Source organism: Ailuropoda melanoleuca, chromosome 2 (genome assembly GCF_002007445.2).
Source record: "Ailuropoda melanoleuca isolate Jingjing chromosome 2, ASM200744v2, whole genome shotgun sequence".
Classification (NCBI taxonomy): domain Eukaryota; kingdom Metazoa; phylum Chordata; class Mammalia; order Carnivora; family Ursidae; genus Ailuropoda; species Ailuropoda melanoleuca.
Window position 1 is genome coordinate 150,306,913 of NC_048219.1, and position 72,089 is coordinate 150,379,001.

At 37.4% G+C, this 72,089-nt stretch overlaps 1 protein-coding gene across 1 annotated transcript; it reads left to right on the forward strand.

The window, feature by feature from the left end:
* Nucleotides 1–12,467: 12,467 nt before the first annotated feature.
* On the forward strand, nucleotides 12,468–46,559 carry NUP35 (nucleoporin 35). The gene is made up of 9 exons (XM_002927976.4): nucleotides 12,468–12,605; nucleotides 15,641–15,811; nucleotides 18,874–19,001; nucleotides 21,376–21,442; nucleotides 38,706–38,847; nucleotides 41,804–41,873; nucleotides 43,285–43,413; nucleotides 44,475–44,639; nucleotides 45,911–46,559. Exons 1-9 carry the CDS (start codon nucleotides 12,566–12,568, stop codon nucleotides 45,986–45,988), a joined length of 990 nt encoding a protein of 329 aa, XP_002928022.1. The 5' UTR covers nucleotides 12,468–12,565; the 3' UTR covers nucleotides 45,989–46,559.
* Nucleotides 46,560–72,089: the final 25,530 nt, after the last annotated feature.

Sequence of the window (72,089 nt, forward strand, 5' to 3'; positions counted from 1 at the left end):
GCAGGGAGCCGGATGACGTGGGGCTCAGTCCCAGGACCCTGGGATCATGACCTGAGCTGAGGGCAGACACTCAACTGACTGAGCCACCAAGGCGTTCCTAGAATGTATTTCTTGACCACACTGGAATGATATTACAAATCAGTAATATGAAACAGCAAGAAAATCTCCAAACACTTGTAAGCAGCATGCTTCAAAATCATCCATTGGGCAAATAAGGCAAATATTTCAGAGAAACAAAAAAATACACTGAACTAAATGAAAATAAAAATAATCATAGAAAAATGTGTGGGACATAACTAAAACAGTGCTGAAACAGAAATTTATTAGAGGAATGAAATGCATACATTAGAGAAAAGGAAAAGCCTCAAATTGATAATCTAAGCCCTTACTTCAGAACCTAGAAAAAGAAAAGCAAAATAAGTTCAGATAACAGGAGGAAAGAAATCAATGAAAACGGAAAAATTATAGAGAAAATCAATGATTAAAAAGACCAATAAAATTAACAAACCTTTTATAAGAGTGACAAAGAAAAAAGAGAGAAGATACAGATTACCAGTATCAGGAATTAAATGGACTATCAAACAGCAGACATCAAAAGGACAAGAGATACAATGAATAGCTCTACACATATAAACTTGGCAACTTAGACAAAATGGACCACTTCTATGAAAAGCACAAACTACCACAACTCCCCCCAACATGATTAGATAATTTGAATAAGTCTATAAACTATTAGGTAAATTGAATTAGCAATTTGAAAGCTGCTAAAAAGAGAAGTCTCCAAGATTTGATTTTCTTTTTTTTTTCAAGATTAAAAAAAAATTTTTTGTGAGAAAGAGAGACAGAGTGAGAGAAAGAGCACGAGCAAGGGGAGTGGAAAAGGGAGGGGGAGAGGGAGAAGTAGACTCCCTGCCAAGCTGGGAGCCCAATGAAGACTCGATCCCAGGATCCTGGGATTATAACCTGAATGGAAGGCAGACCCTTAAGCGATTGAGCCACCCAGGTGCCCATCCAAGATCAGATTTTCTTATAAAACGTCACTGAAGAATTCTACCAAATGTTTAAAAGGAATTAACAATAGCTCTAGACAATTTCTTCCAGAAAATAGAAGAGGAGAGAACACTTCCCAATTCATTTTATGGAGCCAGCATTAGTCTCATACCAAAACCAGACAAGAACAGTGGAAAAAAGAAAAGAAAACTACAGCCAATATAACTCCTGAAATATAAACGCAAAAATCCTTGACAAAATACTAGCAAATAGAATTCAGCTATATAAAAAATGAATTGTATACTATGATGGAGTGGGTCTTGTTTCAGGTGTGCAAAAGCGGTTGAACATTTGAGAGTCAATCAGTATAAGCCACCTGATTACCAGGCAAAGAAGAAAAATCACACAATCATGTCGATCAGTGCAGAAAAGCATTTGACAAAGTGCAATACCAACGGAGCATCCTCCCAGAAAAATAGGAAAAATGGAGAATTTTCTCAACTTGATAAAGAGCTACAAAAGCTCAATAGCTAACATACTTAATGGTGGAAAGTCTGCATGCTGCTTCTTTTTTTAAAAATTGGGAACAAGGCAAGGATGTGCATCCTCACCACTCTTCTTCAATATATTACTTCAATTTCTAGCCAGTGCAATAAATCAAGAAAAGGAAATAAATGGTATACAGATCAAAGAAGAAGAAATAAGTCTTCATTTTTCAGACAACACTGTTGTCTACATAAAAAATTTCAAAGAATCCACAAAAAGACTAGAATAAGTTAAAGTTCAGCAAGGTTGTAGCATACCAGATAAATATCTAAAATTAACTGTATTTCTACATACTAGCAATGAACACTTGGTCACCAAAATTTAAAAGGCAATTCCATTTATAATCACTCAAAAAAGAGAGAGAGAGAGAAAGAGAGAGAGAGAAAGAGGGAGAGGGAGAGACAGAGAGAAATACTTAGATATAAATCTAACAAAATATATATAGGACTTCTATGCCCCAAATCTCAGAATGCTGATGAAAGAAACTGAAGATCAAAATAAATGGAGAAATATACTGTGTTCATTAATTGAAAGATTCACCATAGTAAAGATGTCAATTTCCCCCAAGTTGATATACAGGTTTAATGCAATTCCTATCAAAATCTCAGCAAGAATTTTTATAGATATAAATATGATTATTCTAAAATGTATATGGAAAGGCAAGGAACAAGAGTAGTTACAATTCTGAAAGGGAATAAAGTATGCTTATTATATAGCTATAGCAGTACTTATCATATAGCTATAAGACTTACTATACAACTACAGTGATCAAGATTGTGTGGTATTGGCAGAGAGATAGACACATTGATCAATGGAACAAAAAACAGAGAACCCTGGAAATAGACCCCCACAAACACACTCAATTGATTTTTGACAAAAGCAATTCAAATGAAGAAAAGATAGCCTTTTCAGCAAATGGTGCTGGAGCAATTGGATATCTGGATTTCCATAGTTTAAAAAACGAACTTTGATGTAGTCTAATACCTTCCACAAAAATCAATTCAAATGGAGCACAAACTTAAATGTTAAACTATAAAAATTCTAGAAATGAATAGAAGAGAATCTTTGGGATCTAGAGCTAGGCAAAAAGTTCCTAGACTTGACACCAAACTTAAGATTCATAAAAGGAAAAATTAAAAACTGGATATAATCAAGATTTAAATTTTTTTTTAATTTTATTTATTTATTTGACAGAGATAGAGACAGCCAGCGAGAGAGGGAACACAAGCAGGGGGAGTGGGAGAGGAAGAAGCAGGCTCATAGCGGAGGAGCCTGATATGGGGCTCGATCCCATAACGCCGGGATCACGCCGTGAGCCGAAGGCAGACGCTTAACCGCTGTGCCACCCAGGCGCCCCAAGATTTAAAATTTTACTCTGTGAAAGACCTTATTAAAAGGTTGAGAAGATAAGCTCCCCAGTGGAAGTAAATATTTGCAAACCATATATCCAACAAAAGACTAGTATACAGAAGATATAAAGAACTCTCAAACGTCAGTAGTAAAAAACACCATCAAATTAGAAAATGGACAAAAGATATGAGGAGACATTTCACTGAAGAGGATTTACATACGGTAAATAAGCACACGATAAGATGTTCGACATCCTTAGCCGTCAGGGAAGTGCAAGTTAGAACCACAATGAGATATCACCACATCCCTACGGGAATGCTTAAAATAAAAAATAGTGACAACATAAATTCTGGCAGAGATGTGAAGAAACTGGATCACTTACCTGTTGCTGGTGGAACTGTAAAATGGTCCAGCCACTCTGGACGGTTTGGCAGTTTCTCAAAAAGCTACACATGCAACTACCACAAGACCTGGCAACTGTAATCCTAGTCATTTTCCTCAGAGAAAAGAAAAAACATTAACGCAAAAACCTGTACATAAATGTTTAGAGGAGCTTTATTTATAATAGCCCAAACTGGAAACAACCTAGATGTTGTTCAGCGAGTAAACGGTTAGCCGTACCATGATGGTAGGACATCCGTACCACGGAACACTACGAAGAGAGAAAGCGAAATGAACTACTGACACCTAGAACAACCTGGGTGAACCTCCAGAGAATTATGCTGAGTAAAAAGCCAATCCTTACGTGTTACACACTGTATTATTTCATTAATGTAACATTCTCAAAATGACAAAATTGTAGAAACAGAGAACAGATGAGTGGTTGGCAGAGATAAAGAAGCTGGTCGCAGCAGAGGGAAGCGGCTGTGGTTATAAAAGAGCAACATGACAGATCCTCCTGGAACTGGAAATATCTCATGTCTTGATGTATCAATGTTCAATATCCTGGTTGTGACATTGTACTAGAATTTGGCAAATGTTACCATTGGGGTAAACTGGGTCCAGCATATATGGGATCTCTCTGTGTTACTTTTTACAACTTCCTGTGAATCTGCAGATATTTCAAAATGAAAAATTTCATTTAAAAAACATGAACAAAAAAGCCAAAGTACCTGACCGCGTGGAGTTTACAATCTACCTGGGGGATAGATATTATTTTAAACATTACAGAAGGGTGTGACTCAAAGTGTGATCTTGTCTAGTTATACAGGAAAGCTTTTCTAACTTTTGACCCAGGCAAGGGAAGAATTGTGGCATATTAATGGAAAGAAGGCTGAGTGGCCGGAGCAGTGAATAAGAGGAGAGGAGATGGTGTCAGATGAAGGTGAGCCAGTAATCCAGTCAAGAAGATGCTTGTAAGCAAGCATCTTTGAGATTTGGGTCTTTTAGAGCAGTGGAAACAACTGAAAGGTTTTAAGCAGGAGAGCAACTTGCTCAGAATGTTATTTTTAAAAGGCCACTTTCCCTACATTGTGGAGAATGGAGAGCAGTCAGGAAGCTAAATCCAAGTATCAGATGATAAAGCTGGGATTTGGTTATAGCAGTAAAAACAGAAAGTAGTGGATATATTTGAAAGGTATTTTTTTTAAAAGATTTTATTTATTTATGTGACAGAGAGATAGCCAGCGAGAGAGGGAACACAAGCAGGGTGAGTGGGAGAGGAAGAAGCAGGCTCCCAGCGGAGGAGCCCGATGTGGGACTCCATGCAGGAACACCGGGATCATGCCCTGAGCCGAAGGCAGACGCTTAACGACTGCGCTACCCAGGCACCCCTGAAAGGTATTTAAAGGCAGAATTCACAGGACCTGACACTGGGTTGGTGTTGGGAAGAGGTTGTCAAGACCATTCCAATGTTTCAGGCTTTTCCAGCTAGATAGCTGGTGGTGTCTTTCTCTGAGATAAATATTCATGTTTTACAGAAAACACCTTGAATTTGGGTTTTTATATTTGATTTTGGGGTGCCTTTGAAATATCTAAGTGCAGATGTCATAGAGGCAATTGCATACATAAATTTGGACCTCAGAGAATCATCTGGGTTGGTGGTATGAATTGAGAGTTGCTGAGGGAGTGGACATAGGTGACATTACGCAGGGAAAGAGTTTTGAGTAAGACCAGACCACAAGGGGACACCTGGGTGGCTCAGTCAGTTAAGAGTCTGCCTTCGGCTCACGTCATGATTCTGGGTTCCAGGATCGAGCCTCTCCTTGCGCTCCCTGCTCAGTGGGGAGTCTGCCTCTATCTTTGTCCCTCCCCCACTCCTGCTCCCCCCTCTCTTTTTCTCAAACAAATAAATAAAATCTTAAAAAAAAAAAAAAAAGACCAGACCATATGATTGAAACTTGGGGAACAGCAACATTTAAAGCCTGGACAGGGAAGGATGAGTCAAGAAAAGAAACTAAGCCATACGATCAGAGAGGAAAACCAAGAAAGTATAATGTGAAATAAACTAAGGAGAATTTCAAAGAGCATTTAATGTGAACTAATGCTGTTGAGATTTATTTAAAATGAGGACTGAAAATGTCTTGGATTCAGTTTTATGGAGATCTTTGGTGACCGTGGCAAGAGCTGTTTGGTCGGTCAATGGGGAAAGAAGCCAAATTAGTTTATTAAAAGCTATGTAATATGCTGAATGACAGATAAGAACATTAGGATAAATTTTAGCTACTGAATATATATTTTATATATCTATCACTAGGTGAATAAGACAATGTATTACATATGAGGTAGTTACTATTATGTCCACTATTCAGATAATAGAGCTAACTTTTAGAGATTTTAATATCACATACTAATTTAAAATCAAGATTTGCTCCTGTCCTCAACAAAATACTGCTTCCCTAAATGAAGACATTGTCAAGTAAGAAAAGATTCATTTTTCCATTCATTGATTTTTTTGCTCACAGTTTTTTACATAAACTGGGGCAAAATGTACGACCTTCAAACATCTTAGAATTTGGGCTTATTGAATAAAAAATAATTTAATTAGGGAAAATGTCAAATATACACAAAATTATAGAGAATAGCATAACCAATTACCCATCAGTAATTACCACCCCATGGCTTTTCCTGTTTACAGGATACCTTTAGGCATTATGCTCCTTCCCAGCACCTGCCTTCACCATCCCAACAGATTATTCCAAGCCAAATCCCAGACAAATCTCTTTCTAAAATCAATCCTATTTTTTTCAAAGCTGTCTATTTTGCCTACTATAAACTTCCACAGGGCTTTCAAATATGTGATTAAATCTATATGATAGTTCAAATACAAAAGCAGGGGGAAAAAGTACACCTGAAAGTTGTACGAGTTTTTAAAAAACATACCTTATTTTTTGGAGCAGTTTTAAATTCACAGCAAATTTCCTACATGACCTCTGCCCGGGCTCCCCTCCCCACCATTCCCTGCCAGAATGGTACATTTGTTATGACTGGTGAATCTACACTGACACTTCATTATCATCTAAATTCCATCATTTATATTATGGTTCACTCTTTCCGTTGTATGTTCTGTGGTTTGAACTAATTTGTAATGACATGTATCCACTATTATGTATCATACAGGGTAGTTTCACTGCCCTAAAAGTCCTCTGGGTTGTACCTATTCATCCCTCCCTCTCAAAGTTATGTAAATTTTGATGTTACTTTTTCACTTCCAACAGATGCAAAGAACCATTTAATTGATTTAAAGACAACAGGTGAATCAGCTTAACTGATGTTTCCTGACATTTGGCTGCCCCCTTTCTGCCAGTTGTTTACTGTAATGAAATGGTAAGACAAAACTCATACATTTCAAATGTAATAGTTTATTTTTAATTTATAAAGACATGGTTTTGGTGATTATTTATGGAAGTCAGATAGTGCAAATAGTAACTAATGGATTTGTATTTTTCTAGACATGTTCCCTACATCTTAAACATCACAAAAGTCTCTTGGAGATCACTTGTCCTTGGGCCCTACAAAGTCATTGTTCCTCTGTGTGCTTTATGTGACATCACAGTCTAAGTGACTGGCAGACCATGCCACACCAACTGCCAAAGGCTGAGATGAGGAGAACGTGAGTGATAAGATGCTTCCTCTCCTTGCTTTCTTTCTGAAGGTGATAAACTGTCCTATTCTTAAAGTTTTCCTAAAGGTAGCTATCTCTTTTCCTCCACTTTAATTTTAAAAAGTTATTTGTTTTTATTTTTAGAACAGACTGAGCATGGGGCTTTTAAGAGAATGAATTTATGCTTATATATAAATACTGCATTTTGATAAACATAAGTAGAAACTGAGTATTGAGTATATATGATATATACACCAACAGTTTGGCTGTGAATGTATCAAATATATTGAACATAAAAAAACTTTGAGATTTCACATATTCCTGACTTTTAAAAAATTTGTTTTGACTTTAGAAGAAAGTTGAAATATACATAATGTCCAGAACTAATTTTCAAGTTGGGCTCTCTGTAACCCCAGGTACCCCACCCAAGGGTTTCAAGGGTCACCTGAAGGTGTGATAGTCCATTGACAGTTTAGGGCATAAGAGTCTGAGTTAGTGGGCCTCATATCCTTCTCATTTTTTCCCAACCAGAGCAGCTCTGTTGTATGTACTAAATATTTGCACAATATTTTGTTTAAAGAAAGGGTTCCTCACCTAAGTTTGAATATCAGTAGTCTACAAAGATAGCACTCTGAAGTCAGAGGGCAGACTTCAGGGAATCATGAATACAGAATAGAAATAGGGAATAGGTGTTTCACTTTATGTGAAATTTTATTTAATATGTTCAGGAAGGAAAGGAGGAAAACAAGTATTGTAATTAAGATAATAATATTCATGTTTAGAAGAATATGGTGAACATGCAATATTGTTACAGATTGTAGTTTAATAAGAAATACAAAAATGTAAAATCCTGCCACCCAGGTTTTTCATTCAAGATAATCCAAGTTATGAAAATTTCATTTTATCAAAAAGGTTAATTAGAATTATAAACTTCCTTTTATAATATAAATAATAAGTACTTATAATAGACTTAATGTGCAAAATTACAATTTAAAAAATCTGAAATCTTACAAAATTGTATCAATATGTCAGACAATTAACCTTTATTCAATGTTTATTTATTTGGAGCTCATTCACTCATTTACTCTTTCAATATGTTAGTCATTTACTTTCCCAATATATAGTTACTGAAAATTGATGGAAATACAGAAAAGAAAAAGTTACGGTCCCTATCCTCAAGAAAATCCATCTGTGGGTGGGGCTGAAAAGAAGACTTAAAAAATAAGTATTTTATAGAAAGTGGGTTGCAGATATAATGCATTGGACATTCGGAAATGGAATGATGACTGAGGGCTGGCATGGCTGGGGAAAGCTTCATGGTGGAAGAGAGGCTTGAACTGCTACTTGTTTGTTTTTAAATTTTATTTATTTGTCAGAGAGAGAAAGAGAAAGAGCCCAATGTGGGGCTTGCTCCCAGGACCCTGGGATCACGACCTGAACGGAAGGTAGATGCTTAATCGACTGAGCCACCCAGGCGTCCCTTGAGCTGCTACTTGTAGAAAGGACAGGACTTCATAAATTGGGGTGGAAAGTAAAGAGGGGTTGCTGTGATCAAGGAATAGAGTGTGAATGCCTTTCACAAGAGATTGAAGGTTTGCCCAGGGAAATAATGGGAGAATTGACTTAAGAAGTTTAGAGTAAAGGGACCCGATTTTTGAAGCCAGAGCGCTCAACCACTTTCAGGTGAAATTAGGATGACAATGTGTATTCTCTTTTAGGGTGCCTATTGCAACCTCTAAAATAGATGCTCCTACCCTCCTGTCTCAGTCTCTTTGGTCTGTTATAATAGAATACCATAGGCTGGATTATAGAATAGACATTTATTTCTCACAGTTGTGGAGGCTGGGAAGTCTGAGATCAAGGCACTAGCAGATCTGGTGTCTGGTGAGAGGCTGCTTCACGGTTCACAGATGGCAGTCTTGTCACTATATCCTCACAAGGCAGAGGTAGGAGGCATGGAGGGCTCTACAGTGTCCCTTTTATAATACTAGGAATTTCATCGATGAGGGCTCCATTCCATGATCTGATCACTTCCCGATGGCTCACTTCCAAAAACCATCAGATTGAGGGTTAGGATTTCAACATTTGAATTTGGGGGGACACACACATTCAGTCTATAGTACCTTACACCCTGAGATTCTGGTTTTCCCTTTCCCTTTCTGCCCAGGTGAGAATGTATGATTGTTTGGTATATGTTGCACATGTGAAGCTTATGGATTTGAGGATAAGGGGGCTGCTGTAGAGAACAGGAGGTCAGTGAGAGCTTTTGAACATCTAGGTAAGATGTACAAAGAAGAAAGTATTGGGTAGTGGTATTTAGATTTAGTGGGAGAGACTCAAAGAAAGGAAACGTTAAATGTTGACTACAATTGTCTAAGAACTGAGGAGACAGAAAAAATAAGAGTTGGTATCTGAATGTTTGATGGCAGGGAAGGTGGAAGCCAGAAAAAAGCAAAGTGGACCAGGCACCTGTATTAGGCATAACTACTTTTTTACGGTATTGTTTCTATTTTACAGAAAATAAAATCTGGAGATATTCAGTACAAATCCAAGTAATATAGGATTTAAGTGGGCAAGCTGGACTCTGTATTCAAGTCTGTTTGACCTTAAATTCTGCTTTAACATGTTATGATTTTAATTTTGGGTCTCTATGAGACTAATAGAAAAAGGGACAAATGGACTGGGGCTGGTTTTAGGGGTAAGATGTTTGTTTGTTTTTTTTGTTTTTGTTTTTGAGGTTTGACATGCTGGTAGATTGTTCAGCAAGCATCTAGAAAAGTAGCATTTGGCCTTAGAGAGTGGTGGGGCATTAACTGCACAGATGAGAAGTGAGAGGGGACCAAGTTTTGAATAACAATAATATGTCCAAGTTAGAATGAAATGAAATCAGGTACGGAAAAGTTAGGGAAAGAGGAGAAAGTTGTAAGGAGATATAGGAAGTGTAGCATCACCAAAATAGGAAAAAACACTTGTATTGAGGAAAAGATTGTCAAAGCTGTTAAATATTGCAGATGTCAAAGAGGCAGGCCTTGACTTGGCAATTACGAGAAAGAGTTGGGGTCAGTGGTTTCAAAAGAGGATTTACACAGGGGCCAGTATGTAATGAATTAAAAAATTAAGGAAAGATATCATCTACTAAAGTCTGCAGACCCTGCTTTTGAGATCTTGAAAAAAAGAGAAGAATGTGAGTGAAATTAGTGCATGGTATCTAGAAGAAGGAGCAACGTCTAGAGAAGGTTTTTTGAGAGGGCATTAAACTGGGCATCTTTATAACTTGATAAGAAAAGAGCCAGTTGAAAGTGTAGAAGAATGAAATGCAAGTGAAGAAAGGAAAATGACTTTCTGTCTTAAAAACAACAACAACAACAACAACAACAAAAAACCAAGTTTTTAATTGGAAGAACAATAACAATAGTAAATAACACCTATAATCAGCCACTAAAAAGTTACATAGAATAAGTTAAAGGTCCTCCGTAAGCACTCCAATTTACAAATCCCTCTCCTACTCCATTTTCCCTGTTAATAGTTTAGCACAAATGTTTTCCAACTTCTTCCTTTATTTAAATAAGCACTCCCCTCACCCCTTTGCATATGTATCCAAATATTCTTTTAAAGAAATAAGATAAAATGATACCACATATATCTTTTCAAATTGCTTCTTTCAGAATATCAATCATGAAGATTTTTCTAGGTCAATACACACACTCATCAAATATATCTCATGCTTTTTAACAGGTGCATATGTTCTTTTGCTTGGCTAGATCACAATTTATATAGAAATTCCTTCATTTATGAACCCTTCGTGGTACCTTCATTCTAAAAAGGGGATTGGTGGGTGTTTTGGGCTGAATGATAACCCCTGTAGGCATCTTCACTCTAATCTCTGGAACATATGAATGTTACCTTATAGGGCAAAAGGTGCTTTGCAGATTATGACTATTGACTTACTCAGTACAACTGGATATTGAAGTGAGAAGATTAACTTGGATTATCTCAGTGGGCCCTAAATATAATCACAAATGTCCTTATAAGAGGAAGGGACAGGGAAAGTTTACTACAGAACAAGTGCATGTGAGGGGCGCCAGGGTGGCTCAGTTGTCAAGTGTCTGCCTTCGGCTCAGGGCATGATCCCAGCGTTCTGGGATTGAGCCCCACATCAGGCTCTTCCGCTGGAAGCCTGCTTCTTCCTCTCCTATTCCCCCTGCTTGTGTTCCCTCTCTCCCTGGCAGTTTCTATCTCTGTCAAATAAATAAAATCTTTAATAAAAAAAGTGCATGTGATGCCAGCAGCAGAGAGAAGCAGTGTCAGGGAGATAGAAGATGCTATGCCACTGTCTTTGAAGAGGGAAGAAGGAGCTATGAGCCTAAGGAAATAGATTTTCCCCTGAAGCCTCCAGAAGAAACCAGTCTTGCTGACACCTTGATTTTGGCCCCGTAAGACTCATTTCAAATTTCTGGCCTCAGAACTACAAAAGATAAATTTTTGTTGGTTTAAGCCACCAAACTTGTCCTAAAGTGGTATGACCTCATCTGAACTTCGTAACATCTACAAAGACCTTATTTCCAAATAAGGTCATATAAATATGTACTGGAGGTTAGACATTGAACATACCTTTTTGAGGGACACAATTCAACCCACATACTTGTTAAAAAAAAAAAAGTAAATTGGTTTTAGGTTTGGTTTCTGGGAACTTGCCAGCAATTAAGTAACGCTGAAATTGTTATTGCCTCACTCAGTTACAACATTCTTGCTGGATTTGGGATTTCAGGAAATCCCAGAGGAAAGAGGGAGGGAGGATGGGTGGGTATGTAGAGGTTAATGAGTTTGTTATGGAGCAGTGAGCATCTCAAAATATATACACGCAGCATATCATTTTCATAAAGTTAACAAAACTAAACGTATTTTTGCATACAGATATAGAATGTGAGTGCATGTAACCTATATTTGAAGACCCTCTAAAGAAAAGCAGAAAAGTGGGGGAAGGACGGAAGGAGCACACAGGTTCTCCAGTGTGGTGGGTTCACGTGCGTTCATTATTAGCCTACATTGTTTAAAATCTTTTCTATGTATTAATACGTAATAAAACGGCATATGCATTATGCTTAATGTTAAATTGTGCCTCTATAACAACTTTTTTTTTTTTTAATGGCATAGAGACCGTAGGAAATATAGTTTGAGAATGGGACTCATACACTAAGCCCGAAATCAATATTGGAAAGCGGCACCAACTGCTTCATTAAGGGAATTTTTCCAGGCGTTATTTGGAAAAGCTAACAGATGACAGGGCACTGAGTAAACTCACGCTAATTATAAAACCGTGAGTAAAAGAACTTGAGCTTCCATGAAACTCCAGCACCAACCATTCAGGAGGCGCACAGCGTCCGCAAAAACATTCCCAGGACCATCGTTCCCACTGTAGTTCATCACATTCCCTGCTAAATTCTTGTTGGAAAGGCAGAGTCTGCGCAAAGACATTTGCCCGATTCCAAAATGACGGCTGCGGCGCCCACAAGACCTACATTGCGCATCTCCGGAAGTTACGCCACCTCATAAGGCAGCGCGCCCTTACCCGTGGGGAGAGTTTCCGCCATTTTTGAAAATCGGGAAGCTCCGGGGCCAAGTGTAGTTGCTGCTGCGATGGCAGCCTTTGCTGTGGAACCCCAGGCGCCCACATTGGGTGAGTGAAAAACTGCTACTTCTCGCTGGCGCTGCGATCCACGCCGTAGGCCTGGGAGCAAGCAAGACTAAAAGCCAATAGTCATCAGGCTCTTCGCTAGTTTCAGTCGCGGGGACGAACCCCTGGTTCACCCCCAGGTTTCTACTTGTCCCCTTGCTCAGGGGGTCGCCACCTTGCAGCCAGCAAGGCGGCTCCGGGAAGCTGCGGGCTCTGGGTTGGGTGTGGAAATGACTGTCGAGTGGTTACTACGCCTTTTTGTCTCCCCCCCCCCGCCCCCCACGCGGGCCTCGGTCGACCTGCCAATACCTGAGACCCTCCCAGGGCTGCGATGCTGGGTTCCCAGATCCGGGGAGGCTTTAATGGGAAGGAGCTGACCGGCGTACACGTGGGTGGGCGGTGTCCTGGAATGTGGTTACGGTTTACCGTTCTTTGGTCACCTGGGCTTTTAGTTCCTGTTTGATTCTTTCCCTCTCCTGGGCCTTGTAAAAAGTAATCTGTTATTACTAGAAACTTGAATCGTGCGACATTAACCCGTTGATTATAGCTGTGAAGATATTGGCGTTAATAAGGAGCTAGCAGTACCATTTTCCCGCCTTTATCTTGGGGAAGTGACTTTGTTAGGAGGTCTTTTCCTCTAAGCAGTCACGTAATGAATTTTTTAAAAAAAATTCCCATTGTTTAACGGAGAGCCTTGCTGAAAATGTTATCGTTGGAAAAAAAAATCAAGTGAAGAGGATGTCGATTTTCTTTTTCTTCGCTGACTTTTGGCACTCGTGAGAGCCGTCAAGATTTTTAGAGCGGAAAAGTGCTCTCATAGAGGCGCATTTGAAAATTAAGCTACAACATTCTGAGCTTGGAAAAGAGAGCCAGCGCGATACGTGTTTGTAGCATTAGGTTTTTTTTTTAGATTTGAAGTGTGTTTAGTGCTTGCCATGCTTTGTGCAAAATGTTTCTTTTGACACTAGGGTAACTTGATTTTAGTATTGGTCATAAAAAACTAAATGCATAACGTCAGTGCAGGTGCTCTGCTACCTTTAAACTTATGTACAGATAATGGTCTAGGTATTTATGCTTTGTGTTATTTTAGAGAACAGGAGACCATTCATTTCCAGTTCCAAAGTTTTCTACTTAAAACATTTTGGGAGTGCATATTTCTTGGGACTGAAAATGTGAATAAACTTGGCCCTGTTCACTGCCTGATTAGAAATCTGACATTTCCTGATATTAATTGTTCAAGTCCACATATTGCGGGTGTCGCATGTGAAGAATAAATAATTTTCCCAGTATCTAATGTTATATTAAAATTAAAGATTACTCCAGCAGACAGTGCTGGCTGAGTAAGACCTAGGACTTACCATTTTAGATGTACAGGCCATGAAATGGAATTAAAGACTTGTAGGACCTACTGTTACAGTTCTCCAAGTGAAATTTGGACTGAGGGGTGGTTAATAACAGGTGGATTAATATCCCTTTGTGCCCTCACTCTGGTCTTTATAGTGTATCACAGTGTTTTTCAGAACTTTTCTTGACTTAATTCTTCTTACCAATTGCCATATATGTTTTTTCTTTTGGGGGATGGGAGAATGAGGTATTGGTGGTACTTAAAACTTTGTTTTTACTACTATAGGTTTCTAAATATCTGTTCAGAATATGCTTTTGTTTAGACTTTTGGTGTGTATGTTTTTTGGAAATATGTAATAGTAACATAGTAACAGCACTTCAAAATAACTACAATATAGTTACAGTTCTTCACAATTTATTTCAGTATTTGCTTTATTTTTTCCTGAATTACTTTGCCTTTTCCCTCTTTTATACACTTGCATTGGTATTGTTGATACCTAGGTCTACTATAATGAGGAAGGATAAATAATTGACTGCATTTGGATAGCAAGAAACAAATTTTGAGGCTGCTGAGAAGTCAAGGAATAGTTAACCATTATAAATAATACATCGAATGTTTGACCTTTCTGAGTGCCATGAATCACATTCAGGCTTGTCACAGTTGAAAACTTTAAGTTTTCATAAGCAGAAATTACGAACTGCATTTACATTTTAGTCACTTAGTTTTTGCTATTCTAAGATACCTTCAGAATAATAATAGCTAATGTTTGTTGAGCACTTACTGTATATTAGGTACTGGGTTAAGTGCTATATGTGCTGTAATTCTAAGCAAAGCTCTGTGACTGAGTAATATGTTTATGCCCTTTTTGCCAAGAGACTTGAACCCAGGTCTCTGACTCCAGGGCCCATGTTTTCCTTACTGTTGTATTTTGCTCTGAAATTAGAGGAGGTTATAGCCTTCTTATCTTCATAGTGGGATAATAATACCTACCCTGTAAATTGGGAATATTAATTTTGAATTGTTGATTGTGAAATATCATCTCTCTTTAAATTGGTTTTATGTTGGGGAGACTTTTGTTGGTTATTCCTAACTTTAAAATTATTTTAAAGAATGATCCAAAAAATAAATTTTCCAAATTTTTCAATGTTTCTTAGTTGGGATGCTAGTCATTACTATTATTTCATGTGTGCTCCAATGTGTGCATGATTTTACTTTTATTACGAAAATGATTTACAGTTTTTGTTTGTGGGAAAGAAAAAAATGGGACACATAGCAAGCTAAACCCATTGTGTTTGATTTGCTAAGACTTTGTGTAAGTAACTAGTGCACCCTGCCCTTGTTTTTGGTTGTTGCTTAGTAGAAGCTGACCCAGAAGTGGGAAGAAGTTATTCTGTATGTAGTAAGAATTTTTTTAAGATAATCCAAAATTTTTCCATTTAATAATAAGTGGTGTTTCTTAAACCTGTGAAATAATGTAAACAAGAATAACTTGGAGATTAATATTGTTAATAAAAATACCTTTACATTTTTATAGAAATAATTTTTATTGGTTTTTAAAATAATAAATTCAACTATGCTTCTGTAATATTTAAGTTTTGATTAAATTCTCAGAATTATTTATGCTAGATTCTTGCATCTTTTTGTTAGATATTGTAACTTTAAAGTCCTTTGTTTTATTTTTTGCTTCATTTAGGATCTGAACCAATGATGCTAGGTTCACCAACATCTCCAAAGCCAGGGGTTAATGCCCAGTTTTTACCTGGATTTTTAATGGGGGATTTGCCAGCTCCAGTAACTCCACAACCTCGATCAATCAGTGGCGCTTCAGTAGGAGTAATGGAAATGAGATCACCTTTACTTGCAGGTAGGTAAATTGCTTAAAATAATTTCATAGTACTATTAATACATGTATTAGGATTTTAAAAAGAGTAATGCTACAACATTCACCCTTATTGGCACATTTATTAATTGAAAAAATTAAGCAATGCCTCTATTTTCAATTTTTAGATTCTTGGAATAGAGGTATAAGTATTATAAGCTACTGTAATTCCAGGAACCACTCATTAAAACTATGTGTACTACATTTCATCCAATTTAAGATGCCCTTGATTATAAAACTCACTATTATTTAAAGTACCACCAAGAAAGAAAAGCACTAAGTAGGATACAATGCCAAGATACCATTTTTTGTAAATTATCCACATCAAAGATGTTAAAGTGTGGAGGGCTGAGGAAGAAATGTCATTTAACTTCAACTGAAAAATTTAATGAATTTAAATAATTTATCTTAAATATGATAATAGCAAATGTTTAGTCAAAAGAACTGTAATTTGTTTTTTTATTGAAGTATAATCAACATACAATGCTATATTAGTTTGAGTGTACAACATATTGACTTGACAGTTCTGTGTATTAGTGCTCACCATAAGTGTAGTCACCATCTGTCACCACACAACGTTATTACAATATTATTGACTATATTCCCTATCCTTTGCATCTCTGTGGCTTGCTTATTTTATAACTGGAACCTTGTTCCTCTTAATCCCCTTTATTTTGCCCATCCTCTCACTCACCTCCTCTCTGGCAACCAATAGTTTGTTTTCTGTACTCAGGAGTCTGGTTTCTTTTGTTTGGTTGGTTTTTTAGATTTCACATATATGTGAAATCATGGTATTTGTCTTTCTCTGTCTGACTTATTTCACTTAGTACAGTACCCTCTAGGACCTTGATAGATGAATGGCTAAAGATGACGTGGTATATGTACACAATGGAATGTTGCTCAGCCATAAAAAAGAATGAGACATTGCCATTTGTGACAATAAGAATGTAATTTGAAATTTGTAGATGTGAATTCTAGTCATAGTGATTAAGATTCTCACCTTGTTAAAGGATTTACTCTACAAACTATGGGGAAGTTTTTTACACAGAATTTGCAATTATTAGCATAAAATACTATTGCCTAAATGCAGCATGTACCTTACATGACTCTAGCAAAGAAAGAATTTAAAAGATAACTGAAGTTTTGACTATGAGTAATGAGAATTAGCTACAAAAATGGTTGAATTCCAGATGTGAGCTGATATCCTTTTAATGGATGTTTAAATGGAAAACTTCTTACTTTGATTGTCCTTAAGGTATTGGTTTAAAGTGGTTTATTATTTTAAGATTGATTAGGGATAATATAAATTATATTTGAAGTAATTGACTTAACCTTCTGGATAGGTTTTTGTTTTTTATACACTTGACCCTCGAACAATACAGGGGTTAGGAGAACCGACCCCCTGGACACATGAAAGTTCTCGCATAATTCTGACTCCCCAAAAACTTAACTACTAATAGCCTGCTATTGACTGGAAGCCTTACCGATAACATAGTCGACTTACACGTATGTTGTATGTTATATGTATTATAAACTATCCGTATGGTAAAGGAATCTAAAGAGAAGAAAAGGTTATTAAGAAAATCATAAGGAAGATGGGGCGCCTGCGTGGCTCAGTCAGTTGACCATCCGACTCTTGATTTCTGCTCAGATCATGATCTCACGGTTCTGGAATTGAGCCCCTTGTTGGTCTCTGAGCTCAGCGGGGAGTCTCCTTGAGGATTTTCTTTCTCCCTCTCCTTCTGCCCCTCCCCCTGCTTGCGCACTTTCTCCCTTTCTATCTCTAAAATAAATAAATAAATCTTTTAAAAAAACCATAAGGAAGAGAAAATGCATTTGCAGTACTATACTGTAAAAAAATCTGTGTATAGGTGGACCTGTACAGTGCAAACTTGTGTTATTCAAGGGCCAAATGTATATTTTAAATGTGTTTTTATCGTACTATATATTGTACTATATATTGAGTACTTATGAGCCAGGCAGTATGTCAAGCATTTTATATGTTACTTTGATTCTTTTGTCAGTCTTAAAGGATAAGTAGTAGTATCCCTGATTTTCAAGATAGGAAACTGAGGCTGAATGCAATAATGAACTTGCTTAAGCCTACTTGTTAATAAGTGACAGAGCAGGAGGTTAAAGCCTAGGTCAGTCTTGTTTTATAGCCTATGCTCTAAATAGCTCATACAATACTATTTAAGCTCAGACATTAAGTCATAACAGAGTCTGGATTGTTTCACTGTTTGGCATTGCGATTCTCTAACTTATAAAGACATCTTTATGTCCCCAAAAGTTGATCCTGTTCCTATGTATTTATTATGTACTTAAATATATTTCTATTGTGAGAAACATGAATGGGATCTATTTAATTTTGACAGTCAAGTTCCACATTAGAGGATTATAATTATTTAAGTGTATACAAGCTGGAACTGTTTACCTACTTTCAAATGAGAAATAGGATGCAGTTTTGTATTGAAATGTTAAGATTTTATAGAGAAAGCAAAGGCTAAATGTGTTTACTAAAAACTAAAATTTCTGGGGCGCCTGAGTGGCACAGTCGTTAAGCGTCTGCCTTCGGCTCAGAGCGTGATCCCGGCATTATGGGATCGAGCCCCACATCGGGCTCCCTGCTCTGCTGGGAGCCTGCTGCTTCCTCTCCCACTCCCCCTGCTTGTGTTCCCTCTCTCTGGCTCTCTCTCTCTGTCAAATAAATAAATTTAAAAAAAAAAATCTAAAAAAAAAGCAAAAAAAACAACTAAAATTTCTGTTTTCTTATTCTGAAACCTTTTATTCACATACAGTCTGTGAATCACCAGCATTGGCATAACTGGGAGCTTGTTAGAAATTCATAATCTCAGGCTGCACTTCACATGTTCTGCAGAATCCGAATTTTTACAGGATTCCCAGGTGATTCTTAAGTGTATTACAGTTTGAAAAGCCCTACGAAACAAGAGTTTAAGTCAATATTTTAAAAATATAAATGAAAAAGAATCTTACCGGAAAGGTGGAATATTTTTTTCTCACCTGAGTGTATTTTTTGTACATTGTAGGTGGGTCACCACCACAGCCAGTTGTACCAGCTCATAAAGATAAAAGTGGAGCTCCACCAGTTAGAAGTATATATGATGATATTTCCAGCCCAGGACTTGGATCAACACCTTTAACTTCAAGAAGACAGGTGACATACATAACCCTGTTTGTGATCCACAATAATTGCATGTTTTTATGTGGACGTTCACTGAAGATTGGTAATTTAAAATGTTTTTCTGAGGTCTGCTTTATTGTAACTGTGTTGCACAGAATAAGCATTAAGGACATTCATCATAGAATTTACTTAAATTGTGTTTATCATGAAATGTACTTAAAAATGTAATAGAACACCAGATTATTTTTCTCATATCAGCAATTCTATGGTTTTACAGGTTCTGATCTTATTATTTCAGTTGATCCTCAAGGTGAATTTGCAAAGTAGCTATTACGAGCTTCATTTTATCATTGAGGAAATTAGGACACAGAAAGCTTGAGTAATTTGTCAGCTAGTCTAGTGGAGCCAGGCTTTAAACCCAGGCAATCTTCAATCTAGAGCCAGTGTTTGTAACAGCCATGCTGTGCTAACACTACTGTGGTTAACTCTTGATTGTTAGTTGAAAGGTAGTATGGATTTTTCTAAGTATGAAGTTTAGTAGCTGATATAATTAGAAGTGTTCTGTCACTGTTGTGCTTAGCAGGACTTAAACAGTGTGTTAGTTTAACTGATAAGTTATTTGAATAAAGATATTTCTGCTGTTTGGTTTGGAGAAATGTTTTGTCTTTCCTTAAACCAAATATAGCATAGTTATTGGAAAGTTTAAGAATGGTAGGGAGCATCTTTCAGTAAATTTTGACTTTTTATAGGCTTGATACACCTAGCATACTAGGCCTACTTGTTAAGCAAAGCAAAATTAATTCATTGTGTTAAACACATTACCTTCTCTTTCTAACACTTTTATAACTGTTCTGTCCCAACACAGTAGCCACTGGGCAAGTGTGGCTGTTGATACTTGAAATGTGGCCAGTCCTGTACTTAATTGAGATACTTAAGTGTAAAATACACACCAGATTTTGAAGACTTAGAAAGAGTGAACTATCTCACTTACTTTTTTATGGTAATTACATATTGAAAGTGATAATAATTTGGATGTACTAGATTAAATAAACTGTACTTGTTTTTACTTTCTTAATGTGTCTACTGTAAAATTTAAAATTACTTATATTGCTTGTGTTATATTTGGGCAGTAGTATTCTAAATAAATCAGAAATATTCTGGCCTGGGATATTTTTCTAAAGGTTGACAAGTAAATCTGATGTTTTGTTTGGTATGAGAACCACTGGCTTATAAATTCATGCTAGTTTTCATTCCTCCTCTGATGATCAATGAAAACAAAGGTAGTTTACAGTTATTGCTATATTCAAAATGTTTAAAAGCCTTGTGTCATAATTTGTAGAGAATGTTTTCGACTTAAAGGTTGGTAAGAATATTCTTATTAAAAAGCCCAAATTAGTTTTGCCCCCTGAAACTTTGCTCAACCTCTTCCTAATCATGAAAGAAACTGCCATTAAGAATTGAACAATAATAATTTTGTATCTCTCTTAACATTATTTCAACATTTGGTTCTGGTTGCTAGATAATAGCCAGATTTTAGATTTCCTTACTTTAATCAGAGTTTGTTACAAAAGAATCTATATTTGTATATTTACTTGTAGAGAAAGAGTCTATTCTTATTCTTGATTAGATCTTGTGTTTGTTTATAGAAGGACTTTTAACTGTTCAGTCTTTCATTTTTCTCCCATTTAAAGGAATTAGTATTGATAATTTTCCTGTTTTGTAACTTTCTACTAGTAGAGACAGAGATATGCTGTCTTTATAGACTGATTTCTATCTGTATTATTTCACGGTTTGTAAATGTTTAAAAACAGGATTCTCCCATCTTTCTGTTTTTCTGTGTGAGCTTGGTGATGTGAAGAAGAATCACCATGCTCTCTGTTATTTCAAACCGTGTTTTTAGGAACTAAAAACAAATAGCAGGGGCACCTGGGTGGCGCAGTTCTTAAGTGTCTGCCTTCGGCTCAGGGCGTGATCCCGGCGTTATGGGATCGAGCTCCACATCAGGCTTTTCTGCTAGGACCCTGCTTCTTCCTCTCCCACTCCCCCTGCTTGTGTTCCCTCTCTTGCTGGCTGTCTCTCTCTGTCAAATAAATAAATAAAAAATCTCTTAAAAAATAAAAAAAATAAAAACAAATAGCAAAGTTACTTTCTACTAAAAATAGTGTCTTTATCTGATGTAACTTATTTTAAACAAAGAATATGCTAAAGGGTCTAGCATATTTTAGATTAATGCTCAATTTAAAAAGGAAAAAAGTTGGAGTACTCTTAGATTGTGAACTAATTAGAGGCATCTGTAGTACTTGGTAGACATGCAGTTGTCTGTTGAATGAGACCTTTCAACACTGTGTTATGGTTACGCTTAGAACTTTGTGCTTTTACTTTAACACTTTATTCTCTTTTCATGTAGCCAAACATTTCAGTAATGCAGAGTCCTCTCGTTGGAGTTATGACAACTACGCCTACTTCTGGAACAGGTAAATAACTGTGTTTAACATCAAAGACTTTTCTTTCCTCTTTGAGATAATATAAGACTTTGTTGATAATTGACAAAATTTTTTCTCTTGTATTTCAAACTTGGAGACTTTCTCAAATGTTAGTAACTTCATTCAGAGAGGAAATACTTTGTATATTGGGATTTTTTTTCCTGAATTTATATGTAGGATGTGATATTCTCAAAATATTGAGTTTTAAAAAAATACATACTTTTTTTTCCCTTAAGATTTTAATTTATTTAGAGAGAGTGCACGCACGAGCAGGGGGGAGGGAAGGAGAGAGAAGGAGAGAGAGAATCTCAAGCAGACTCCATGCATGGAGCCTGTTGTGGACTTGATCCCATGACCCTGAGATCATGACCTGGGCTGAAATCAAGAGTCAGCCACCCAGGTGCCCCCCCAAAATATGTACTTAATAGTGTCTCCTGAATTACTAAAAACTGTAATTTAAAAAAGAGGTGTTGCAATTGGGAAGAAAAGGAATACAGAGACTGAAGAATAAAGGTGTTTTGAAAGCTGTTAATGCATACCTATAAATCTTAATGTCATTAACTACAAACAGCCACTGATTATATGTAGTTTTTCTTCAAGATTAATAGTATTTTTATCACCATCAGCATCATCATTAGCACACACTTCTTGCATATTCATATAATCTATCAGATGTTCACTCAGCAAATGTATGAATACATATATTCATGGGACCTGGGAAACTGAACAAATAGATAACCCTTGCCTCTGCGGAGCTTGCATTTATTTACAGAATTTACATTTACGGATATATTAAATTGTAAAGTTTGTTAGAAGGTAATGCATTTTATGGAGGAAAATTAAGTAGCAAAGGGGGGCAGTAGGGGGTGTCAGGTCTTGTAGATTTAAATAAGGTAGTATATTAGTTTTCTCTTGCTGCCATAACAAGTTAGTACAAACTTAAAAGTGGCTTAAACAACAGTTCTAGAGGTGAGAAGTCTGAGATGGGTCTCAGTGGGCTGAAATCAAGGCATAGGTAGGGCTGTGTTTAGTTTATGGAGGCTCTGGGGGATGGATCTGTTTTTTTGCCTTTCCCGTCTTCTAGAGGCTACCCATATTTCTTTGCTTGTGATCTCCTTCCTCTTCTTCAAAGCTAACAAAACTTTGCATTTCTCTGGTGATTCTTCTGTAATCACATCTCCACTCTCCCCCTTCTTTTAAATACCTTTATGAGTACATTGGACCCTTCTGGGTAATCCAGGATAATCGCCTCATTTCAGGGGCAGCTGATTAGCAGTCTTAATTCCATCTGCAACCTTAACTGTCCTTTGCCATGTAACGTGGCTTATTCCCAGGTTCCAGGGATAATAACATGAAATCTCTGGGGGCGATTACTCTGCTTCCTACAGAAAGGTAGAGGAAAAGTAACATTTGCTCAGAAGCCTGAGCTAAGTAAGGGAGTGGGGACAGTGTTCTAGAAAGAGGAAATAGCAAGTACAGAGGCACTGAGGTGGGAGAGTGTCTCGGGTGTTCAAGGAGGCTAGTGTGAAGTGGAGCAAGTAAGGGGTAGAATAGTAGGAAATGAGGTCAGAAAGATAATGGGGGACCCATAGTACAGGGCCGTGTATGTCATGGTATCAACTGATCTTTACCCAGAAAAGGTGGAAAACAAATAGGTTGAGATTGCTGCTGTGGTGATTATAGACTTTGGGGTGAGGGGCAGGGTAGAAGCAAGGAGACCAGTTAAGAGGCTACTACTGTATTAATCCAAATGAGGGACAAAACAAAGCAGGAAAGGAGAAAAAAAGGAACAACAACAAAGATGGAACAGAAGAAACAGTAGCAAGGCAGTAGATTTAAAACGAACAAAATCTACAATTGTTATAAAGCGAAATGTACTGAACACTCCAGCAAAAGTCAGAGACCATCAGAGTGGATAACAAAAGCAATATCCAATCACAAGTTAGATCTTTTTGTCTTCTAGGTCTAGGTTTTTCCTAGCTTTCTGAATCTTCATTGGTGGCAGTGTCCTTATAGTCACTTGTAGATAGATTTCTACTACTAGATACTACTACCAGTTTGATCAAAGCTGTTTAGGCTTTTTCTGTTACGTACCTCAGATTTCTTCCAGGATCCGCCCACTGCCTGGTTCCAAAGCCACTTCCATGTTTTTTAGACATTTGTTACAGCGGCACCCACCCTTGTATCAGAATCCGTTTTAGTTTAATTTGCTTTAATTATCACAAATTTAGTAGCTTAAAACAAAACAAACTTACTTTTTTTAAGATTTTATTTTTAAGTAATCTGTATACCCAACGCAGGTCTCAAACTTATAACTGTGACATCAAGAGTCTTACACTCTACCAATTGAGCCAGCCAGGCGTTCCCCTCCTCCCTTTTTAAAGATTTTAAAACAATACAGATTTATTATCTTACAATTTCTATGGGTCAGATGTCTGGACACAGATTGTTTCTGTGCTTTAGAGCTCAGGTGTCAGCAGGGCTGTGTTCAGTTCTTGAGGTTCTGGGGATAAATCCACTTCCAAGCTCATTGGGTTGTTGGCTGAATTTATCTCCATGTGAAAGTGGGGCTGAGGTCACTGTTTTTTGCTAGCTATTTATGTTGCCTGGAGGAGTTTCTCAGCTTCTAGAGGCTGCCCTTCTTCTTTGGCCTGTGGCTCCCTTTCCATCTTCAAAGACAGCTGTGGCTGATCAAGATCTTTTTTATACTTTCAATCTCTCTGACCTCCCTCTTCTGTTGTATCTCTAACTTCTCTGTCATCTGCTGCTATTAAGGACTCATTTGATTACAGTGGGCCCACTAGAATAATCCAGGCTAATTCCTTATTTTAAGATATAACTAATAAATTTCATTCTACGTGCAAAGTCCCTTCTTTTTTTTTTTTTTTTTTTAAAGATTTTATTTATTTATTTGACAGAGATAGAGACAGCCAGCGAGAGAGGGAACACAAGCAGGGGGAGTGGGAGAGGAAGAAGCAGGTTCATAGCGGAAGAGCCTCATGTGGGGCTCGATTCCATAATGCCGGGATCACGCCCTGAGCCGAAGGCAGACACTTAACCGCTGTGCCACCCAGGTGCCCCAAAGTCCCTTCTTAGTAGTACTTTGATTAGTGTTTGAATTACCAGTCAAACCAGGGGACAGAAACTTTGAGGGAGTATCTTTAGATTTCTGTCTGCCACCTATATCATAGTGAAAATCTAGGTTTGTTACCTCAGTTTCAGTTACACATGTGAAGTGGAATGTTCTGGGGAATGAGTCCAGGTTTTAACAATCTTAATCTGGTCATACAAATAGGTAGATGACAGTGCTGTTACTTGACTAGTTGCTACAGTAGTGACTATTCATTTATTTAATTGAGTCAATAAATGATCCCAGGGACACTGAAAATGCAAAAACACATAATGCTAAGTAATGTATTTTATGCTTTAAAGGATCTCTTAGTTGTTTGAAGAGCCACATTATAATATTGTTGTCAAGTGGAAGAACATGATTCAAGTTAATTAAACATCCTTTTGTTATCTTATTTTTTCTAATAGTGTAACTTCTATGAGGTTCTTGTATTTTTAGAAATTAATATGTGAAAATACAAGAACTGTGGTAGGAAAATACATGTATCATAAATTGGCCACTGGGAGCCACTGCTGCTTCTGCTTTGAGGTTAAAGAGTTTATGTATAGAAAGTCTTCATGGGGCATAAGTGGAAAAGAATATTTTTGAAGAGATGATGGGCATGAGGATCTATCATACATGGTCAGTAATAAGCAAGAATTGGGAAAAGGAGTTGAGGAAATTGAAGGGAAAACAGACTTTTTGGAGTTTTTTTTTTTTCTCCTGTAGTTTTAACTAAATGAAAATTTCTTGTATAATTTGTAAATTTTAACTTTCTGAGATTGGCAGCTTTTATAAAGAGATGTCATGGGGTTTAATGACGTGACTTATTTTATGCTGAGGTTTTTGTCCAGTAAGGAGTTTATTTGTTTTAACTTTGTAGCTGATGTTAAAATTTTTTAAAAAATCTTATTTCTGGTGTAGGGAAACCTTAGTCATATAACAAAGTGGGAACTCCAGATTAGAAAATCTCAGAAACTCTTTTCAACCATGGCCTATTATTGCCCTGAATATGTTTGCCCTATTACCCCTTCCTTACCCCTCAGTTTTCTTCTGCTACTATTTAAATATTCCTCTGCTTTTTACACTCTTTTAAATTTTTCTTAATTTTTTTTGAGCAGTTCTTTCCTGTATCTATCATTTGTCTTCTCAGATGGTATACCAATTTTATCTACTGAATTAGAGTCCTTATTTTAGCAAATTGTTAACAGATTAAGTGTGATATTCAGACTGTAGCACTTCTTGCCTGCTTTTGTTGATGCTAGGAGCTCAGAGTTCTGATACTATTCTCAGAAGGGAAGGAAGAGGACTAATTTATCTGTGAGGGACCTTTTCCTGACACTTCTTTTTCTGATCTGGGTTAGTGGCTCCTTGTATGTGCTCCTGTACAGCTCTCTGCTCAGCTCCTATCTTTCTCCTTTACTGGATTATGAACTCCTTCAGGACACAGATTCCTTCTATTTTTTCATTATTTACCCATCACAGAGCTGGTTATAAAGGGACCTCAGTAAATATTTGTTGACTGAATGGATTGGTGGATATAAGTTGTAGTGAGTTGAATGGTGGCTGTGAAATGATATGTCCATGTCCTAATCCCCAGAACCTCTGTGGTTAAAACAAATGTTTAAGATCTTGAGAGGAGGAGCTCCCAGGGAAAGCTAGGGAGTTAAGGAGGGAGAAGAATGGGGAGAAGGTAATCCTGGTAATTACCTAGGTAGTTCCTAAATCCAATTAATAGTGTCCTGAACAGGAGAGAGATTTGACACAGACCTGAGAGACATACAGAGGATAAAGTGATGTGAAGACTGAGGCAAAGATCATAGTGTTGTCACTACAAGCCAGTGAACAACAAAACATGCCAGCAGTAACCAGAAGCTAGGAGAGGCAAGCAATGGGTTTTCTCTTAGTGCTTTTGGCATACATTTGACCCTGCTGAAAACTTGATTCATCTTGGACTTCTGGCCTCCAGAACTGTGAGAGAATAAATTTCTGTTGTTTCAAGCCACCCAGTATGTGGTAATTTGTTATAGGAGACACAGGAAACCAATATATATGTATATAATGTTTTGAGGCAGTGACATCCCAGTACCAAAAGGTTGGAATGTTTGTGTGCAACTTGGCATGGCATAGTTTTTAAAAAATATAATTAGGGGTGCCTGGGTGGCTCAGTCGGTTAAGCCCCTGCCTTCAGCTCAGGTCATGATCCCAGGGTCCTCCGATCGAGCCCCACATCAGGCTCCCTGCTTAGTGGAGAGCCTGCTTCTCCCTCTGCCGCTCCACCTGCTGTCTCTCTCTCTCTCAAGTAAGTAAAAAAATAAAAATCTTAAATATATATATATATATATATATATATATATATATGTAATTAGAATAAACCATAATCTTATTCTAGATTGCATTAATTTTGGATACTCCTGAAACAAATTATTGCAGATTTATGGCTTAAAACAACTCAAATTTATTATATTAAAATTCTGTATGTCAGAAGTCCTAAAATGTGTCTCAGTGTTTTAAAATCAAGGCATTGGTAGGTTCTTTTTCTTTTCTGGAGGTTCTAGGGATGAATCTTTTTTTTCTTTCTCTCTCTTTTCCAGCTTCTAGAGTTGCCCATATTCCTTGGCTCATGGTTCCCTACCATCTTTGAAGCCTGTACTAGCCAGTTGGACCTTTTTTATATATCACTCTTTCCTTCCCCATTTAAGGAACCTTGTGATTATTGGACCTACTAGGTTAATCCAGGGTAATCTTCTCATTTAAGATCAAGTGATTAGCAGTCTTAATTCCATCTACATCCCTTATTTCTTTTTACCTACAATTTCTGGGTATTAGGATGTGAGCATCTTTGGGAGACCGTTTTCTGCCTACCATATTGACTTTTTAAAAATTAGTCACCAAAATTTGTTTAATCTCATGCCAGACTAACCATAGTACCATGGGTGGCATCTAGTTGTAGTATAGATAATATTTTATATTCTAGTCAAAACAGTAAAAGCAGATAGTTTTTAAAAATCAAACAGTACACTAAATACTTATAACGAAGTACAGCATTCTTTAACTTTATTCCTCCAGAACCAACCAGTCTAGATCTTAGAGCTATTCCTTTTGGAATTTACCTCCATTTATCTAAATGAGATGCTGTATTAGTTTCCTATTGCTGCTGTAACAAGTTACCACAAATTTAGTGGCTTAAAATAATTCGGATTTCTTCTCTTTCAGTTCTAGAAGTCAGAAGTCCAGAATCATTGGACTAAAGTTAAAGTGTTGATAGGATCATTTTCTTCTGAAGGTTCTGGGGAAAATCCATTTTCTTTTTTTTTTCCTCCCAGCTTCTAGCAGTTACCTGTATTCTTTGGTTTGTGGTGCCTTTTATCTTCAAGCGTGTCTCTGCAATCTCTGTTTCCATCATCACATCACCTCTCTATAGTTAAAATCTCCCTCCCTTTACCTTTTGTAAGGGTACTAGTGGATATGTTGGGGGCCCACCTGAATAATCTTGGATAATCTTCCCATTTCAAGATTGTTAATCACATCTGCAGAGTCCCTTTTGCCATATAAGGTAAATATTCACAGGTTCCAAGTATTAGGATGTAGTCATGTTGGAGGTCCATTACTCAGTCAACCGTATATGCTTATGTTGCTAATTGATTTTCAATTTTCAATATTGGTATATTTATCTTAAGGTAATTGAAGATTATCTTCTCTCCCCCACATTACTGAATATAATTATATCAGACTTTATTCCTATGTCAGCGTTTGCGACTATATAAACACTTTTTTATGCTGAACCAAATAGTATAATTTATCCTTTCTCTAAAATTTTTATTTCTTTTTAAGTTAATAATTGTTTTTTTTCCCCATTTGTCTGATTGTCTCTGTGCCATCTGCTTCCTTTATTTTAAGCAAATGTTGTTGCTAAGATACATATCTGCCTTTTTAAAAATGCTCAAAGATAGTTTCAAATACTTTTTTGTTTTGCTTTAAACTGAGAACTTCTCTCTCTTAACCTCTCTTTTGGCTGTTTACTGTTTCAGCGTGGTATACACCATCATCCTAGGACTTGCCTTAGCAAATTTCTAGAGTTGAGCTATTTTCCCTATTGTATGCTTTCTTCTTTCTTAGTTTATTTCCTCATTTTGGTGAGGAACGTATTTAAGTAGCTTTCTAAGAAAGCTTATGAGAGAAATGAAATTTAAGACCTTATATCGGAAATGCTTTTTTTCCCCCGTCTTCACACTGGATTGGTAGTTTGGCTGGGTACAGATTTTTAGTTCAGAATTTTGGAGGCATCATTCCATTGTCTTCAAGCTTCTAGTGTTTTGTGGAAGTTACGTGTGGTGATGATTTTTTAGGCTTTGTATGTGGTCTGGTTTCAAAAAATTGAAGATCTCTCTATGGTAAGTATTCTCAATTTCAAAACTGTGCCTTGGTGTGGGATTTTTTCATTTGTTTTCCTAGGGAGTTAATTGACAGATCCTTTAAATCAAGACACTTAACCTACAGTTCTGGAAAATTTCCTTGTATTTGTTTGGTAATTGCTCTTTTTCTGTTTTTGTTGTTGTTGTTTCCTCTTTCTTTTTTTTTTTTTAATGTTTTTTTATTATATTATGTTAGTCACCATACAGTACATCCCCGGTTTCCGATGTAAAGCTCGATGATTCATTAGTTGCGTGTAACACCCAGTGCACCATGCAATACATGCCCTCCTTACTACCCATCACCGGTCTATCCCATTCCCCCACCCCCCTCCCCTCTGAGGCCCTCAGTTTGTTTCTCATAGTCCATAGTCTCTCATGTTTCATTCCCTCTTCTGGTTACCCCCCCTTTCTTTATCCCTTTCTTCCCCTACTGATCATCCTAGTTCTTATGTTCCATAGATAAGAGAAATCATATGATAATTGTCTTTCTCTGCTTGACTTATTTCACTTAGCATTATCTTCTCCAGTGCCGTCCATGTTGCAGCAAATGTTGAGAATTCATTCTTTCTGATAGCTGAGTAATATTCCATTGTATATATGGACCACAACTTCTTAATCCAGTCATCTGTTGAAGGGCATCTCGGCTCCTTCCACGATTTAGCTATTGTGGACAATGCTGCTATGAACATTGGGGTGCATATGGCCCTTCTCTTCACTACGTCTGTATCTTTGGGGTAAACACCCAGTAGTGCAATGGCTGGGTCATAGGGTAGTTCAATTTTTAACTTTTTAAGGGACCTCCACACTGTTTTCCAGAGTGGCTGTACCAACTTGCATTCCCACCAACAATGTAGGAGGGATCCCCTTTCTCCACATCCTCTCCAACAATTGTTGTTTCTTGCCTTGTCTATCTTTGCCATTCTAACTGGCGTAAGGTGGTATCTCAGTGTGGTTTTGATTTGAATTTCCCTGATGGCTAATGATTTTGAACATTTTTTCATGTGTCTGTTAGCCATTTGTATGTCTTCATTGGAAAAGTGTCTGTTCATATCTTCTGCCCATTTTATGATTTGTTTATTTGTTTCTCGTGTATTGAGTTTGAGAAGTTCTTTGTAGATCTTGGATACCAGTCCTTTATCTGTGGTGTCCTTTGCAAATATATTCTCCCATTCCGTGGGCTGTCTCTTAGTTTTTTTGACTGTTTCCTTGGCTGTGCAGAAGCTCTTTATCCTGATAAAGTCCCATAAGTTCATTTTATCTTTTATTTCTCTTGCCTTTGGAGATGTGTCGTGAAAAAGGTTGCTCTGGCCGATGTCATAGAAGTTGTTGCCTATGTTCTCCTCTAGAATTTTGATGGATTCCTGTCTCACATTGAGGTCTTTCATCCATTTGGAGTTTATTTTTGTGTATGGTGTGAGAGAGTGGTCAAGTTTCATTCTTTTGCATGTAGCTGTCCAATTTTCCCAGCACCATTTATTGAAGAGACTGTCTTTTTTCCACCGGATGTTTTTTCCTGCTTTATCAAAGATTAGTTGCCCAAAGAGCCGAGGGTCCATTTCTGGGTTCTCTATTCTGTTCCATTGGTCGATGTGTCTGTTTTTGTGCCAGTACCATGCTGTCTTTGTGATCACAGCTTTGTAGTACAGCTCGAAATCCGGCATTGTGATGCCCCCAGCTTTGTTTTTCCTTTTCAACAGTTCCTTGGAGATTCGGGGCCTTTTCTGGTTCCATACAAATTTAAGGACTATTTGTTCCAGTTCTTTGAAAAATGTCCTCGGTATTTTGATCGGGATAGCATTGAAAGTGTAGATTGCTCTGGGTAGTATGGACATTTTAACTATGTTAATTCTTCCAATCCATGAGCATGGAATATTTTTCCATCTTTTTATGTCTTCCTCAATATCTTTCAAAAGTGATCTATAGTTTCTAGGATATAGGTCCTTTACGTCTCTGGTTAAGTTAATTCCAAGGTAACGTATGGTTTTTGGTGTTATTGTAAATGGGATGGATTCCCTAATTTCTCTTTCTTCAGTCTCGTTATTCGTGTATAGAAATGCAACTGATTTCTGGGCATTGATTTTGTATCCTGCCACCTTACTGAATTGTTCTATAACTTCTAATAGTTTGGGAGTGGATTCCTTTGGGTTTTCCATATAGAGTATCATGTCATCTGCAAAGAGAGACAGTTTGACTTCTTCTTTGCCGATTTGGATACCTTTGATCCCTTTTTGTCTTCTGATTGCTGTTGCAAGGACTTCTAGTACTATGTTGAATAATAGTGGCGAGAGTGGGCATCCTTGTCGTGTTCCTGATCTTAAGGGAAAGGCTTCCAGCTTTTCCCCATTGAGAATAATGCTTGCAGTAGGCTTTTCATAGATGGCTTTTATGAGATTGAGAAATGTACCCTCTATTCCTACACTCTGAAGGGTTTTAATCAGGAAAGGATGCTGTATTTTGTCAAATGCTTTTTCTGCATCAATTGAGAGGATCATATGGTTCTTGAGTCTTTTCTTGTTGATATGATGTATCACATTGATTGATTTGCGAGTGTTGAACCATGCTTGCATCCCAGGTATGAATCCCACTTGGTCATGATGGATAATCCTTTTAATGTACTGTTGGATTCTATTAGCCAGGATCTTGTTGAGGATTTTGGCGTCCATATTCATTAGGGAAATCGGTCTGTAATTCTCCTTTTTGATTGTTGTTTCCTCTTTCTGGAATTCCTTACTTTCTAATTCTTTACTTTTTCTCCCTTACATTGTATTTTACTTTTGTATTCTACTTTCTGGGACATGTCTTTAATCTCAGTTTCCAGCTCTTGTAATTTTTTATTTTACCATTTAAAATTTCCAAGAACATTTTATTGTTGTAGTTCTCTAAATGTACTTAAAAACGTAGTATCTTTTTCTTTTTTTATGGGTAAAATATCTTACCAGTGAGATTAATGTTGGTTTTTTTAATTCCTGCTCATATTGCCTTTTTCCTTCTTGTTCTTATTTCTCTCTCTCTCTCTTTTTTTTTTTTCCCAGTATTCTTTCTTTCTTGGTGGGGGTGTATTTAATTGAATGAGACACTAAAAAGGTACTTGGAATACTTGTGTGTATGTGGATCAACATTGGCTGGAAAGTGGAAATTGGTGGCTGTTTTGTGTCTTACTGGGCTCTACTATGTAACAGTCAGTTAGATTTTTGTTCGGGAAATCTGATTTCAGCATATGTACATCTTTTTTTCCTTCAAATTTAAATTTTCCCAAAGAAGAGTTCTTTACATTCAATCTTTATGTCTAAGCAGGTATTCTTAATATAGAAAGGGGAGAAGTCTCCTTTCAATATGCAGGCTTTCACATAATCAGTTTCCATACAGTTCTCTACTGTGATTGGATTCACTGTGTCCTGAGCCAGTTAGGTTCCCTTTCCTCAGATACTAAATTCTTGGTCTCTTGGGGGTGGAATGGCTGAACGGTAGTCATCTGGCTGCCTAAGATGAGGAAGGGCCTACCATATTATTCCTTTTTATATACACTTTAAACAAGCTTTCCTTGATTTCAGCCAGCATCCTCTTTCACACCTTCCATAGTTCCTATGTTCTCAAAACCTGAGACTTTCTAGAATGACTGTCATTGGTTGTCTAACCCAGGCTTAGAGATGAATACAAGTTTTCAGTTTACCATGTTTGATTGGATGTTGTTATATCCATTGTTCAATATACTCTTGGGTATAATGAGTTTGTTATCTGAAAAGTCTGAGGAAACGTTCCGCCCAAGATTGCCCTTACTTCAGATGCCAGTTGCAAATTTGGAGGTCCCCAAGGCTGCCTTCAGTTCAGACCAATTGGCTACAAATGCAGGGATTTCTCAAACTTACTTTTTAAGGTTTGATAATTCACTAAAAAGACTCAGAACCCACTGAAAATCCCATGTTTAAGGTTACAGTTTTATTATAGCAAAACAGTATAACTTAGAGCCAAAGAAAGATTGCATAAGGCGAAGTCTAGGAGAGTTCCAAACGTGAAGCTTCCATGACGTGTTCCTCTCCCAGCATTGTTATGTGGTGCTTATACTTGCAATATTGCCAGCTAGGCAAGATCACTGAGGCTTCATGTCCAGAGTTTTTATTGGAGTTTCATTATATAACCATGATTGATTGAGTCATTGATCAAGTGGCTAAAATCAGTCTCCAGTCCCCTCCTCTGCCTATGGGTGGGATGGTAGCATTTGGCTCAAAGCTCCAACCAGAATCCCATGGTTGGTGTTTAGTGTGATCTGCCCCCAGCCTGAGCCACCTTGTTAACATAAACTATCAAGTGCATTGAGGAGCATGCGTGAATAACAAAAACACTCCCGTCTTTGGGGAAGTTCCTAGGGTTTAGAGGTTAACCTCCAGAAACCTGAGCAAAGGCCAGACCTCTCTTTGGGCTGAGGTCAAATTCTTTAGTACACATTGTGTTACTTTGTTTCACAGTAAAAAGGTAATAACACTGCCAGGAATCTCTTTTTCCCAAGTTTCCTATGCCATGTATCTGTTTAAAATTTACCACACTTTTTATTTCTTGTTTTCATTTATGTTAGTGGCCTATTTTGAAATAATTAAATCTATTCTTTAATTGAAGACATTTCATAAAGGGTAATAAGGTCTTTTGCCCTCTACTTTAATTTGATCTTAGGAAGAGTGTTTGAATAGTGATTTACCAAGGGAGACACATTACAGTTCAATTTCATGTGGTTTGATAGGTACACTTTATTTTCATCTTACAAAGCTTTCCATGTGGGTACCAGAAGTTTGATTGAAAGGAAGTAAAATCAGTGAAGCAATTAAACATTAACAAGGTGGGGGGCAATTATGCTAAAGTTATGTAAATAGTTTTAGATTATGTATAAGTAATTACGTTTTTCAGAGTAGTTGACAGGGCAAAAATTAGATTGCTTATTCGTTTGAGACTTAATTTTGATTTGTTTTATTTTTAAAGGTCATAATGGTTGTCTCATTTTGAGCCTTCATTTAATTTCTTGCTTGAAGGTTATTACATGATGTAGAATTACTAAATTGAACCTTTTTAATGGTAATACACAACATAAAAAATTGGAATTGGCTTTGGATTTTATACTGAAATGCCTTTTACTATCTTTTGTATGTTAAAGGCGTGTCTTTGTAGTAAGAACTAAATTTATTTAAGAGTATCTTTTGTGTGCTTTTGCTTATTTCCTAAAGGGGTAGTTGATAAGTTAGCTGATAAGCAGGCAGTTGTCAATGTAGCACGTTCCATTTTAAATCGTCCTCATTTTAAAAATGTGTTGTACTTATTAAATGCATCTGTGATGATGAGGAGAAAGAATAATTGTTAAATGTATTATATCCTATATGCGGTTTGATTTTTTTAGTAAGTTGTATTGTCTCTTTCTTAAGCATGAATTTAGTTTTAAAAGATAAATATATAAGACTGACCCATGTAATATACTGAGATTCCATTTCCTTCTTGTATACCTTTTCGTTTTCTCTAGAGTTAATAGTGATTGTCAAAAGGAGTGGTAAGTGGGCACGCTTGTTCCTGATTTTAGAGGAAAAATTTTCCACCTCTCACCATTGAGTATGATGTCAAATGTGGGCTTGACATATATGACCTTTATTATGTTGAGGTAGGATCCTCCTATACCCAGGTGTTGAGCATTTTTATCATAAGAGGGTGTACTTTCGTCAATAGCTTTTTCTGCATCTGTTGATGATCGTCTGATCTTAATCTGGCTTTTGTTTCAGAATAATGCTGGCCTCATAAAATGGAAACTAACATTTACTGAACCTCTTAAACATGCTCTTTCAGTTAATCTTTAACTATGTTGGATAGGTGTTTTATATATATTTGTCTTGTGTTCCTCATATATAGAATGTGGAAGGTCTGTTCTATCTCATAGAATTGCTTTTAGTATTAAATATGAATACATGCAAAGAACCTGTAAGAGCACCTTGAATATAGTATAAGTGCTCAGTACTTGCCAGCAATTATCATTAATATTGTAATTGGGTTGGTTTTTTTTTTTTTTTGTAATATTTGGCAAGTGAGGTTCAATAACTTGTTCTAGTTGTAACAATAAGTACTAGAACTACACGTGACCTAACTGCAAACCCATTTACTGTCTTCCCTCTCATCTTCCCATAATGCTCTCTACCAAGGTGAATGATTAGTCCAGTGCTAGCAACACTAGCCTTCTACCATCCAATCCAATCCAATCGTGTTATGGGCTCCTAACACAATTACATGTTGCCTTCCAAAAAAGCAAGATGTTGTACTTCCTTTATCCCCCATACATTAAAGATATTTTTATATTTTTCGTAATTCACTAGCAGCTGGAACATGAGGATCTAAAATAAAATAATAATGTCCCAAAATAAAATTTGGGGAGCTGTTTAGGATTTTTAACTTTTAAAAATTTAGTTTGACCTTTTGAGTGTTATATCTGGAGAGTAACTTGACTCTCCAGTACTTCTTTGTTGTGGATTAACTGTGTGTCACCGTGACTGGTCATTGAATATGTTTTGGTAAGAGAACTTTTTGTATGGTTCTGAGAAAATCATTCTGTATTCATAAATAGGAAATTAATGAATAGGAAAACTCAGTTACCCTTTTTGCATCTCAGCTTTGGATTTGAAAAACTTTATTATTCATTTTGTAATAGCAGTTACTGTAAATTCTCTTATTAATCAAGCATTTTTAAGGTATACTCAACCCAAGATCAACATTTACCAAAATACATATTTTATGAAAGTAAAATGTGGTCATTATAGGAGATTTGGGGTTGAATAAAGTTAAAACTATTTCTTTATTCAATAATCTTTCAGAGTTTTTTATGTGAATTGTAAATCTCCCTTCAGGATAATTTATATAGTATATGGCCTTTTATAAAACTTAACACAGTAGCTTTATTCCCCCTCTTTTGTTTTTTTAAGAGCATACTTTCAGAGCTCCATTTGACTCCAAATACTTTGAAATGATTTAGGTTGATTTTCAACACAATCGGGAATTCAGGACAAATGACAGCAGATACATAGTTAGAAAGTATTGAGCAGAGAGCCTCCGGAAATCAGTAAACATGGATTGTGAATCACGTACAAGGCCCTGTAGTTGTTCTCGGACTTCTTAGTTTCAGGGTCCTTATTACTCTTTTTTTTAAAAAATAAGTTTATTTATTTATTATTTTAGAGAGAGCGTGGGGAGAGGGGCAGAGGGAAAGAGAGAATCCTCAAGCAGACTTCTTGCTGAGCCCAGATCCTGACTCAGGAGGGCTCCATCTCACTACTCTAAGATCATGACTTGAGCCAAAGTGAAGAGTCGGATGCTCAACAGACTGAGCCACTAAGGCGCTCCTTGGGTCCTTAATATGCTCTTAAAAATTAAAGCCCAAAGAGCTTTTGGATTATAGCTATTGATACTTACTATATTAGAAATTAAAACAATATTTTGCAGTATGTGTTAATTCATCTAAAAGTAATTTGTTTCATGTAAATATAAGTAATCTTTTTTTATTTTTTTATTTTTTTAAAGATTTTATTTATTTGACACAGAGACAGCCAGTGAGAGAGAGACAAGCTGGGGGAGTGGGAGAGGAAGAAGCAGGCTCCCAGCAGAGGAGCCCGATGTGGGGCTCGATCCCAGAATGCCGGGATCACGCCGTGAGCCAAAGGCAGACGCTCAACAACTGAGCCGCCCAGGCGCCCCAGTAATCTTTTTTTAAAATAAGAAATAACTTTTTATAAGAAGAGATTCTCATGAGAAGAGTGACATTGCTTTGTGCTTTCAAATTTTAATGTCTAGCTTAAGATACAGCTGAATTCTCCTATCTACTTCTGTATTCAGTCTTGATTGAATCACATTAAGTATCCTTTGGAAAGGTCCACTGTGTACTCATGAGATAGTGAGAATGTAAAGGCAAATGAAACCTTTAAATGACTACGAAAATAATTTTGACTTGGCTGATCCCATGAGAGGGGTCTGGGTCTCCAGTGCACACTTGTAGAACTGCTCCGTAGTAAATACAGGTGTTAACTATGTTACTTCCTAAGAGCTCATACTTTGAATTTGGATTGCCTAGATTGGAATCCCTTCTGGACATTATTTAACATCCCCTGTTTCCTAATTTGTTAAGTAGACTTACTAATGGGACCTGTCTTAAAAGATTGTTAGAATCAAATAAAATTGTACATGTAAAAAATGGTGTAATACTCTCAATAAAATGCTGCTGTTTATTATTATTTCAAGATTTTTGTCCTGTTATGTCACTTTAGCTTACAATTTTCCATTGGCTTCCCAACTCATTTGAGGTAAAAGCCAGAGGCTTTATTTACAGTGAGTTACAAAGTTTTTTTTCATCATCTGACTTCTTGTTACCTCTCTCTGCTCATACACTTGTTGTGATCTCAAATGCCCCTCCTCACTGTGCAAGTACTGGTTTTCTTACTTTTCATCAAACACCAGTCATATCCTTTCTCAGGGCCTTTGTATGTGGTTTTTTTCCAGTTAACATTTACTTTGTCAGATACTGGCATGTTTCGTCCTCCAGTTCCATCGGGGTTTTGGTTTCACCTCAGTGAAATCTTTTTATTTAACCCTTCCATGTATGATACATACACACTTTCTGTCTCCCTTCTTTGCTTTATCTATTTATTTTCTGTAGGAGTTTCTGTTTTCTAACATACTTTATTTACTTGTTTGTCTCTCCTCCACTAGAATTTAAATTCCCTTAGAGATAGGTGGGGTTTTTTTTTTTTTTTTGGTCTAACTTGTTTACTACTGTATCTTCAATACCTGGAATATGCTTAGTGCATTTTTTTTTTTTTTTTAAAGAGAGCATGAGCTAGGATGGGGAGGGAAAGAGAATCCCAAGCGGGCTCCATGCTGGGTGGAGCCCGATGCAGGGCTTGATCTCATCACCCTGAGATATGACCTAAGCCAAAATCAAAAGTTGGATGCTTAACCAACTGAGCTACCCAGGCACCCCTGCTTGGTGCATATTTAAGTGCTGAAAAAATATTTTTTGTTTAAATGAATCATCACTACTCCAAAGATGAAAGAATAATCTCTGCTTTTCAGAAATGTGTGGTCGTATTTCAAAGGACAGTGCCTTTGAAATAAAGTGAATATATAAAGCATTCAGCTTGGCATTTGGGACATGTAGCAGTACTTATTAATAGGTAGCTGTTATTGAAGGATAAGCAAAAAAAGAACAGAATTAGACATTTCAGATAGAAATGACCTGAATAAAAGCCGCATTTACATCTCAGGAGCTAGGGTAGATACTTTTTAGGGGACTATTGAGAAAATAAGGTTGGAACTGTATTGTGGAGGCCAAGACATTTGAATTTTTCTGTAGGTAACGAGTTATTGCATATTTTTAAGGCAGAGGTGCTGTGATGAAAGTGGTAGGTTTGGAAGATGAATCCAAGTAAAAGTCCTTGAGGTGGATTGGAGATCCTTTTGGTGTAGGCTTAACTGGAAATTAAAACATTGGCAAATTCATAATAATAAAACTTATGCAAAATCATAAGTTATGCTCAATTATTAATGAGCTCTGAAATTGTATGGTAGTATAAAATTATCATTTGATTACAGTTGTATATTTTGAACTATGTATGCAATTGCCAGCTTTTAATGTATTTTTTTATTTAAAACTGAGAGCTTTAATTTAAAATAAACCAAGATGTTTATATTGGTAACTAACTTACTAAATATACTAATATAGGACAAAGTATGTTTAGTCCAGCAAACATTGGTCAACCACGAAAGACAACATTATCTCCTGCACAGTTGGATCCTTTTTATACTCAAGGAGATTCTCTGACTTCTGAAGATCACCTGGATGACACTTGGGTGACTGTGTTCGGGTAAGGTTTCTGAATCATTTACCTTTCCAAAAAAGGGGGAAGGAAGAAAAAACCCGTCCCCAGCATTTATAATAAACAAACATACCAAAAAAAAAAAAAAAAAAAGGATTGCACAGCAAATGCTCATATACCTACCACCTGGCTTCTACAGTTGTTAATATTTTACTTACATTCATTTTGTCCATTAATGCATCTTTTCTTGTTGGTACATTTCAGAGTACGTTGCACACATCACTACAAATCAATCACCTGACACTTCAGAATGTATATTACTATTTTGTAAAAAATTTTATTTATTTTTTAGAGAGGGACGGGGAGGGCAGAGGAAAGGGGAAAGAGATCTTAAGCAGGCCCCATGCGCAGCACAGAGCCCGATGCAGGGCTCCATCTCACAAACCTGAGATCATGACGAGCCAAAATCAAGAGTCAGGCACTTAACTGACTGAGCCTCCCAGGGCCACCAGCATGTACTTTACTAACTAGTTAGTGTTCAGTATTTGTGTATAGTTTTTTTTTTAATCATTTCTCTATGCCGCTTCTCATATTCTTTTCTCTTAAGCATATTTGCTGGGTAATGAAACAGGATTGCCTCTTTAGACTTAGGCAGCTCCTTTCTTTGTAGTGGTTATTACTCTGCTTATATTGGACTTAACCAGTTTGGAACTATCAAATTGAATTTCATTTGTGTATGTACATACTGTGTCACAAGGTTGGTACTTTACAGTTACAGGATATTGAGTATTGATAGAAATTATACATGACAGGCCTAGATGCGTTTCAGATAGATTTTTTAGATTAAAAAAAGTACTTTAAAGCATTTTGGAGGTCATACTGTATCACCTACAGATGAGAAAACTGAGGTTTTAGATTAAATGATGTATTCAGAGGTTTACATCTATATTAGTAAAGTGTAAGCAGAAATCCTCAGGTCCTTTGATTTTTAAGCTGTTATTGTTTATACCATACTACATAAGGTTTGCTTCTGAAAATGTGATATGTCATACTGATACTGGGTCTTACTATATTTAGTTTTGGGGTAAAAAGTATAAAAATAACACATGAGCTTCTTGAAAAATGCACAGTAAATGTTAGTGGACTTTATATATTCAGTTAATTTAAAATTTAAAAATTCAAAGGAATATATAAGAATCTACAGTGAAAACTTTTCCTTCCCACTTTTGTCCCCAGCCACAATTTTTCTCCCCTTTAAGAAGCAGTATATGCCACCTGTTTTTTGTGTAACCTTCCAGAGATATTCTATGTGTTATTGATCTTGTTTAGGTAGAAAATTGGGATCATCTCACGCTCCAGAAAGCCCATGCATGGCAGTTGGATGGCTTGATTTTTTTTTCTTTTTTATGTTTAAATTTTCATATTCTCTCACGACATGGCTATGTTTTTGAACTTGGATGTCCACTCCCAAGTCTGTTTTTGAGGCTCAGTAGTAATGGTGTCACTTTTAAGATTCCTCAGTAATTGGATAAATTACTTGAAGTTCTTCTGCTAGTCTTTTTCTTCATTAAGATACACACTTTCCCACCTATTAATTTTCTGGTTTTATGTTTTAGTAACCCTTTATATGAGTTTGATTGCAAGAACTGAAACGTTTTCTTCTAAAGGATAAAATATTTTGGTAATTTATAGGGTAGTACATCTAAAATATGTATATTCTTTCTTCGATAATTTAATAAATATTTCCTGTTGACTCAGGGTCGTCATGAAATATCATTCATTGTTTTAGGGTGGTTCTTTTACAGGATATTGGAATGTTTCCACTCAAAGTGGTCCTAGAATCTTAGAATTATATTTTATTTTTCAAGTAACTCCCTCACTTGCAACCGTTATTTTTCTTTCATTTTTATTTTCTTTAGCTCTGCTTTGTAGGCACTTTACCTTATTTGTTGCTTTTCTTTGAAGTTTGAAATCTTAAATCCAAACATATATAACATAAAATAAAATTTCAGTCCTGAATGCAGTATTTTGCTCACATACATTTTAATATGTGGGCTTTCTCATTTATTTTTGTGACTCAGATTTTTTCCCCCTTAGATTCTTTTTTTTTTTTTTTTAAAGATTTTATTTATTTATTCGACAGAGATAGAGACAGCCAGCGAGAGAGGGAACACAAGCAGGGGGAGTGGGAGAGGAAGAAGCAGGCTCATAGCAGAGGAGCCTGATGTGGGGCCTCGATCCCACAACGCCGGGATCACGCCCTGAGCCGAAGGCAGACGCTTAACCGCTGTGCCACCCAGGCGCCCCTCCCCCTTAGATTCTAATCCAGGTTCTCGATAACTGAAGCTACTGGTTCAGGAAACTCCAGATTTTCGATTTAAAATAGCTTTATGTCTGATAAAATATTTAAGCCATACAGAACTTTATAAAGAAGAAAATATCACAATTTTCTCAGAGATTTTTGGCTATTAAAACTTTGATAACCATCCTTTTAAATGTTTCTATACTATTGATATTGGTACTGACTTTCATTTTTGTTTCAGAACTAAATTTCTGAATTTTCAGTTGGTACCCAATGTATAATAATATGACTGTATAATTTAAACATCTTTTCCTTTTAATAACTGTAGTGCACCCAAGTATTTCACACACACATGCACACACTATCACACATGCTCACACACCCTTGTAAAATATATATACAGAGCTGCCACATCATAGTTCTTACCTAAGGGTGTGGTAATGGCAGTGAGAATGGAATTTCAGAGATTCCATAAATGGAATCTGGGGATGGAGAAGAATGGCTGAGGCAAAACTAATTTTAACATACTTGCTTTGGGGTGATAAGCAATGATAGATTTAGCTGATACAAGGGGAAACAATGATCAGGGATTTCCTATTAATGTTCTAGTCTGTTAGGGGGAACTTATCTTGAAACACTTATAAGTATGGTAATTTGCATTTGTATTTATTATCAAAGTTGACTGGACAACTCTTTTTTCAGGTTTCCTCAAGCATCTGCTTCCTATATATTATTACAATTTGCACAGTATGGGAATATCTTAAAACATGTGGTAAGGCTTACTTCTTTTCAGTTCAAGATTTAGTCTGAAGAAAAACAAGCTGTAAATTGAGGGAGACTCTGCTGCTGAATATTGTCTGCTTTTTCCAAACTTAAAAGCTTTTCTTTTTTAAGTTTTCATTGAATATGTCATTGGAGTCTTGAAGGCTAGAAGTTGCAAAGTAGTTGATAAAAAGGGATAAAGAGAAGATAAGCGAATGAGAATTTCAGGCTCCCCCCCTTTTTTAAATTGTTCAGTCTCTTAACAAAAATTATGCCAAATATTACATTACTGTCTTCCAGTATGAGCTTGTTTTATTGGAGATAAAGGAAAAGAGAGAAGTTCCTGATTTACAGAGTACTTAGGGCTTTTTTTAGCTTGTGAGCTTTTTTGAAAAAGTATCTTACCTTGCTTTACCTTACCTATAACGAGTTATAAATAACAAATCCTTTTTCTTTCACCAGGGATTGACTTACTTTAATTCCTACAGAAAATAGGATTGATGAATACAATTTTTAAAAACTTGATAGCGAGTGTAAGGAACAATTACCTTTTGAGAATTTGTTTCAGAGAATATTTGCCACATATCTTTTTTTTTTTAAGATTTTATTTACATATTTATTTTAGAGAGTGAGAGAGCATAAGCACAAAGGGAAGGAGCAGAGGGAGAGGGACGAGCAGACTCCTTGCTGAGTGTGGAGCCCCACACGGGGCTTCATCCCAGGACCCTGAAGTCATGACCAGAGCCAAAATCAAGAGTTGGATGCTTAACCAGCTAAGGCACCCAGGTGCCCCAATACTTGCCATATATTCTTTATAGTAGAGAATTGAGAGGTAGAAATTATTGAAATTGTTAATAGGGGGGCGCCTGGGTGGCTTAGCTGGTTAAGCGTCTGCCTTAGGCTCAGGTCGTGATCCCAGGGTCCTGTGATCCAGCTCTGTGTGGGGCTTCCTGCTCAGCAGGGAGTCTGCTTCTCTCTCTCCCCCTGCTCCTGCGTCCTGCTCATGCTCTCTCTCTCTTGCTCACTCTCAAATAAATAAAATCTTTAAAAAAAAGAAAAGAAATTGTTTAATAGGATTTTTGTTAGATCCTAGCATGCAGCTTGTTATGGGGCATCAAATAAAAAGTGGAAGCAGATATTTCTTTTTTTTTTTTTTAAGATTTTATTTATTCATTTGAGAGAGAGAGAGAGTACAGAGGGAGAGTGAGAGGGAGAAGCAGGCTCCCCACTGAGCAGGGAGCCCAATATGGGACTCCATCCAGGACCCTGGGATCATGACATGAGCCAAAAGCAGATACTTAACGGACTGAGCCACCCAGGCACCCCTGTATCTTCATATATATGTTTGTATTTTCAAATAAAATTCATTTTTTTAGATCTTATATATTTTATGTTTTAAGAGATAACTTCATTCTTTACAGATGTCTAACTCAGGAAATTGGATGCATATTCGTTATCAATCTAAACTGCAGGCCCGGAAAGCCTTAAGCAAAGATGGGAGGATTTTTGGAGAGTCCATCATGATTGGTGTAAAACCATGTATAGATAAAGTAAGTTATTGCTGATGTAAGGAAAATAGCTTAATCTATATGAAGAGCACGAGACTAAGCACTGACGTTGCAACGTCACTTTGCTTCACTATGCCCCTTTTTCTTACGAAATGTGATGATGTTATATTTCTGTTTTCATGGGAAGCCAAAGATGTAGGCTATAGACTTTAGAATTTAGAGATAATCCATACCAGCCTCTTCATTTTACAGATAAAGAGGCCAAGAGGATGTAAGTAACTTACAGTGGTTAAAGGTGAGACCTAGATTTTAGGTCTCTTAACTTCTCAGTCTCTTGTGCAAAGCAACATCAAATTCTTTAAGTACTTTACAGGAATGCTGCTGTTTCAGAACAAAAGGTTTCACAGGAATGGTTAACAGGATTAACTATTAAATGGCTGAAGCTTTTTATTAGTCATTTTTATTTTAAAATATTTTAATACATATATTTATATACCCATAAAATAATATTTAGCACAATTTATACTTTCCTTTGTGGCTTGTAAAATCATGATCATTCTTAAATAATTATGCATGAACTTCTATCTACCAGGCTCTGCGCTTGGTGCTTGTATACAAACGTTAATGCATGAAAGCAGGCATGGCTCCAGATCTACAATCTGTGGTTGCTGTATATCTATGTAATTATTACATTGTGCTGTAGCAGATGTTTGTGGAGGCTAGAGGAGAATCTGGGGTTCCTGGCTACTCAGTAACACTGGACTTCAATCCTCCTCCTACCCCAGGATTTCCTCAAGATTCTGCTTTTTCTTCCTTGTGTTTTTTTGCATAGTACTTGTTAGGAGATTTTTACTCTTACGCGTCTCTAGTTGTCTTGATCACGCTTGAGGTCATTGATGTGTACTTTCTGGCTGAGCATTGTATCACAAATACTAGCTAAGAAGCATATATAGTTTTATCAAGGCTAGAATTGTTTGAAAGGTTAATTAGATGAAAGAAAGAATGCTCATTTTAATAAAGTTTTCTTTTTAAGTAGGATGTAATAGTGAATAATAACATATTATGTTTATAAACAGAGAAGTTCTTTATCTTTATTTCTCCAGAGTGTTATGGAAAACAGTGACAGGTGTGCTTTATCATCTCCGTCTCTAGCCTTTACACCACCAATCAAAACCTTAGGTACACCAGCCCAACCTGGAAGTACTCCTAAGATTTCTACCATGAGACCTCTTGCTACAGCATACAAAGCTTCTACTAGTGACTATCAGGTATTTTAAGAATTGGATAAAAAAAGATATACTTTATCTATTTATGTATTTATTTATTAAAAGATATACTTTAAAGGGTGAAGTGCCTAGCACATTGGACTTTTTCATTGGATTGATTTCTGTGCCATTTAATATTTCTTACTGAAGTGATTGCCTTGATGAAATACATATAAACTTTGGGTTCTTAAATTTCCTATTTTAAATATTAGAATTTTGGCCACTCGAAAACTTAGGTCGAATTTTTAAAAAAATTTCTTTGCCATTATTTAAAACATTTTGAGAGTTTTAGTTTTTTCTAAGTTATATTTGCGTACATTAAAAGTTTCTCTTGTGAACATCTCTGGCATGAAGGAATGTTAAAACCCTGTTAAACTGATGACTAAATCTGATGGCATCGAAAATGCAGAACCTCAGGTTGGAGTAGCTGTGGTTATCCGGGAAACCACTGACCAGCTCCCATTTCAAAATTTCTCATTTTAAAAAGTTTAAAGGAAAAGTTCATTGTATTCATTGAAGAATGATTAAAGTATGATGACTCTCATTCAGTATGCTGTTGTCCCCTACTAAATTAACCAGGTTCGGAACATGCCAAGCCACAGACATGGGTCCGAAACAGCAAATAAAACACTTATGCTTTAGTAAGACAGGTAGTAACAATTTAGTCTTTTGATTTCCCCTGAAATTTGGAGACTAGAACTATTTTTTTCCTTAAGTTTTTTCTTTTAAACCAGTATTTTATTTTATTTTTTTATTTTTAAAGTAGGCTCTACACCCACTGCGGGGCTTGAACTACAACCCTAAGATCAAGAGTCACATGTTCTACCGACTGAGCCAGCCAGGTGCCCCTAAACCAGTATTTTAAAATCCTCATTTTCTAGGGCACCTGGGTGGCTCAGTCAGTAGCATCCAACTCTTGATCTCAGCTCAGGAGCGCAGGTCTTGATCTCAGGGTCACAAGTTCAAGCCCTGCATTGGCCTCCATGCTGGGCGTGTAGCCTACTTAAAAAAAAAAAAAAAGTCTTGTAGCTTTTGTGTTGTTTGTTCAGTTTCCTGATATAAGGAGCAGATGTAATTTATCTTGCCAAAAGAGTAAGATTTTGTCTTTTAAAGCATAAGGATGTTCTAACTAAATCCATATATTAATCTTTAAGTATACAGTGCAGTATTACAAATACACTTAACTGTTTGGCTCTTTTAAATTAGCCATTAACTCTAGAATCTATGATCCTGAGGACACTATAACCTAACAATTGTGTATGTTTTTTTAATAGGTTATTTCTGACAGACAAACGCCAAAAAAAGATGAAAGTCTTGTATCCAAAGCAATGGAGTACATGTTTGGCTGGTAGTATAGTGAGAGCTGAGAACTCAACCTACCACGGAGGAGGCCGCTACACTAAACCGAGTTAGCAGAGTACTGCTGGCTGTCCTTTGGTTAGTTGTATAACCACTCATGGCAGCACTGGATAGCTAGCTCAGACTTTCTTTGGAACCTTTTTCTTTAAGGATACAGCATATTTGTAGCTCGCACTTTAAAAGATGCTTGAGTACATTTTAAAGAAACAAAAAATCCCTGTAAATAGGATTTTGTGCTTTCTGTGATAGTGCATGTGTAAGCACAAAAACTCAGCATTGATGACCATAAATTATCTAATTGAATTTGTGGTGAAGCTTTGTAGTCTTCATGAGTTAGTGGGGTGAATTTCTGAAGGGTAACTTGTACAGCTCCTTCTGACAAGACACAAAGATTGTAATTAACAATTTGAATTATGGTCTTTTAATTTAGATAGTATTTAATATTTTAATTGTCCTTGTTTATATATGTCCTGTCGTGGATTGTCATCCTTCAGTATTCTAAAACCAAAACAGTCTTTTTAAAAACCTACTAAAGTTTCTTGATAATAAACTTTGTCAATTATATATATTGAACCTTTTTTGTAAGTGATTTATTAACTATTTTAAAAAATTTGAAGTGTTTGCTGAAAGAAATATGTCATGAATTTCCACATACCTGTAATCTAGCTTGAATAACCATGTAACCATCAATATTTTGCCATACTTTTTTTCCTCCCCCTTTTGTTTAAAACCTGTCTCAGATATGATGTTTTAATCTAAATACTTGAGGATACATCAAAAAAGAACATTCCCACTTGTAATTACAATGTCAGTATCATACCTAAGAGAATTAGTAAGAGTTTCTTAGTATCTAAAGTCCAGTCCATTTGAAAATTTCCTAGTTATCAGGGCACCTGGGTGACTCAGTCGGTTAAGTTCTAACTTTGGCTCAGGTGATGATCTCAGGGTCCTGGGATTGAGCCTTGTGTTGGGCTCTGCCCTCAGCAGGGAGTCTGCTTGTCCCTCCGCGGGCCCCCTGGGGTGGGGCTCATGTGCCTGTTCTCATTCTCTCTCAAATAAATAAAATCTTTAAAAAAAAAAAATCCCAGTTATCTCCAAGATGTACTTGTGGTCAGTTGGTTCAAATCCCGGTCTAGAGTAGGTGTACATGGTATGTTTGGTTGTTTTGTCTTTTAAAAATATTTTTAAATTTATTTTAGAGAGCAGGGGGAGCGGCAGAGGGAAGGGGGACGAGCAAACTCCCTGCTGAGTGGGGATCCCAGGACCCTGAGATCATGACCTAAGCTGAAATCGAGTCAGATGCTTAACTGACTGAGCCACCCAGGCACCCCTGGTGTTTTGGTTTTAAAGTATCTTGAAATCTAAATTAGTTCCTGCTCTCTTCACACCATGACTTCTTGACGGAACCATGGCAGTTGCCTATAGAGTCTCATAGACTCGGTTTGGTCGATTGCTCTTGTGTTTAACTTGTTCTGTCATTTATCCCATATCCTAAAAGTTGGATCTAGAGAGGGTTNAATTTATGTGACTGAGAGACGGCAAGCGAGAGAGGGAACACAAGCAGGGGGAGTGGGAGAGGAAGAAGCAGGCTCCCAGCGGAGGAGCCCGATGTGGGACTAGATCCCGGAATGCCGGGATCGCGCCCTGAGCCGAAGGCAGACGCTTAACGACTGCGCCACCTAGGCGCCCCTCTTTTTTTTTTTGAGCAATAATACTTGATAGTATGGTGCATCTTACATTTAATCAAGAGGCGTTTAATTCTGGTTGTCTCACTTTTACTGAGGCTCAAATTGGTCATTGGGCACATAGGCAAAAGCCTGGCACCTTTGTTGGAAAATTTCCCGTAACTTTTTTGCATTATGTTTTTGAAAGTGTGCATTAACAGTATTTGCCCAAGTCAGTTATTTCATTAAGGTTTGCAAAATGAAGATTTTACAAATCTGTCATTTCTGTTGTTTTTATTAGCTGGAATTCCTTTATATATAAAAACCTTGCTCCACCCAGTAGGGCTGTTTGGGTACATGGAATATACTCATACCAGAATGGCAGGGTAAATATTTCATCCTTTCCTCTTACTATTTTTCAGAGTAATTTTTGGTGCCCTGGCAACTCTAATTGGTGTCCAGTGAGTTAAAAAAAAAGTTTTTCCCTTTAGTATCACTAGATACAGCTTTTTTTTTTAAATTCACTGTTTTTAGTCAATTGTAGTCATTGTTCTTTTGTTGAAATTATCACCCTTGGCCAGTAGAACTTCATCAAGCTGGCTCTTGAGTGAAAAGGAGGTTTTTAATTGAAATATTATTTTATCATAGTACAGGTATCTAGGTTATCTGCATCTTTCTTCATCTTTAATACATCTTTATAAAGAATAAAATAGCACATTTGTGGGAAGGTTTGGTGTGCTTTTTAAATCATAGCAAACTACCACTGAAGATTTTGTTTAGTTCTCTGAAGTGTGATAACTAAGGAATATACTGGCATGGTAAAAATCCATTTATTGTTCCATTTATAGAGTATTTTTCTTCTGATACTTAACATTGAAGCCTTTCTCTTCCAACTTAAAATAGGATTGTATTTTATATCTTACTACATACAGAACTCAGTTTTTCAAGGTAGAACTGGCTGCTAAATCCCATTTAACTCTTGCATTTGTATTTGTGTTTTACACATTTTTGTAAAAGGATTATAGTTTTTTTGTTTGTTTTGAGAGGGCATTTTATATCTGTAGACCTTGGTGAAGCATGAACTTTGCTTTCTAAGAATACTTGTTTGCTATGTTGATTTTGTGTAAGCCCAATATTGTATTACTTGCCTTTGTATCCATTACATCATTTACTTAAAAAGAGCCAGAAAAGATAGAAATGTATCAAACCAACACATTTTATGACTTAAACTTACACGGTGTTCTATGTCAATTATATCTCAATTTAAAAAAATAATAAAAACAACAAAAACCAAAACGAACAGAAAAGAGCCGGAAAATCTCAGAAAGCAAACTGCCATATTTTTCAGTACTACAGAACACAACAGAAGTGGAAACTGAGAAGGCTAGAAAAGTTACCCTGAACCAAGCCTCTTCCTCAAAATTCAAGAAAAGCTGATTTCACACAAAAATAAGTAACATAAAACTATAATCATGCAAAGTTGTTATAAAAAATGGATTGTAAGGAACAAAATATCCTAAAGACATTGAACACTAGGGGACTCCTGGGTGGCTCCGTTGGTTAAGCGCCTGCCTTCTGCTCGGGTCATGATCCCGGGGTTCTGAGATCAAGTCCCACATCGGGCTCCTTGCTTATCGGGGAGTCTGCTTCTACTTCTGCCTGCTGCTCCCCCGGCTTGTGCACTCTCTCTGACAAATAAATAAAATCTTAAAAAAAAAAAAAAAGACCTTGAACACCAGAACGGCATGCCCATAATAGGTCAGAACTATGACTTATTATTTAAAAATGACTTCTAAGATGTTTTGAAAGTGATACAAAGTATGAAAGAATACCAAAAATCAGAATTTCAAAAACTTGGAAAAGTACTAGAAATAAAAGGAAAAATAATTTGGAAATAAAGACTAAACTAGGATAAACACCAAAGCAGACAGCAGATAATGTCTTACAGGGAAATAGAATGTCAAAAAGTAGGATGGCTTTATAAAAAGGATTCATGGGAAAATGACAAATTTTAGAGATTGAAAAAGAACATATATACAGGACAAATTATATGAGGAATACTTTCCAAAAAGAAAAAAAAAGTACTTGGAGCTACATATTGAAAGAACACCCTGTCTACCTGATGATGTTCTCATGTAAAAACTTTGGATTTGGCTATCTAGATAAAAATAGCAAGTGACTTAGAAGCAGCACTGTGTCAGGAGAAAATAATACATTTAAGATACTTGTGGGGAAAAATGTAAACAAAATAACTCTATTTCCAACAAAACTGATTTTGAAGGGTAAAGATTACTTCTCAGACATCAACTTGCAGGAATTCAAGAAACATGTTTTCCTTGAATGCTTCCTGGGAAATGGACCAGAGAATGTGTTCAGACGAACTAAGTAACTAGGAAGATGTTGACACAAAGTCTATGGTGAGCATTAAATTTGACATCACGTCACCACCCAAGTGCTGACCAGCTTCATTGCTTGAAGCTCAACCCACTGGGTGGATTTTCCCTCATGACTGTCTTTCATGTCTGCTCTGTGGCTAATATGGCAGCAGTCAGTGTTTGACGTACAGCAGTCTGATGCCTCTCTGAGTAAAACTTGTGTTTTTTCTCCCCTGTTAGCTGGTGATAGTGAACTCTTAAGTCGTAGATTGTGAATTGAGGGAGAGCTGTTAGTATCTTGAAGGTGAGTGATGCAGGGTTCTGGGCCACCTTTCATGAAACTTGGGAGCCTGTGATCCTGCTTGGCCCCCATCCTGAATGTACCATGGATCGCTGCCACGCTGGCCAGGCTGGTGGCTGGTGAATCTGACAATACTGAGCTGATGATGGGCCGCTCTGGTCCCCTGGTTGATACACTATGTAATTGATGCTTAGTTACTAAGTCACCTGTGGCGCCCTCTCACCGTGGACGCCACTAAAATCTTCCAAGTCACCCAAGGAATAGTTTGAAGCATTTTCCCCATTGGTTTTGTATTGTCTCAAAAATCCAGAAGCCTACCAAGTGCTCTCTTTCCGTGGTGGGAGGAGGAAGGTACGATAATTTATCCTTCAGAGAGAGGTCTCACCATGTCCCAGTGGTAGAACTTCATAACTGCACCAATGTGGTAAAACTGAATTTTTGGGCTTTACCTCCCACCCTCTGGCATACATTTGCCTTTCCAGGATGTCTGAGTATTTGCCACTTCTTGCAGGTTTAATGAACGTGATGCCATCAATGCACAATATTTGAATGATCGAATTCTCTGACTGTATCTTGTTGATTTGCCCCCTGACATGGGCCAGGGTTCCATTCATCAGGAACCATAAGAACATTTGGGTTCATCAGCGTTACTTATGACCTTGTATCTAACAGCCCTTAAAATATCTGGGTATTTCTCTCTATCTGTGAAAAATGAGGAAGACTTGGAAGAATTGCCAGTGTATATACTTGCTGTGGCATTGAAAATTCCTTCCTCAAATGCAGCTCGTCTCCCATTTCATTTGGGTCTAAGAATTGACTCGTATCTGGAAACTGGGCTATAGGGCAGCTGGCGTCAGTCTTCGTATCTGTTTTTGATCTTTCCAAATTGTAAGTAAAGCAAAACCTCTTTTGGTTTCCTTTCCCTTCTTTTTAGAAAGCATTTTAGTTGCCAAATGAGACATAAATACAGAAAATTAAAATACAGCTTAATGAATTATAAGGTTAGTAATCATGTAATTACCATGCATGAAGAAATAGAATTTTACCTGCAGTTTCCATATGCCCCATTCCAACTCTTCTCCTTCCCCACAAAATTAAACACTACTATATATTTTCTGGAGGTCCAGGTAGGCTTTAAAAGAGTTGGGATTTCTACCTGATGTAGAAAGCTGATGGAAGTTGAAATTCTTAATAAGGTGGTAAGATTTTTGAATGCTAATGAAGGAAAAGCGTGGGTGTTGTAACTCAGATTCAGTTTCCGAAATTAACTGCAGGTTAGTAAATAAGTTGAATCAATATTATTTTAACTTACAATTTAAGTAGGTCATGATTTAAAGTGAAAATAATCTATTTGACATAATTTTAAAAGCTTTCTGAAATGGATATCTGACTGACTCTGTAATACTTGTTTTCTTGACTCAAGGTCCTTTACCTTAATTTTAGTGAACACTCTGATAATGTATTCAGTTCACATGACTGTAGTACTAATTGGTTAATTAAAAAGTAGTGCTTAAAGTTACTGGAATTTTAGAATTTGCTTTTTACAATGATTAAAAGCATGGATTTTGGAGTGAGACTTAAAATACTGTCTGTCTACTAGCTATGTGACCTTGGCTGGACAAGTTACATTTTTGTGCCTCAGCTTCATCAATAAAATGGTAATAATGTTAGTGTCTTCTTCATAAGGTTGTTAGGATTAAATGAATAAATACCTGTAAATCGTTTAGAACACTGCCTGGCATGTACTAAGAACCCATTAAACATTAACCATTATTAAGGAGTTAGCAAGATCAGTTAATATGCTTGCTAATTCACCTCATTTTTAAGAAAGAGCATGTGGTGGATTAAAGATGCCTTCAAATTTTTGACATTCCTCCCCACTGAGAGCCAGGACCTAGTTCTCCTCTCCTGTGTAGGTTTTGTTTTGTTTTGTTTTGTTTTTTTTAATATAAAACCAATACAGTACAGGGAAAGTGATGTTATGCCAGTTCCACAGCTAGCCTGTGAGACGACCAGCAGCTTCTACCTTGGTCTCTTGAAGTGATTTGCCACCATAAGGAGACCCCGTACCCTGCAGGACAGAGATGGAAAAGGCCTGAGACCACTGGAGTGGAGAGGGACTCAGGTGAGCACAGCCTTCCAGTTGCCCAAGGCACTGAGTGTGTGAGTGACGCTGTCCCAGACCCTGCAGCACAGCCTGACTTCCAGGTCTATGTTACCAAGAGCCCATGCACATCTCATGCTGCAGAGAATTATCCAGCCAAGCCTTGCTCGAGCTCCTGATTCACAAGATTGTGAGATATCATGAAATGGTTGTTTTAAACTAAGTTTAGGGAGATAGGTTACACAGCAACTGGAACAGAAGGTGAGAACACAGAACACATAAATGTCTCACCTGAGGGGCACCTGGGTGGCCCACCAAACTCTGCTTTGGCTCAGGTCATGATCTCAGGGTCAAGGGAACAGCCTAACTTGGTTGTGGTGGGGCTCTGCACTCAGCGGGGAGTCTGCTGGAGATCATCTCTCCCTCTCCTTTGCCTCTCGCCCTCTCGTGTGTGCGCATGCGTGCACTGGCACTCTCTCAAATAAATCCTTAAAAAAAATAAATGTCTCACCTAAATATAAATATATATTGATAGGAATAAGACAGAAACCCAGATTCTTTACTCTAGAATGCAATGTTGTAGAATTATAGTTTATTTTCTTTTATATTTAGGTTATTTGATTTTTACATCATTTAAATTTAAGATGCACTGGAGAAGTATTTCAAATGAATCTCCTGGTTCCAATTGCAGCTCTAGAATCAACTACCATGTAAAAGAATATTTGAAAAGAAAGTATTAAAAACAATATAAAACCAAATAAGTGAATTATTTTCTGACATATAAAGTTACTTAAAAATTAACAATATACAAAGTATCTCAAAATAAATCACTGCACACAATTGTTAATGCGAATATTTAAACATCAAAGTTCGCTGAGTTCTTCATATATTTTGTTTGTGCCACCTAGCGCTTACCTAGGCATTACCATAGGGAAATTCTTGGCACAATAAGGCTCCAAGTTTCTGCAAACTGGGAGAAATCTCGGCATTGGGTGCTGGAGTGGGCACATGGACACTAGAAAGGGACTTGGGACTTTTTTCTAAGAGATGGGTCAGTGAACTAGGTTTCTTTGGAGACATCGGGTCACAAATTACCAGGTTATTTCTTGTTAATCTGTGGGACATATTTTATAAATGTTGCCTATCTCTTTCTGGTTGTTTCTTACAAGCAGCTGCTAATTCTTGCCCAAACAGCTTTGAAATGGAATTTAAATAGATTTTCTATTGTTGAAAATAATGTTCGTGTTCCAAGTACTTCAGAAACATTTAACTCAAACTACAGATGTACCTCCATCTTGTGGTGACTATCAGAAGTGTCCAAAATGAAAAAGTTTCAGAGTAAAAACAAGCTGGAAAACCTGAGATGAAAAGCAATTGGTAAATTTAAGCTTTTGGAAATATTGACAACTTTTTTACATCTTCATTTCTTTCTGCCTTTTTTTGAGCCTTGGTATTAATCTTATTGCACATATATACTTTTATCATAAAAGATCAAAAATATTTTTGGAGGAAATGAACATGTATGAATAGGTCATTTTTCAAAGTTTTCTTTTGAGGCAGAATAAAAGGAATATTGATGAACTGAAATATGGAAACACAGAGTTATGTCATTGATTTAAAAAGGAGAAATTAGTATCTAGGAGAAATTAGATCTCAAGGAGATCTGACTCAGTATTTCAAACAGCTGTGCTATGGTTTATTTGACCTACAAAAAGTACATAGTACCTGTAATCCTACCAATCAATATTTGGAAAACTTCTTTCAACAACCAAGTCAAGTAATAGTTGAGCTCTTCATACTTTCTAGAGCCTTGGATTACATCAGAGGAATAAAGACAGCAGAGCTAACATTCCAGCAAAAAGAGATAACAGGAAATAATCATAGTAAATAAGCCACAGAGTAAGTTAAAGGGTAATAGGTGCTATGGGGAAAAAATGATCAGAAATACTGGAGTGTTACACAGCACTCATGGTAGACCTCACTGATAAGGTGAGATCTGTCAGACTTGAAGGGGATGAGGTGGTTAGGGTGGAATTTGGGGAAGGACATTCCAGGCAGATGGAACAGCAAGAACAAAGGCAGGAGTTTGCCTAGTGTGTTAAAGGAAAGCATAGAGGAAGCTAGACTTGAGTGAGCAAGGGGGAGAGTAGTAGGAAAATAAATGAGAGGTAATGGGGGCTCAGATTGCATTGGATCTTCTAGACTTTAATATTTTGACTTATTTTTTGTGGTAGGCAAAATAATGGTCCCAAAAGATGTCAGTGTCCTAATCCCCAGAACATGTGAATATGTTACATTACATGGCGAGGGTAACTATGCAGATAATGATTAAGGGTATGGCCCTTGACAACAAGTACATGAAAGGATGCTCACCATCACTAATCATCAGAAAAATGCAAATCAAAACCACAATGAGATATCACCTCACACCTGTTAGAATAACTATTACCAAAAACACAAGAAATAACAAGTGTTGGTGAGGATGTGGAGAAAAGGGAACCCTTATGTACCGTGATGGGAATATAAATGAATGCAGTCACTATGGAAAACAGAATGGAATTCCCTTAAAAAATAGAACTATCTCGTGATCCAATACTTCCACTTCTGGATATTAAAAACAAAAACACTAACTCAAAGAGATGTATGTACTCCCATGTTCATTGCAGCATAATTTACAATAGCCAAGATTTGGAAACAACCTTAAGTCTCCACAATGGATGAATGGATCAAGGAAATGTAGTATATATACACGAAAGAATATCACTCTGCTATCATTGAATGAAATCTTGTCATTTGCTACAACATGAATGGACCTTGAGGACATTATGCTAGGTGAAATAAGTCACACAGAGAAAGACAAATACCATATGATCTCATTTTATATTTGGAATCTAAGCAAACAAAGACCAATGGAAGAACAACAACAATTACAAAAACCCATGCTCATAGATAACAGAGGAGAGATGGGTGGTTGCCCGAGGGGAGAGGTGTGGGTGGGGTGGCAAAATGGGTGAAGGGGGTCAAAAGGTACGAACTTCCAGTTATAAAATAAAAAAGTCATGGGATGTAATATACAACACCGTGCCTATAGTTAATGCTATAATATGTATTCCAAAGTTGCTGAGTGTAGATCTTAAAAGTTCTCATCGGAAGAAAAAAAAATTGGGGGGTGCCTCAGTGGCTCAATTGGTTGAGCATCAGACCCTTGATTTCAGCTCAGGTTGTGATCTCAGGGTCGTGGGATGGAGCCCCATGAGGGGCTCCCCACTCAGTGCTGAGTCTGCTTGAGAGTCTCTCCCTCTCCCTCTGCCCTTCCCCCTGCTCACATGCTTGATCTCTCTCTAAACAAACAAATTTTTAAAAAGAAAAAAAAAACTGGGGGCACCTGGGTGGCTCAGCTGATTAAGGGACTACTTTTGGTTCAGGTCATGATTGCAGAGTCTTGGAATGGAGCCCCGCATCGGGCTCCTTACTCAGTGGGGAGTCTGCTTCTTCCTCTCCCTCTGCCTCCTGCCCCTGCTTGTGTGCACTAGAGTACTCTCTCTCTCTAATGAATAAATGGAATCTTAAAAAAAAAAAAAATTGTGACTGTGGTGATCATTTCATAATACATTCAAATATTGAATCAGGTTGTATACCTGAAACTTGTACATTAATTGTACCTCAATTTAAAAAAAAAATCCAAAACAAAAGCAAACATCAAAAGGGTATGACCTCAAGGTGGGAAGATTCTCTCTGACTATTCAGGTGGGCCCAATCTAACCATATTAGCCCTTAAACTCGGAGGAGGCCCTCCTCCCCCCAAACCAGAGATGGAGCCTCTTGAATCTGAGAAGAGCCCTCAGCTGACAGCCAGCTGGGAAATGGAGGCATCAGTCCTCCAGCCTTGCACGAAACTCAGTTCTGACAACAGCCTGAAAGAGCAAGGAAACAGATTTTCTCCTAGAGCCCCCAAAAAGAAGCACATCTTTGTGGACTTCTTGATTTTGGCCTCGTGAGACTAAGAAGAGACTCCTCCCAGCCTCCAGACTTCAGACCTATGGGAACTGTAAGATAACAAATTTTGCCCTGTTTTAAGCTGCTAAATTTGTGATAATTTGATTTAGCAGTAATAAAAAACTGAACACTGAGTGAAACAGGAAGGGATTGGATACTTTTTAGTACAGGAGTATCAGGATATAACTTGTGCCCTTTTTGCTAATCATATACATTTCTGTGGTTTCTTGACAACACAAGTGGTTTTTACAATTAATATCTCAGGAAGGGTAATTACCTTTCACCTTTGGTAGTTGAAAGCCCAGTAGTTTATATCCGTGACATAACTTTGGTAGTTTGAAAAGACTTTTACGCTTTCTGAATTTCAGCATTATATATGTCCCCCCCCCAAGAAATACAGATTAATATGATATGGAACAATTTAGTGAATTTAAAGTTATTTCACTCAATTAGGGAAAAATGACACCTATTGTCTGTAGCAAAGCCAACCTGAATTATCTCTGAAGTTAATTTTAATCCTCTACTTTCTTTTTTCCTCTTTTTTTTTTACATTTTCTTCCCCCAAGCTAAATCCTTGTTAGAAACAAAGTAGTAAGGATTAAGTGAAGGATAAAAGGTGCTAAAATTGTCTTTAAGCTCCTGTTTCAATGTTTCTTAACATTGGATATATTTTCCACACCATCCCATTTTGGTTGTCTCAAGCAGAAACAGCACAGGAGTTCAGTGAATCAATCCTCAGTAAATAACTGTTTGTGTTCTAAGCTAGTACAGAATAGTAGCTCAGGGCAACCTATTTCCATTTGAGGCAAGAGATTTCAGTGTGGGACCAAGGAGCTTCTCCAATCAGCTCTGGATAAGAAGTTGTAGCTGTAGGAGAAGCTCTGGGCCTACGTGCAGAAAGGCCGAAAGTGGGATTTAGCAGTTACTAATAGAATGCTTTAAAAAGAGGTCTCCTCGAAATTATCTGCTAATCCTCTGTTGTGCTTTTGTGTTTCAAAATAAATTGACCAACTCTGTGCACTGGAAGGCCACTAACTTTAAAAAATAACTTAAGTGGTAGGATTATATGAGTATTCTTAGGGAGAAATTCCCATGTCCCTGGAGAGACAAGATTTTAATTCTCTCTCTCTTGCTCTTTTTTTTTTTTTTTGGTGGTAAAATGCTGAGCATAGTGTATATGCTGCTTTGACAATTATTCCTAAACTAAAAAAGATGAAGTTACTTTACCTAAGATTAAATTCACGTATGCATTGTAAATTGCACCAAACATTAAGGCAATGGGTTCTGTTAAGTATCAATAAAGCCTGTTCACTTTAGAATAATGCAAATTCTCAAAGCAGCAAGTTCCTATTCCCACTGAAACCCCAACCCCAATGTAACATTGTCAGATTTAAGTTAAAACTTTTAAAATATTAATGATGAATATTATGATTAATTTAGGAAAGAAAATTAATACTCTAAGTTTTGAAATATTAATGATGAGTATTATGATTAATTTAGGAAAGTGAAGTTGGTACTATGAAATGCTGAAAAACCAAGGAGACAGAGGGCTTGTAACATTTAATGTAAACTTATTTACCATGAGTTAAGAGGCTTCACTCTGGAAATTTGTTGGGCAACGCACAATCTTTATTGTTGTGATTCAAGTCAGACCTATTCCACTTCTACAAATTAAATTTCATACACCTGAAACTAATATAATACTGTATGTTCACTAACTGGAATTAAAAAGTAGGTTGCCCATCTGATTCAGTGTTAGGGACACCATGACTTACCTGTGCCAAAGGTAATCTATGTCGAACTATTCTGATTACTGCTTTGGCTTTACTACCCATTTGGCGACCATATCAGCTTTGTCTTTCGCAATCAGCTTGGCGCTATCACTCTGCCCTAGAGAATGCAAGGGACCCAGTTCAATGGCAGGAGCTTCCCCTGTCTTTCCTGACTTACAGAGAACAGCCACCACGGAGTTTTGAGGATCTTGGGTCTCCCCTTATGAATGTATATTGCAAAGCCTTCATGAAAGGAGTGTCCTCTGGCCCTTGCAGACGATATGGTTGGGGGCAGATGAACAAGTCTTATATGATAAATTCACTCTGGCATCCTTGTCTACCTCCACCTTGGATATCTTCCTCTTCCAGTTCCCAAAAGTATTGTCTGGGGACCAATGGGAGTTGTTGAGAGCCTTTCTGGGTGTCCATGAGCTCAAAGTTTTTTTTCCTAATACTAAGACATCGCCTTTTCCATTCTTAAATGAGTGCACAGTGGAGTTTTTCGGAGGCTACATGACATGTGATGATAATATCTCTATGATGGTTTATGGAATATGTGATTGTGTATTCTTGTTTTAAATTTTTTTAGGGGCATGTTTCCAGTAATTTCTAATAGTATAAATGGGTCTTGAGACAAAAAAGTCTGCGAACCAATGTCTTATAATATCTCAAGGAAGTTCTCATTTCAACTTCATTTAGTGTGAGCTACCTCTGATTTTATAGATTTTTTCTCAATTGTTTTTGTATTTTTAATTTCACTGATTTCTGCCATAATATTTATTATATTATTCTTTTGGTTTGCTTTAGTTTAATTTGTTCTTTTTCTGGTTTCCTTTTTAGAAAATATTTTAAAGTAATCTCTACATCCAACGTGGGGTTCAAATTCACAACCCTGAGATCAAGAGTCACATGTTCCACCGACTGAGCCAGCCAGGCACCCCTCTTTTTCTGGTTTCTTAAGGTAGAGCTTAAGTTACTGATTTTTAAATCTTTCTTCTTTTTCAATATAGGCACTTAAAGCTATACATTTTTCCTTAAGCACTGTATCACTATTATTATTAATTACTATTAATAGTAATTACTATTACTATTAACTATACTATACAAATTTTGAAATATATTTTATTTTTCATTTAGTTTAAAATATTTTAATATTTCCCTTGAGACTTTCTCTAACCTGCGAGTTAGACATGTGTTGTTTACTTTTCATGTATTTGAGGATTTTTCAGATACCTTTCTATTGTGATTTCTAGTTCTGCTATGGTCTGAAAATGTACTTTTGTGATTTCTGTTGTTTTAAATTTGGTGAGATTTGTTTTATCGCCTTCAATATGGTCTATCTTATTGCATATGCTGTATACGCTATATACAGAATTATACAGTAATTGGAAATTGACCATATATTAGAATGTTTCAGAATAGAAATGGCATGTAAAATGGTAGATAATCACAAAAATGCCCAATTCTTTACTTTGTGTCTATAGCCCTTGCAATATGACTCAGCAATTCTTTGCGTTACACAGCGGGATCCCTTTCCCTATACCCTGAATCTGGGGTGGCTTAGTGAGTTGCTTTGGCCAATGGAATAAATGGAAATGAGAGTGTAAAAGTTCCCAGTTTAGTCCTTAAAACGCTTGCACTCTTCTAACTCTCTTGCAACCCCACCATCACCATAAAAGCAAGCCTGCATTAGCCTAATGGAGGATGAAAGAGAAGGTAGAACAAGGCCAAGTTCTCCCAGGTATTTAGAATCAATCCAAGCCTGGCCCAGATCAGCAGACCTTCTGCCTGACCCACAGCTGACTGCAGAGGTATGAATGAGGCTAGCTGAGGCCAGAACTGCCTAGCTGACTGTCGGAATTATGAGAAACAATAAGTGGTTGTTATTTTAAGATTCGACATTTTGGGATAGCTTATTAAGCAGCATTATTGTGACAATTGATAATTGAGAGCGTGCCAAGCCTCAATGTGGTTTCTCAAAGTATGCTTACATGGAAATGTATATAGACAGTAAAAATAAGAGTTACAAAGACTTCCGGGTAATTACATTCAAGGTATCACAAATTTTGTGGTGACAAAAGGTCATTTTTCCTCCCAAAGGCACATCTCTCCCTCATCTTACCTCTGATCACTTACCTCCATAAAAAAAGGCATCCTATTCAGTAAGGCTTCTAAAAATAATACATGTTTCCCAAACAGAAACAAATGAAAGGCAGTTTAATCATGTGTGGACTTTGGGGGCAGAATCTTCCACCCACAAGCAGCACAATCTTGGGAGATGATATTAGTGTCTATCATATGGGACTGTTGAAAGAATTAAATGAATTCGTATATATGAAGTGCTTAAGATAGTACCTGATAAGTAGTAAATATTATCTAAGTCATTGTTAAGTAAGCCCCTCCTATTATTGGTGGGAAGCTTTTGTACTTTAAAAAATTATAAGAGGTCAGTCTTCAAGAAATAATTTCATTAGTGAGTTGGATAAATTGTAACGTGCTTGAAATATTTTATTCCTTTTCTAGAATGGCTCTTACAGATCCGTTCAAGGAGCAGATGTATGTTCTGTTTTATGGCCTAACACAACCTCCCTGAGTGATTTTAGAGCTAGAGAAGCTTGAGGTTGGCCATTCTGTGACTGGACAAAAGAAATATGAACCCATGTAGCTTTAAAAACATCCCTGTACACTTACCATGATGAAATAAAATAAAATGAAATACAATGATAAAAAAAAAATAAAAACATCCTTAAAGTTTTAGTTTTGGCCTTTGCTGGGCACAATGCTAATTATCTTACCAATCATCTGTAAGGCCCTTTATATCCTGCTAAAAAAAATGATTTTGAGGCTCCTAAAATAGTTATATTTTAGTAAGCGTGATAGAGACTGCATTAACCTTCAAGAAAAAAAAAATCTGTGTTAGAGAGATGTTTTTCCAGAATGGGGAAAAATATTCTAACAGGGATTAGAATGGGAAGCATCAGAAGAAAATAGAAATATATTATGTAAGTATGTGTCTATATTTGTACTCTGGTCTTTTTCAAAAAGCATTTGAAGTAGCTTCTAAAAATATAAATAGTATAATAGGATGAAAATCATTTAAAGAGAACATCAGTTGAAGAACATAAGCAGGAAATTGTTTCTTCCTTTATCTGTCCCCTTTTTGTTTATCTGTCTGAGAATTATTTGCATAGAATAGAAAATCAAGTGTTATGTGAAAGCTGATATCATCAAATTAGTAATAAGATGACTAGATACCAATTCTGATAAGCGGCAGCTGACCCATTTGGAGGTTGAACTATTTAAGAAAGCAGAATCTTCAGGACTAAAAATCATATATAGATCTATAGATATCAATAGAGATACTATATTATCGATCTATCCATCTATTTACCCATGTAATTTCCAGTTAACTCCAATCCATTGATCACTCCTGGGGAGCAAATTAAATCAGGGCAAAGGGTTGAGGAATTCTGCGACCTCTTGGAGAAGGATGCGTATTTCTAGTTACAATGCTCAGTCATGTCTTCCAAATACAAAGTCTACTCTGGGCAATGCTGGACAGAAACTATGATTAATGTCATACTGCTTAGTAACAGAAGCAAAAGAGGCATTTACTTAATGAGAATTAAGTCTCAAAAAGATTTTAATTTTTTTCTTTCAATAAAAAGTATAAATGGTTCCAAGTAAAGAATATCTTAGAAAATTTAAAAATGAATATTTAAATGGCCTCACAGTTAAGAAATCAAATTCATAGGAAAGGAGATTTGAAGTGGTTGCTTCCTAATCCATTTAATGTGGTTGGTTTCTGAAGGAGTGAAAGTCCATAGTGGAAGGAAGGATTTTGTAGATGGTGGAATGGGGTCTAGGGTTCATAGAAGGAATGCACTTGAAGAAATCAAGCCTAGAAAAATGTATGTAAATAGACTCTAGTGGTGATTGTAATGGCTCAGATATGATACAGTATCTCAGATTCAGGAACTTCTAGTCTGGCTCATGATTTGCAAAGATATAAGTGTTATAGACTAATGAGGTGCAGAAGGGCCCAGAGCATCTAAGTGAGTCGGTCTTGAAGACCGAGCCAAAGCAGGGAGCAGAAGCCTTATGAACCAATTGGGATGTGTGGTTAACAAACCTCCATTTGGAAATTCGCAAAGAATTTTATTTGGCAGAAGTCTTGGTGAACTGGTCTCTCAAGAAAAGTGATCATCCTGGAGCGTAAAACCCTTATCCTGAGGGGTTGGTAAGGACGTTTGTAACTTGAAAACGTACAAGGACTGTGGAGAAAAGAACGACCATGTATTGGGAAGAGAGAGAAACGTCAAGAGGAATTTTAGGCAACTTTCTGTGTGATATGCTACGTAACACTTACCTGCACTGCCCCTTCAGGAAAGCAGTGGTAAATATGTAATTTTTCAAGGCTTCTGGCAATGCTTTTTTTTCTTTTTTGTTTTTGTCTTTTTAATTTTTTTGGTTGATAAGCTGAAAGAAGCTTCCCAGAAGCCCACCGATATTTAGGTTACATGTGTATCTCCCCTAACCTACGGTTATGCAGTATGTTTCCTTTTAAAGGAATTATCTTTCCCTCTAAAAATTCAACATATACATCAAAATTCTCTCAGAAATAGGAAACCATTTCCCTAAATTTAGAGACAGGAATAAAATATTAATTCATGTTTTAAAAATAGAGTAAATCATTATCTCTCTATAGACACCTACTGTCTAACATTCTACATATGGTATTACGCTTATCTTATTGACAAAAGGTCACTTTTTCCACAAACCAAATACTTGTAGTTACAGCTGGTATCATAACACTTGTCTATTTTTAAAAATGGGGCGGGGCGCCTGGGTGGCACAGTCGTTAAGCGTCTGCCTTCGGCTGGGCATGATCCCAGCTTTCTGGGATTGAGCCCCACATCAGGCTCCTCCGCTAGGAGCCTGGCTTCTTCCTCTCCCACTTCCCCTGCTTGTGTTCCCTCTCTCGCTGGCTATCTCTGTCAAATAAATAAATAAAATAAAAAAAAAAAATAAAAAAAATAAAAATGGGGGTCTATTTTGTTATTACCCGGTAGTACTAGTGTAATAAAATACCTTCTTGTAGTGTTCTCCTATCTTCTGCAGTCTGCGGTTGAAGATCAAATAGTGTTCGAGAAAAAGTCCCTGGGGTCTGGTAGAGGGACACGTTGTGGACCATTAGCCATGGGATAGAACAAAGCTCTAAGCAGCCAACGAAATTGCCTGAAGTATAAAAGTGGCACGCAAAATCTTCACTGTTGTTTGGTGACTGGAGTAAGGAGTATCTGTAATTTTCAAAGCCTACATAAAATCAACGCCAAAGTGAAGATCAATGCTAGGCATAAGCCCTAAAAATCCAGCACAATCCTACGGCTCCCTTTATATCACAAATTTCTATTTTATTATGCCTCTTCCACTACCTCCCCCCACCATTTACTCTCTCAACATGGAATTCATAGATACTTGAACCTATCCACACTCACAAATTTAGGAAAAAACATATAATGCCATAATTACAAAGAGAAAAATGAAATAATATCTAAGAAACCCACGAGTGCAATTACACCGGAGGACATACTGATGTCCTGAAAGCCTTGCGTGTGTATGTAGAGCCACACTGGCCACAAAGGCCCACCGTGCAGATTGTACTGTACTGAGAGGCCGAGGAAGCAGGGAGAGTGATGATATGATTTTCCAAAATGATAAGCAACTATTAGGTTAAGTGCTGAATAAAACATACATTTTTCCTTGATTACATGGTACCACATATATGGTCATTGCATAACAAAATGCAAAAAATATCTTGTATTGACAGGTAAAATGGAATTAGGTTCTAGGCCCAAGTAATTTTAAACAGGTTTTCCCCTCCACAAATCCTGTGGTTGCCATTTCCTACGGAATTTGTGTAGCCCTAGTCCTCGTGTTTAGTGTATCTGGCATGTCTGGCCCCAGCTGCTGAATGCTCCTAGTGTCCCTCCCCATCATGTGACAACCAAAAACATTTCACTAATGACAACTGACTAACTAATTGACATATTCACTAATTTACCCAATAACTACTGAAGAGCAGTTTCATCTCTGTTGAAAATGTTGCTTTAGCACTTTTTCTTGATGTTTAACTGTTCCAGTGTCGGTAGGAAGAGTATAAATACAATTACTTGTCTGTCTGAAGCCCACAGACAGGCTCCTCTTGTCTGTCTTAACCTGCGCATTTTCCCTTTTTGACTCTATCATATGCCAGGAACAGTCTATAGGTTTCTAGATACTGCAGCCTGTGTATGCAGCCAAGTTTGGAAACTTCTTCCTCCTCCTCCCCTTCCCCTTCTTCTTCTTCTCCTTTCTCCTTCATCTCTACACCCAAAGTGGGGCTTGAACTCACTACCCCAAGATCAAGGATTGCATACTCTACCAACTGAACCAGCCAATACTCCCAATTTCGGAAAATTCGGATAAAACTCCATCTCTTGAAAGTGTTTGTGAGAAGAGTTTATAGACAACTAATTATAAAATAAAACCTCAGTGTGGTAGACAGAATAATGGCACCCCAAAATGTCCATGTCCTCATCCCCACGACTTCTGACTATGTCCCCCTCCTTGGCAAAAGAGACTTTGTGAATTGATCAAATTAGGGATCTTGACCGTTCTGGATTACCTGGTTGGCCCCAATGTGATCTCAAGGGTACTAATAAGTAAAAGAGGGAGGCTGGAATGTGAAGGGTCAGAGTCACAGATTTGAAAATGCCACACTGCTGGCTTTGAAGGTGGAAGAAAAGACCATTGCCAAGAAATGCAAGGTGGTCTCATAGCTGGAATATGCAAAGTAAAGAATTACGCCCTGGTAATTCTGGAATAAAAGTAGTCCTGATTAGATACCTTGATTTTAGCCTTGTAAGACCCAGTTTAGACTTCTAACCTCTGGAATTTAGATCATTTCATGTTGCTTGAAGTCCTATATCCACCGATTGCACGTTTACCTCAAAGTCAAACAGCGGCATTCAGACCCACAGATATCTTTAGTTGCTGAGTATTGTTTACTTTAATCGGGCTCTCCCTGTTTGCTATGATTCAGCACCAGTTCCAAACTGACCAAGCAAGCCAAATATAATGGTAGCTTGGCTTTTCTTTGCCAGAGCAGGTGCATCGAGGAACCAGAAATCTGGGCTCTCCTTGTCTCTTGTTTCTTATAATAGCCATTAGGAAACACTTAAGCATAATTTGCGTAGTTTTCTTTATAGAAATGGTTTGCATAGTTTTCTCAAGCATAAGTTCTCATTATAGGCAGCCTTATTAACAACATTCAAATTAGCGTCTTTGGGTCAGGGACTGTTATTTAACTCAGTATCTTCAGTTCCTCACGGAGTGCATAGTGTAGAGTAGGTGTTGAATGAATGAATGAATGCGTGGATGTTATTTCTGATTTCAGATACCTCATCAGAGAATTACTTGCCTTTTAGTATTTTGGCATATCACTAAATTTGTTCTCTGAAATTATTTAATGCTCTTCTCAAGGTTTTAGAGAGAATAAATATAAAACTAATCAGTTTGAACAGTATGTTTCATTTATAGTCTTTATATTGCTTGTCGGTCTCCTTACCTGATTTTTCTGTTCCTTTGACCCTCTGCTTTTCTTCACTTTTCACTTTCCTCCATGAAGAAATGACCCATTCTTAGGGATTCAAACACTTCCTCCTCACCATTGATTTTAACTCTCTATCTTTTGACATGTACTCTCACTCAAATTCCAGCCCTCCTGCCCAACATTTACTTCTACCAGGATCCCCACTGTTATCCCCAACCACACATATGGAAATGGAGCTCTATCATCTTTCCTTGGCAAATCAGCGTCTCTTACCAATTTCTTTCATTCCATTCACCCATTCTTCTAGGTCTGACACTGGTATTATTTTTGGTATTATTCCATTGCCTTTATTTTCAAAATTCAATTAATCAGAGTCCTTTTGACTCCTGTCTGGAAATCGCTTAATATCCACCAATTATGTTCTAGTCTCACTTCAACTGCTCTTATCCAGTCCTTGATAATTTCATGAATAGATTAATATAATATGCTTTCATTTTTTGTGTGTGTATTTTCCATTCACTCTAGACTGAATACTGGGACAGGGATCTTCAATTGTGACTTCTTTTTTTCCCTATGTTGCTCGCCCAATAAACACAACCTTGCATAGTTCTTAGCTTTTCTAAGTGTAGTCACGTGATGCATGAACAGCTGCTCCAGAGTCACCCACGGTGTTTGCTAAAGGTACAGTTTGCTGTGCACATCCCACGTCTATGGAACCAAATCTCTGGACCTGGGTTCTGGGAATTGGCATTTTTAGAAAGCAACACAGATAATTCTGCTGCACACTAACATTTGAGAACTATCGGAAAGGATAATATTCAGCCTCATGTTCGAACCCTTTCAGATAAAGGGGCACCTGGTGGCACAGTCAGTTGAAAGTCCGACTTTTGGTTTTAGCTCAGATCGTGATCTCAGCCCTGTGTTGGGCTCTGCGCTCAGAGTGGAGTCTGCTTGAAATTCTCCCTCTTCCTCTGCCCCTCCTGCTCGTGCTCTCTTGCTCTCTCTAAAATAAATAAATAAATCTTTAAAATCCTTTCAAATATGGCCCAACTTTGTATATTCCAGTTTCTTTCCCACGAGACCTAATAAATCTTTCTGCTTATGAGCAATCACTCTGGATACGCCAGGCTCAATTTGCCTCTGAGACTTCGGTCTATGCCTCATTCATTCCAAATGCCTTGTTTCCTCTGCATCCAGCTTTCAAGTCCTCCTTTTTAATGGAATCTTTTCAACTATGTTCACTGAGCACCTACTTTCTGTCGGGCAATACTGTCACTATCCATAAAGTAAACTAGCTATAATTGTTCCCATTTTACGGGCAAGGACATGGAGACTGAGGAGAGTGAAGCAGCTTGCCCAGGCCATGGACGTAGTAAGGAGCAGTTTGATTCAAATCTAGGACTCACTCTAAAGCCCTTCTCCTCCCAGCGGGGGTTTTCAAGTTGGCTCTGCAGGCGCTTCTGATGCAGCCGCTCAAACACAGCGCACCTGTTTTTATGTGTTTGCACACTAGCACTTTCCCACACGGGGATTCTGGGATATAGCTTACATGTTTTTGAAATCCACTGTACAATTTCCATAAGGACAGTTAGGCATGCAAATGCTATGCATGAGGTCATTATTTAACCGTTAAACATGGTTGGCTTTTTGGAAGCTAGATCATAAGCTCCTAGGGAACTGAAAGCAATTAAAAAAAAACTGATCCCATTCATTAGCTGGTACAGTAATACTTGCATTTAGTAGATGTTCACTAAATATCTGCTCAGTTAAATAGAATCCAGGACATTGAAAGATGTGCTTCCATTGAGTAGGAGCCACTCGTCCCAGAAAATTAGAAATTGAGAGTATCTGAGGGCAAGAACCATCAGTTATTTTGAAGTTCATTACGGCATTTATATGAAGATGGGAACTTAATAGATATAAGCAGTTTTAATTGTTGTTATCTGTCTACCATCACCTGCCTAGATTAAAAAACACTTTCTAAAATCTTTCTTTGCTCAATGTGAAATAAAATAAAGCACAGGGACGCCTGGGTGGCTCATTGGGTTAAGCGCCTGCCTTCAGCTCAGGTCATGATCTCAGGGTCCTGGGATCGAGTTCCGTGTTGGGCTCCCTGCTTAGCAGGTGGTCTGCTTCTCCCTCTCCTTCTGCCTCTGCCCCCTGCTCGTGCTCTCGCTCTCTCTCTTGCTTTCTCTCTCTCAAATAAATCAATAAAAATATTTTAAAAAATAAAGCACAAAATGTTAATAGAAAAATTCTACTAATAAGATATAACATAAAAACTACAATGAAATATAAAATTTGGGGGTATTATGGACCCAGTATCATTAAATTTCTCCTACTATAAAATTCAAAACTTAAAAAAATTAAAATTTGTGTGTTATAAAACATTTATACCACCACCTTACCATTCTACCTAACCTCCAATATATTTGTAACTGAGCCCAAAAGAGCCCATGTTCTTACATCACAAAAATATATTTAGCACAAATGAATTGACTTCCTTCTTCACGAAACAGCTCTTTATGATTAATGAATTAGCCTACTAAATTTTGAACTGAAGAGGAACAATCAATGGAGTAAATATTTTTGATCCCTTAGGTACAGTGTTAACTCTCAAGAAAGCCTCTTTGGTGAAGTGATATTTCCATGTTTTCAGTGTGTTGGGAAGAAGAAAAGTTCTCAGTGAGGTTGTGGTACATAAGTATTAATAAGCACTGAATTCCTACCAGTGCTGGCTGTCAAACCTGTGTGTATTAATGTGAATTAATGAGGTTTCCTTCTCCCAAGAGGAAAATAGGTTGTTACAGGTTAAACAATGATGAGCAAAACACAGGCAATGTCAGTTTGATAGAAAGCCTTCAATTTAGAGGAGTGACCTTTAAAAGGGAATGCATGAATTATCTCAACAGAATCACTTGGTATAATATTTTGGGTTTATGGTAGATGGCAATAAAGCATATTTATTTGTTGATTTGGTTTTTAAAAATTATGCCTTTTGGGAAATCACCTCAGTGTAGAAATAAGGCAAATGACAGTAATGACCACAAACGTGAACAACTAGAACAATCATGGAATGGAAAATGGTTTGCAGAAGTCACCCTTTTACTGACTTACTATTGAGGAAAGTCAGGGATTTTTAATAGTTCCAAGTTACACAGAGCAAGGAGAAAGTAGTTGTTGGTGTGAAAGGGATAATACCTCAAGGCTACTCAACCAATATGTTTTCCATCGTAGTAATCCCCAGTTCCAAGTTCACCCGGGGCTTCCATTATTTAGAACCATGCCAAGAGGACTCTGACCACATATTTTCTTCTATAACAGTAAAAATAACCCTTCTACCACTCAGACTGAGAAGTAAGGATTAATACTGAAAGAAAAGAAAGAAGATGCTGTGCTCCAGAAGACTCTGCCAGAAGGAAAGGAGAAAGTCTGTTTCTAATGGTCTCAGAATATGAAGTAAAGAGGTAGTCAGACACAGGTGTGCTTCTTAGGGCAGATAAATTCACAAGACAGCCAAAAATAGACTAGCTTTTGTTCCATTCTCCTTTATAATGTTGGTATGGGGCTGCCGTTTAGGGTGGCTTGTATGTCCCCATGGGAGGCAGGAGTGTGGGAATGGTTGATGAAGGTGGCTGGAGAGAGACAAGTCTGAGGCAGCCCTCCTGGCTCCCGCAGTCCAGCTGTTGTCTGGAAGGGATCTTGCTGGGAACTTGCTGCAATGGTGGGTGAGCTTAGACACTCCATGGGAGCTACCCCCAGACCCCAGGAGGACGTCTGCACAGCAAGCAAGGCTGGACTGGGGGTTCAATCACTGCCAGTTGAGTGAGGTGGAGGGTGGAGTCTCATGGCTATGACTGAGCAAAAAAAACCAGACCTCGTATCCCTCAGTCATACAATTTGATATACTCGAGGGTCACACCAGCCACCCCACAGTGGAGATCAGCACAAGAATGGCAGGCTACAGGAGAGGGATATCCCCTGAACTCCGTAAGCTTTTCCATACCCAGGTGCCAGCTTGGGAAGAGGAGGATGAGAAGAACAGCTCTGATAGGGAGTTAAATTTTGAGTTGATTGAATTTTTTCATATCATAGAGTCTATTTAAACTGAAACTGTTAATTGGCAGTTTTGGGATAAATCTCTGTCCTCTCATTTTCCTCCAAATGGGAGGAAATATTAAATGAGTTATAGAAAATGAAGAAGCTAGGCTTTTCTTTGCTCATTTCAGGAGTAGTATAAATGTGAGACTGTGCTGGTGAATCCTGCTGTACCCCTCCCTACTGCTGCCCCCCTACCCCACTCTTCGCTCATACCCTGGCTTTCTTTCTCGCTAAGAAAATGGAAGGAACCTGAAGAGAACTTTCACGTGTTTCCATCACCACATTTTCTCACCTACAAACTCGTGTGACCATATACTCTATTCTCACTTCCATATCTGTAGGGGAATTGCCTGGTCTCCCATCCAAAGGCAAACACTTCTGCTAGGCCACCAGATCCCGTCTCTTCTGGCCTACCACAACACTTCTCACTTCTCTTTTGAGTCATCGGTTCTGCCCCTGCTGTGAATTATTCCATCATAAAATAATATGGTGTTCTTTCTGTCCTGCCTTAAGTTATAGCAAATTATCATAGATTGGGTGGCTTATACAACAAACATTTATTTCTCACAGTTCTGGAGGCTGGGAAGTCCAAGGCCAAGGCTCTGGCAGATCTGGTGTCTGGTGAGAGCCCACTTCCTGGCTTGTAGATGATCATCTTCTTGCTATGTCTTCATATGGCAGAGACCAGAGGGAGACAGAGCAAGCTCTCAGAGTCTGTTTCTGTCTAGCAAAACTTCTCAAATGCCTCCAGTTTCTTTCTTCCATTTCTTCTTAAACTCACTGCCGTGTTTTCACCCAGAACATTCTGCTGACACTGTTCTTATGAAGGTAACCAACAACTTCCATGTTGCTAAATGGAGTAGTCAATTTTCCATCTTTGTCTGCTTTGACCCATCAACAGCATTCGGCACCGTCGATCACCTCTTTTCCTCTCCTCTTACCTCACTGGCTGCCCTTTCTCAGTCTCTTTTGTTGGCATCTCCTCATCTTTCCAACCTCTCAGCGTTGGGGGTGGTAAGGGCTCAGTCCTTGCATTCTCTTTTCTATCTACACTTACTTCTTTTGTGATCATGCCCAGGCTCATGATTTTTAATATCATTCCTATGCTGATACTTCCCAATCCTTTTACCCAGTATGAAACTATCTTCTGAAGCACTAGCTCCTGTAATAAATTGTCTATTCACCAACTGCACTGGAGTATCTAATACACACCCTAGACTTAACATGTCCGATGAAATCTCCTCCTCAGTCAATAACTCCATCCTGTGGTTGTTCAAGCCAAAGAGCCATGGAGTCACCCTTGACTCCTCCTTTTCTCTCACAATCTATATCAAACCCACCAGCAAATCTGAGAATCCTGCTCTTTCTCACCACCTTTACTACCACCACTGCCATCACTATTTCCACCTTTGTGTCCCTAGAGTCTATTTTTTAAAAATATTTATGTATTTATTTATTTTAGAGAGAGGGGAGGGCAGAAGGAGAGGGAGAAAGCATCTCTAGCAGATGCCTTGCTGAGCATGGAGCCCGACACGGGGCTCAATCTCACGGCTCTGAGATCATGACCTGAGCTGAAATCAAGAGTCGGAGGCTTAACGGACCGAGCCACCCAGGTACCCCTAGAGTCTATTCTTAACCCAAGTGATGCTTTTGAATGTGAGGTCATGATACCCTTCTGCTCAAAACCCTCCAGTGGCTCCCTGTGTCTGTCAGGGTAAAAGTTAAAGTCTAACTCTGGTTCGCAAGCTCCCATATAGTTTTCCTGTCCTTCCTTTCTCACCTCTTTACCTCACGTACTGGTGTCTGCTTTGCTTACTCTGCTTGGCCACACTGGTCTCCTGTTTTTCAAAAATGCTAGGCACATTCTGATCTCAGGGCTTTTGCATTTTTTATTCTTTCTGTATGGAAAGCTCTAAATTTAATATCTGCATGACTCAGACTGTCATCCTATTTGTTTTCATTTCTCAGATGATCCATTCTCAATGGGGCCTTTCTGACTACCCTATTTAAAATTATAGTCTCTACTCCCTAATTTGGCATTATCTATCCTTTCTCTGGCTTTGTTATTCTCCATAGTTTTTATGACTTTCTAATATCCTGAGAAAGTTATTTTATTTTTATTTTTAACTTAATTTATTTTTTAAAATTTATCTGAGAGAGAGAGAGCGTGAGTCGGGGAGAATCAAG

What these genes read in the sequence shown, in the direction of transcription:
- NUP35 (XM_002927976.4), top strand. Translation starts at nt 12,566, where the DNA reads ATGGCAGCCTTTGCTGTGGAACCCCAGGCGCCCACATTGG. An exon ending in TAAAACCATGTATAGATAAA is followed by an intron (nt 43,414 to 44,474) that starts GTAAGTTATTGC and finishes TTATTTCTCCAG; the next exon opens with AGTGTTATGGAAAACAGTGA. An exon ending in CTTCTACTAGTGACTATCAG is followed by an intron (nt 44,640 to 45,910) that starts GTATTTTAAGAA and finishes TTTTTTTAATAG; the next exon opens with GTTATTTCTGACAGACAAAC.